Source organism: Salmo salar, chromosome ssa25, assembly GCF_905237065.1.
Source record: "Salmo salar chromosome ssa25, Ssal_v3.1, whole genome shotgun sequence".
Taxonomy (NCBI): Eukaryota; Metazoa; Chordata; class Actinopteri; order Salmoniformes; family Salmonidae; genus Salmo; species Salmo salar.
The window spans coordinates 4,257,549-4,310,485 of NC_059466.1; the positions used below are offsets into that span (position 1 = coordinate 4,257,549).

At 43.8% G+C, this 52,937-nt stretch overlaps 2 protein-coding genes across 5 annotated transcripts in view; both read left to right on the forward strand.

The window, feature by feature from the left end:
- The window catches only part of LOC106586016 (uncharacterized protein CFAP97D2), a 4,785-nt gene extending 2,676 nt beyond the window's left edge, over positions 1-2,109 (forward strand). Inside the window, exons 4-5 of the mRNA XM_014172795.2 lie at positions 827-1,010; positions 1,589-2,109. Coding sequence (XP_014028270.2) covers positions 827-1,007 — 181 coding nt within the window. The 3' untranslated portion in view covers positions 1,008-1,010; positions 1,589-2,109. The remainder of the gene's footprint in view (positions 1-826; positions 1,011-1,588) is intronic.
- Positions 2,110-17,521: 15,412 nt separating this feature from the next.
- Positions 17,522-41,062, forward strand: cdc16 (cell division cycle 16 homolog (S. cerevisiae)). 4 transcript variants are annotated; one of them, XM_014172818.2, is made up of 18 exons: positions 17,522-17,709; positions 18,754-18,808; positions 18,930-19,027; positions 19,390-19,428; positions 20,855-20,989; positions 21,429-21,588; positions 23,403-23,497; positions 23,934-24,067; positions 24,326-24,405; positions 24,506-24,555; positions 24,738-24,811; positions 25,029-25,154; positions 25,429-25,581; positions 26,596-26,659; positions 26,825-26,886; positions 36,031-36,166; positions 36,307-36,397; positions 40,187-41,062. In XM_014172818.2, exons 1-18 carry the CDS (start codon positions 17,662-17,664, stop codon positions 40,444-40,446), a joined length of 1,860 nt encoding a protein of 619 aa, XP_014028293.1. In that variant the 5' UTR covers positions 17,522-17,661; the 3' UTR covers positions 40,447-41,062. The 4 variants fall into 4 exon arrangements, with proteins under 4 accessions (XP_014028293.1, XP_014028291.1, XP_014028290.1 ...); XM_014172816.2 differs by having other exon boundaries at positions 17,523-17,709; positions 36,307-36,415; XM_014172815.2 differs by lacking the exon at positions 17,522-17,709 and adding an exon at positions 18,129-18,301.
- Positions 41,063-52,937: the final 11,875 nt, after the last annotated feature.

Here is a 52,937-nt window from a genome sequence, read left to right on the forward strand (position 1 = left end):
AGTCCAGATGAAAGTCAAAAAAGTTATACTACAGTTTGTAGAAACATGTCAAACAATGTATAGAATCAATCTTTAGGTTGTTTTTAACATATATCTTCAATAAAATTCCAACCGAACCTATCCGTTCTCTTTAGGAGTGAATATGAACTCAGCTCGCTCCCAAGTCCTTGCGCGTGACTGAGCCCATGCCTTATAATGGGACACCTACTTCCTTGGGCTGTTATTCCCATCAAATTCACCATAGAATCCTCAAACAAGGTTCTAAAGACTGTTGACATCTAGTGGAAGCTTTAGGAAGTGCAAAATTAACCCTAAGTCACTGTATACAGTCAAGGCAATCACTTGAAAAAACTACAACCTCAGATTTCCCACTTCCTGGTTGGATTTTTCTCAGGTTTTTGCCTGCCATATGAGTTCTGTTATACTCACAGACATCATTCAAACAGTTTTAGAAACTTCAGAGTGTTTTCTATCCAAATATACTAATAATATGCATATCCTACCTCCTGGGCCCGAGTTGCAGGCAGTTTAATTTGGGTATGTTTTTCATCCGGCCTTGAAAATACTGCCCCCTATCCCGAAGAGGTTTTAAGTACTGTACACCACTGCAGCTAAAGCAGGTGTGGACCCACTCAGCTTGCACAGGGCAAGCACATTAAATGTGCCATAATGGTCTACACCTTTTGGTAGAGGCAGTAGTATGTTTACATTCAGGGAGGCTTCACCAGGTCCTAAAATGTCCATGTTCATAAACTTAGCATCCTACTGTACCTCAACTCAATGGCTTACACACAATAGAAAAACTTTTTTTCCCTTGTAATTGTAGTCTCTGCAGAGAGATGCAACAGCAGGAGATGCTCCGTATCACCAAAGAGAACCAGTTGATGCTTCTTCGTCTGACCCAGTGCCAGCCTCACTACAGCATTAAGGACTGGCATGAGGACTGGCTCAAGACAATCAAGCTCATGGAGAGCATTGCACGATATCCACGGAGAGTTAGTGACTAAAAGGTGAGTTCTGTGCATCACATACAGGCGATTGGCAGATCTTACTCAAAACATAACATATTATTGAAATGTATATTAAAGCCCCAGTGCAGTCACAAATGTGATGTTCCTATGTTTTATATGTATTTCCACACTATGAGATTGGAATAATACTGTAAAATTGTGAAAATTATGATAATGCCCTTTTAGTGTAAGAGCTGTTTGAAAAGACTGCCTGTAATTTTTGCATGTTTTGGTGGGATGGAGTTTTCGCAGGCCTGGTGACATCACCAGGCGGTAAATTTGTAAATAGATCAATAAGAAAGAGTTCCAAACCTCTCTGCCAATAATAGATCGTTTTCAGTTTTACCCATCCCCACTCAGACTACACCCAGACAGTCCTAGCAAAAATCTTGCTTTAGAAATTGCTTTTTGCTAAGAAGCTATTTTTGTTTATTTATTTTTGAGAGAAAGAAATATTGAAAAAAGGTACTTAATTGTTACCCAGAAATTATTTGATATTCAGATTAAAAACGACTGCATTGGACCTTTTATATGCATATAATATAATTGATGCATATAATTTGATGCCAATCCTATAGGGACAAGGCCAGGCCAGTAATAAAGAGCAGCAACACTGAGACTGAAGAAGAGGACGGTCTTCATGCAGAACAGAGCTCGAACAGCAGCATCACTCATAATGACTAAAGGGGAGTGTGAGGAAGAACCTGATCAACAGGAAGAGGAGGCGGGCCTGTAGGAAACACTTGAGTCATCTGACACACCAAACAAAGGTCCTACATCTGAAAGTCCCCCAATACCTGAACCCCCTCACACACCTGACACACTAAGCACATCTAGCAGACCTGACTCACCAGTCAAAGACTGAGAATAGGTGTAAGCACAAGGACATTAAGAAGGGGTGAAGTCATTTTTTGTCTATTTGGTAGATTATTTACATTTGCAATGTCTCCAGATGTTCTTTGAAAATATATTACTGGCTTGTATTAAAGGAATGTATAACTTCTCGTCTTGGGATCAGATGCCTTTGCAACCTTTATGCGAAATCAATGCATAATGCATGTTAGCTACACAATAAAAAGTTGTCAAAACAAAGGTTCAATCAGAGGAAAGCGTCAGTGATTATATGATAAGACGGTTTGTTGCCTGTGAACGAGCTGGGCTAGAACAAAATGTACCTTTTTTTTAAGACATTAGCAGCCTTCCATAACTTCACATGGAGATGAAATTAGGCTACAAGGCTATCACATGTACACAACTGAAACCACAGTATTTGTTCATCTTTTGGTTTAGGTTTTATGGTCAAGTCAAATGCAGCCTATTACCACCAGGTAGAATACAAAACATATGTTTCATCGACACCAATGTATAACAACTTTAATTGTAAACGATATTAATATGTCCAACTAACTACAGTTTTAATATCAACACCAATGTATAACAACCTGAAATTGGTTAAGACATTGTTAAAGAGGAACAACGGAACATTTTGGAAATTTGTCAAAGTACCTAAAGCTGTCTCACAGTAAGCACCTCTCTGTGTCATGAGGTTATGCAGCCCCTGATGATTCTGACAGCTTTTTGGCACATTCTTACCAAAGTTCTGTGAATAATTTAACATCTTTGTACAGTACCATTCAAAAGTTTGGACACACCTACTAATTCAAGGGTTTTTCTTTATTTTACTATTTTCTACATTGTAGAATAATAGTGAAGACATCAAAACTATGAAATAACACATATAGAATCATGCAGTTAACAAATAAAAATATATTTTAGATTCTTCAAAGTAGCCACCCTTTGCCTTGATGAAAGCTTTGCACACTTGGCATTCTCTCAACCAACTTCACCTGGAATGCTTTTACAACAGTCTTGAAGGAGTTCCCACATATGCTGAGCACTTGTTGGCTGCTTTTCCATAACTTTGCAGGCCAACTCATTCCAAACCATCTCAATTGGGTTGAGGTCGGGTGATTGTGGAGGCCAGGTCATCTGATGCAGCACTCCATCACTCTCCTTCTTGGTCAAATAGACCTTACACAACCTGGAGGTGTGTTGGGTCATTGTCCTGTTGAAAAACAAATTATAGTCCCACTAAGCGCAAACCAGATGGGATGGCGTAGAATGCTGTGGTAGCCATGCTGGTTAAGTGTGCCTTGAATTCTAAATAAATCACTGACAGTCACCAGCAAAACATCACCACACCGTCACACCTCCTCCTCCATGCTTTACGGTGGCAACCACACATGCAGAGATCATCTGTTCACCTACTCTGCGTCTCACTAAGATAGGGCAGTTAGAACCAAAAATCGCAAATTTGACCAAAGGACAGATTTCCACTGGTCTAATGTCAATTGCTCGTGTTTCTTCACCCAAACAAGTCTCTTCTTCTTCTTATTGGTGTCCTTTAGTAGTGGCTTCTTTGCAGCAATTCGACCATGAAGGCCTGATTCACGCAGTCTCCTCTGAACAGTTGATGTTGAGATGTGTCTGCGAAGCATTTATTTGGGCTGCAATCTGAGGTGCAGTTAACTATAATGAACTTATCCTCTGCAGCAGAGGTAAATCTGGCTGATCATTTCCTGTGGCGGTCCTCATGAGAGCCAGTTTCAACATAGTGCTTGATGGTTTTTGTGCCTGTACCTGAAGAAACTTTCAAAGTTCTTCACATTTTCCGAATTGACTGACATTCATGTCTTAAAGTAATGATGGACTGTCATTTCTCTTTGCTTATTTGAGCTGTTCTTGCCATAATATGGACTTGGTATTTCACCACCCCTTGGTATACCGCCCCTACCTCGTCACAACACAACTGATTGGCTCAAATGCATTAAGATGGAAAGAAATTCCACAAATTAACTTTTAACAAGGCACACCTGTTAATTGAAATGCATTTAAGGTGACTACTTCATGAAGCTGGTTGAGAGAATACCAAGAGTGTTGAAAGCTTGTCACGTCCTGACCAGTAGAGGGTGTAGTTGGGTCAGGATGTGGCAGAAGGGAGTGTGTGTTTTATTGTTTCATTGATTTTGGCCGTGTGACTTCCAATCAGGCACAGCTGTAGAGGGTTGTCGTTGATTGGGAGTCACACATAAGTTGCCTACGTTTCCTTTGTGTTTCGTGGGTAATTGTTCTTGTCATTGTGGTTGCACCTGACAGGACTGTGTTGGCTGTCAGTTTTGTTGTTTTTGTGAATTGCATAGTGTTCGTTGAATTAAATATGACGAACCCTAACTCCGCCGCATTTTGGTCCACTTCTTCCTCAGACAGCCGTTACAGAATTACCCACCAAACCAGGACCAAGCGGCGAAGAGGAAGGAGCAGCAGGAGTACAGCGTGATGGACCAATGGACTTGGGAACAGATCCTGGACGGAGAGGGACCATGGACTCAGGCTGGGGATTATCGCCTCCCGCAGTGGGAGATTGGAGCGGAGAGGCGCTATTACGAGGAGAGAGAGCGCAACGAGCGCAAGAGGCAGCCCCAATAATATTTTTTGGGGGGGCACACGGGACAGTCGGTGGAGCTGAGGTCGGAACCAGAGCCAGTCGGGATGACATTGGAGGTGAGCGAGGGATATGAGGCAGAGACTGTGACGGGGTTAATGGGGAAATTAGGAGAGAGAGAGCTGCTAGTGGGGTGCATAAAGTACGGCATTCGCCCTAATGAGCGTGTCGTGGGAATGATGTCACCTGAGGCAGCTCTCCATACTCGTCCTGAGGTGCGTGCTGGTTGTCTGGTAAAGACTGTGCCTGCGCCCAGAAACAGGCCTCCTGCATGTCTTCCCAGCCCTGCACGTCCTGTGCCTATGCCCAGAACCAGGCCTCCTGCATGTCTTCCCATCCTGTTCAAGCCCGTGCCTCCTCCACGGACCAGTCCTCCAGTGGGTCTCCCTATCTTGGTCAAGCCCGTGCCTCCTCCACGGACCAGTCCTCCAGTGGGTCTCCCTATCCTGGTCAAGCCCGTGTCTCCTCCACGGACCAGTCCTCCAGTGGGTCTCCCTATCCTGGTCAAGCCCATGTCTCCTCCACGGACCAGTCCTCCAGTGGGTCTCTCCACCCTGGTCCCTCCTGTGCCACCTCCTCAAACCAGGCCTCCAGCAGGTCTTCCCAGACTGGTGAGTCCAGGGCCTGCGCCCAGAGCCAGGCCTCCGTTATGTCTCCCCAGCCTGGTGAATCCTGAGCCAGAGCTGCCAGAGTGGCCAGACTGCCCGGAGCTGCCAGAGTGGCCAGACTGCCCGGAGCTGCCAGAGTGGCCAGACTGCCCGGAGCTGCCAGAGTGACCAGACTGCCCCGGAGCTGCCCTCCTGTCCTCCGGCCCAGCCCGAGTGGCCCTCCTGTCCTCCGGCCCAGCCCGAGTGGCCCTCCTGTCCTCCGGCCCAGCCCGAGTGGCCCGTCTGCCAGGGTCAGCCCGAGTGGCCCGTCTGCCCGGCGCAGCAATCGGCGCCACCGAAGTGGGCGACGCCGAAGGTGGAGCGAGGTCCACGTCCTGCACCTGAGCCACCTCCAGGATAGGTGGGTTGGGGAGGGAGGGTGTAGCACAGTGCCGTCGTTGACGGCAGCCACCCTCCCTTCCCTCCCTTTTTTTTTTTTTTTTTTTTTCTGTGTTTTGTGTAGGTGCATTTCGGGGTATGCACCTTTGAGGGGGGGGGGTACTGTCACGTCCTGACCAGTAGAGGGTGTAGTTGGGTCAGGATGTGGCAGAAGGGAGTGTGTGTTTTATTGTTTCATTGATTTTGGCCGTGTGACTTCCAATCAGGCACAGCTGTAGAGGGTTGTCGTTGATTGGGAGTCACACATAAGTTGCCTACGTTTCCTTTGTGTTTCGTGGGTAATTGTTCTTGTCATTGTGGTTGCACCTGACAGGACTGTGTTGGCTGTCAGTTTTGTTGTTTTTGTGAATTGCATAGTGTTCGTTGAATTAAATATGACGAACCCTAACTCCGTCGCATTTTGGTCCACTTCTTCCTCAGACAGCCGTTACAAAGCTGTCATCAAGTCAAAGGGTGGCTACTTTGAAGAATCTCATATGAAATATATTTTGATTTGTTAAACACTTTTTTGGTTACTACATGATTCCATATGTTTTATTTCATAGTTTTGATGTCTTCACTATTATTCTGCAATGTAGAAAATAGTAAAAAAATTAAGTAAAACCCTTGAATGAGTAGGTGTGTACACACTTTTGACTGGTAGTGTTTATCTGACACACCAGGCTCATTTGGTTGAGTATCCTACATCACTATGAACAATTTATTAAGATGCCACTGAGTTGTTTGGTGGCTATATTAGAAAAATGGTTCTGTGGGGTTAATACATTAATTATGTGACGGCCCTGTATCTACAAATCTTTTTAAAACCCTGTTCTAGCTGTGTGTGTGAAATGTGGTGCCTCTATCACCAAAGTTACAATCCAAAAACATAGCTGCCCCACTACATGGAATTCTATGGCTAAGCTTCCAACATTGTAAAGTTAATGACAAAATATGGGCTATTTTTTTTTACAATAGTTGTAGCTGGTGCTTTCAAAGTTGGTATATTATGTATCATTTTTAAGTTAATTGCATGACCTTTTAGAACCACTAGTCAATTTTTTGTTGTTGAATTTATCAGGGTTTCCTTTATTAAGCAATTTATACAGGTAATTATGATATGTACCCTAGAGATCAAAGTTCAAGGTTCTGTTGACCTGAACATTCCAAAAATGTGTCTGATAGATTGCTTTCCAATGATATATGGAATAACGTGTTGTATAATGACAATGCTTTTCATTAAAGAAAGAGTGATAACAGAGAAAGCTGCCATTGCTGCACTGCTATCACACATTTTCCAACGCTAGGGACATTCAAGAAAATCACTATGAGAGATCGTTGGCACAAGTGAGCCTGACCGACTCCCCTGGCTCATAGACTATATAGCCTACAGTACGTGACTCCAATTTCGATGTTATGTTCAGATAGAAACTCCCTGTTTCACTCTGTTGCACTGAACATACCGTAGCCCATCACTTCAACAAGTACAAGAAAGGTGGTACAGTCAAAAAACTCAACATCTAATATAGTGGCACTGTTAGGTGACACTGTTAATTGATTACATAAAAATATTTTTATTTTGAGAGACTTGTTATTTGTTTCAAATATGTTTTATTGTGAATAATTTGAATCAAGCATAGAGTTAGACAAAGTGATGCATGCTTGTTTTATCAGAAAATAAACATAGGATGAATAAACAAAATAAGTACATCAAAAACAGGATGTAGAAAAAAAAGTGTGGTCTTAATCAAATGATCCATAGCCTATACTATAGGCTATATGAAGAGCATGCTCGGAGAAGCACATGGTAAGTTATTTTCTAAGAAAATGTATTTCCTTCCTGAGTTTTTGCGCTGCTGGGATGGTGTATATAACACTAGGCTACACTGCCTTACACACTGCAGTGGATAGGCTATCCCAATCATGAGCCCTGGTCTGCGCTGCTCTTGCTGATGTAAACCCTTTTGTGTTGCCTAACCAATGGGAAGTCAAAGGCTTCTTATGAAAATTATCTGTGCGAGCAGACTAGGCCAACTGATGTCCTGTTCAGTTTGAGAGGGAGAGCGTGAAGATGAAGATTGCTACTGCTATAATTTATTTTAATAAAAAAATATATTTTTTGTTGCCCATAGTGAAGCTATTTATCAGAGTTATTGACCTCACAATAAGACATATTTGAGTAACTTACATTACTATGAAGCGGCAACCACGGAGATGGACAGCGCATGGGTGCTGAAAGTAGGCTAATTTGAGAAGGCCTAACTAATTTAAACAGTCTTCATTTGACTTTAGGCTACTAACAACAAGAAGTCTTTTTGTTGGAGCTATTCAAGAAATAAGATGTAGGCCTACCTGTTTGACAGATTAAATTATAGTCTACTATCCATACATTTTGTCAGCCATTTCCTTCAGTCATCATGCACTCCTTAAATATCTTAGTGTCAGTGAAGGGCTTGGTGTGTTAAGTTAAAATCGGGGCTTGAATTAAAGTTAAATTAATGTTAGGGTATTGTGGCTTTTGTTAAAGAAAATGCCTAAAATCATAGGCCTACTCCGTGTTAGCTTAAGATTTAGAAAAAATGTAATGGACCTGATTTATATATAAAGTGATCTATAACGACCGTTTAATTCGCAATGCTTTATGCTAGAAACAACCTGTAAAATGCTATTTTTTCTCAGACCAAAAATAAGATGATAGATTCATGCAGTACTTTTATTATAATGGAGATATTTTCTCCCCTACTCTTGTCCGCGGTGGTCTGCAAATCCACAACCTCTGGCTACTTGCCGTGTAATGCTTATAAAAAGACAAACAGTTTCTAAAACTGCATATCTAAGGCTATGGTCTGTCCTAGGAGTGTGGATAAGCTGTAGGCATGTTCTCTGCTATCCACTTGATGCTTTAATCATTCTTTTGGGTATAGGAGAGGGTTTTTTCAAGCGGGCCATACATTTTCATTTCAGAGAGGTCAGATTTTCTCCAGGTATCCTTCATCATAAATAGCATACAGTCCCTTAATTGGAGTTATGCTTCACTATATTGGTATCACTCCGCAGCAAAGGGATACATCCGAGGTGAGGATTTACTCCCGCGACACACGTTCTCTTCATTTTCTCAGCGGACATCCATATAGTTTGAGGTACAAACTTTCTGAAGTTCACTGGGTAAGTAACTGGTAAGTGTAATATCTTGTGTGGAAGTATACTCACTGGCTGTTTGCAACCTGGAGCAGCTGGCCACATGGCCAGCCCCTCCTCTTGTGTGCTCCACTCACTGTGTATGGTTGTTCTGTATCTTCCGCCAGTGGATTGTCGTGCTTGTGTTTCGTTAGCATTACACTACGACTCCGTGTACATCCATTAATATATTGGTGGCTCTTGCTGCCACAAACTGTATTTACCTTACATAGCTTATTCTCTGTGTGTTGTGAATTGCTTTAATTACCCTGCAGGTTTTTTTCTTGTTCTTTCCCCTGCAGAATGTAAGAGTATCATGGTGGGCTTCCACCACGTTGAAACATTTTTGTTTGCAGTTACTCCATCATATGGTGCTGTTTTTTTTATTTCTGCTTGGATATAAAACCGGCTACGTAATATCGCAGTTGGTGTAAAACACAAACAAAAAACATAAATCAAATCCATTGTCTTCCCTGTTTTTTTGCAGAGGTACTGGGTAATTTATCCCTCACCCGGGTTCCTGTTCCTCCAAGCGGGTCACGGCATAAGCTCTCCCAGGGTGTCAGGCCCCTGCTCCGTGGGCTTGCTGGCTTGGCTGAGCTTATGGCTTCCCTTTGTGACAAGTGTGATGGTGGCATCCCCCCTGGAGATCCGCATACCTCGTGTATGCACTGCCTGGGTTTGAGCCACGCAGAGAGGGCGGTGGAGCACCCTACTGGATGCCTGTTTTGTGTGGTGGTCTCAGAACGCCTGTGTCTGGTGTGATTGGAGGCTATGTGCGAGTGGGTCGGCCAGGCTCAGGCTCAGGCTGGGGATGAGCTCCCTCTCTCAGGAGTGGTGCGCCAGCGAGCTGTTAGTCCCTCTGCTGGGCCCAGTACCCCTCCCAGGAAGCATGGCCGGAACCACCGCAGGCAGAGCCCATCTGCTGCCAGTCCTGGACGGGGGCAGGAGTCGGACCTCTTGGACCGTCTTGAAAGGAGGGCACAAGTCCTGCGTCAGGAGGTTGATAGCCTCCATGGCGACGACAGCTGTTCCCTGTTGACCAGTGATAGGCTGTTCCTGGGGGACGATGCTGGCACTGTTCAACACAGCTACCAGACTGACAGGCCATCAGAAGCCGGCAGTGGAGATCAAGCGGCTTGAGAGGATATGAGGTGCCTACTCACTCGGGTAGCCACTGCACTGGATATCAAACTGGTGGACAGTGATGACTCTCCATCTCTCCCCATTTCTGCTGAGTTCTGCGAGGCCTTGCAGGAGAGCTGGGCCTCTGCCAGGGGGTTGCTTCCGACTCACAACAGAGACTGGAACATGGAGTTATGTTGCGGGTGCAGAGTCACTCGGCCTCCGGGAGTACCCGACCATGAACACCATGATAGCTGCCATGGTCCTCCCGGACGGGAGATTATAGGGCGGAGCCCATGACTGAGGCCTACCTGCAGACTCTGTTGCCCTGGCTGCAGGAGGGCACAGAGGGGCTCCTCCGGGAAGCGATGGAGGTGTCTCGCCTGCTTTCCCTGCTCCAGAGGGATGTGGCCCGCTCCAACGGATGGGCCATGGCGCAGGTGGTTACCTCCCGCCGTCATCTCTGGCTGGCCCAATACCGTCTGCCAGCTGCTCTCCAGAGCACATTTGCCACTCTCCCCATCACCCCAGGGCTGATGTTTGGCCCAGGGGTTAATGACATTCTGGAGCAGACCGATAAGCTTCATAGGGACCGGGAGACCCTGAGACGGTTCATGCCGCCTCCTCAGGCCCTGGGTCCAAGGCAGACGGACCGTCGCCACCCACCTGTGTTGAGGGTCGACAGCGGGGAGGGGCACAGTGTGTGGTGGGGTAACAACTTGTCAACCATCACCGCCATAGGGACATGCCTCGGGGACCCAGGCACTCGGGGTGCCAGAGGAGATGCGGGCCTTCGAAGGGAAGAGAGGCGGGCCATCGATTCGCTTTCGACGGGAGGGCTTACGAATTCATGGCTCTTCCCTTCGGCCTCTCCTTGGCACCCCGCTCTTTCACAAAGTGCATGGACACTGTCCTGGCACCTCATTACCTGGACGATTGGCTGACTTGTGCCCTGACCAGGACCCAGGTCCTGTCGACGGAGACATGCTCCTGACCTACATCGGCGGGCTGGGCATTACTGTAAATGACAAGAAGAGTCATCTGGTGCCCACCCAGAGGGTGGACTTCATTGGCATGGAACTGGACTCAGTCCTCATGAGAGCACGCCTGCCCACCAGAAGGGTTCAGGCGATCGTATTTTTCCTCGACCACTTTGGGCAGGGGCAGGTGGTATCCACCCTAACCTGCCAACGCCTATTGGTCTTGCTGACGGCGGTTTCGTTGTTGATTCTCCTAAGCCTGCTCCATCTCCGGCCTCTTCAACGGTGGTTCAACTCCTTCGAGCTGCACTCGAAGCGCCACCGTCACCCCCAGCTGCGGGTGACCGCACAGTGCCTCAGGGCATTGTTGAAGTGGCGCTGTCACTCCTTTCTCTCAGGTGGGGTGGAGATGCAGAGGATGTGCTACCAGGAGCTGGTCAGCACAGACACCTCCCAGATCGGCAGGGGGAGGTGTAACCAAGGGCAGGTCGGCCAGCGGCTGTTGGCTACCCACTTGGAGAGGCAGGCACATCGATACACTAGAGCTCTGAGCTGTACTGCTGGCCCTGCATCTGAAAGGAAGACATGTCCTGGTGAGAACGGACAACACCACAATGGTGGCTTACATCAACCATCAAGGTGGACTGAGGTCCCACCGCCTCCATCTTATGGCACGGTAGCTCCTTCTCTGGGCTCAGGGACGTCTAGCGTCTCTACTCGCAGTGCACGCACCTGGCATCCTGAATGAGGCAGCAGATATGCTCTCGAGGAAGGGCCGCCACCTTGGGACTGGAGTCTATATCCCCAGGTGGTGCAGCACCTGTGGGACAAGTTCGGGAGGGCGCAGGTGGACCTGTTTGCCTCCCTGGACAATGCACACTGCCCCCTGTGGTACTCCATGTCGAAGCCACCAGGGCCTCTGGGCTTGGATGCTCTGGATCACGATTGGTCAGGCTGGAGCTTTATGCATTCCCCCCTTTTCCCCTGATCCAGGCTGTGCTGGACAGGACCAGGATGTCAGAGCATCATCTGCTTCTGGTGGCTCCATACTGGCCCAGACGACCCTGGTTCAGCCTTCTCCTGTCCCTGTTGTCTGGGACACCTTGGCAACTTCCCCTGAGACTGGACCTGCTGTCTCAGGCCAGGGGAACTCTGTGGCATCCGAGACCGCACCGCCTCAGTCTGTGGGCTTGGCCACTGAACGGCACCAATGGTCCATGTTAGGACTATAGGAGGGTGTAATGAATACCATGCAGAGCGCAAGGGCACCGGCAACAACTGCGGCATAGCAGTTGCGCTGGCGGTTGTTCTGCTCTTGGTGTGCTGGTATTGAGGTTGCACCTGAGTCATGCGGGGTGCAGTATGTCCTCCAATATCTGCAGTTTCGCTTGGATGAGAGTTTGGCAGCCTCTACACTGAGAGGGTATTTGGCCGCTTTATCTGCCTGCCATATGGGGTGGATGGACAGGCCAGTCGGCTGCCATACCTTGGTCTCCAGGTTTATGAAGCGGGTTCGTCGCCTGCATCCAGCTAGGACCCGCTCAATGGCGAGCTGGGATCTGGATGTGGTCTTGGCAGCTTTGGCAAAGCCGCCTTTTGAATCGTTGGAGTCTGCCTCCCTGAAACACCTCTCTATGAAGGTGGCTTTCTTGGTAGCAATTACTTACATGAAGAGGGTGGTTGAGCTCTATGCTCTTTCGGTAAATTCTGAGTGCTGCCGGATGGACCCTGGGAGGAGGAGTATATCTCTCCGCCCCAACCCTTCATTCCTCCCCAAGGTTCTGTCAGACAGGCATGTGAACATCCCTTTTATCCTGCCTGCTTACGTGGCGGGGGAGTCTGGGCCTCCCTCCGGCATGCTGTTCCCTGTGAGGGCGCTGGCTGACAATGTGGAGCGGACATGGTCAGTGAGAACAACAGACCAGCTCTTTGTCTGCTATGGTGAGAGAGTCCTGGGGGCTGAGCTGTCAAAGCAGAGGCTTTCTAACTGGATCGTGGACACGATTACAACAGTATACCGCCTGGCTGGCAGGCCAGTGCTGGGATCTGTGGTGGCACATTCAACACAAGGTGTGGCTGCGTCCTGGGCTCTACTGAGAGGAGTGCCCATTGCTGATATCTGTGCTGTGGCCAGCTGGGCTTCCTCTTGCACTTTTGCTAGGTACTATCGGGTAAATGTAGCACCTCCCTCTGCTGTTGGTTCAGTGGTCCTGGGAGTCACCTCTCCTTCCGGGGACAGTGCCGGGATCCCCCCCTCAACATTGACGGTCCCGCGCTGGGACTTCGCTGTGGCTGGCCAGGTCCCTCTAGCACCGACTAAATCTGGTACGTGTATACCAATATATTGGAGTGATCCAATATAGTGAAACAAAACTAAGGTTACGTATGTAACCACGGTTATGTGAGCTATATGGATCACTCCAATCCTTTACGGTGCTAGAGGCGCCTCGAAAATTATGTAGAGAACGTGTTACGCGGCCATGGGGTCTATGTATGGGGCGGACCCCAGCCGAGACACAGGTGTACAAGGGAGTAAATCTGTAAATCCTCACCTCGGATGTATCCCTCCGCCACGGAGTGATACCAATATATTGGGGTGATCCATATAGCTCACATAACCGTGGTTACACACGTAACCTTGGTTCCAGCGGTGTATAGACAGGTTGGTTGTTTAGCAACAAATCTGACGCATGCGCAACTATGGGGCAAATCAAAAGGGGTTGGCTTAGATTGTTGATAACATGTAAACTATATTTTGTCTCCAATGTTTGTTGAAAACATAAAGTTGCACAATGAGCACTTGTCGAGAACAAGATCAAACTAGCTGAAATGAGCCACATACGATTCAACGCTAGTTTCTTGTTATTGTTGCTAACTATCTGGCCACACAAAAGTGACATAGTAATCAAACATTGTAAATATATAACATACTAATAAAACCAAATAAAGTACAAGAAGCATGCAGATAAAAGAAAATACTACTTTTTTATAGCCTGTAGGGCTATAGTACGGACATTGTTTGCCCATGTGCAAAGTGAGTGCAGTAGCAGCAAAGAAATATATGAAAGTATATACACATTAGTAGTGCAGTAAGGTGACATAACTATTGCATTGGTCTGGTAGACATAAGTAATTTCAGAGTGCAGAACATTAATAAATAGTAAGTGTGTGGTAGGGTACAGTAGTCAGCCTAGGGTTCAGGTTTTGGAACAGTCTTGTGGCTTGAAGTTAGAGGCTGGCTTTGAGACAGGTGGTCCGAGGCTTGATGTCAACCCTCACTGCAACGATCCCTTTCCCCTGTGCGCTGCCACCTCCCGCTTTCACAATCGGAGGCCCCTTTTAGGTAATGGGTGACCTAAATCTGTCCAACTCATATATGTGGCATCCTGAGTTGCAGGTTTTTCGGAATGGCTCCTATACACAAAGAAATAAGATTCAGTTGCATTTGAATCACACATTTAAAAATATCAAAACTTACTGTGAATAAGGGTCTTCAGAAGCAAGTCCCTGAAACAGGTCTTATACCCTATTCCCCAGTTCAGGTTGTGGCGATGGCAAGACGGTTTGACAGAAAGGAAGGTAGCACATCAGTCTATCAGCTTTGCACATCTGGTTTTGGGCATTTTCTCCCATTCTTTCTTGCAGACTTTCTCAAGCTCTGTTAAGTCTTTCCACAGATTTTCAATGGGATTCAAGTCTGGGCTTTGGCTGGGCCACTCAAGGACCTAAACATTCTTGTTCAAAAGCCTTTCCAGCATTGCTTTGGCTGTATGCTTGGGGTCATTGTCCTGTTGGAACGTAAATCTTCGCCCCAGTCTAAGGTCGTTTGCACTCTGAAGCAAGTTCTCATCAAGGATTTTCCTGTATTTTGCTCCCTTCATTGTTCCCTCTATCCTTACCAGTCTCCCAGTCCCTGCTGCCACCACCATTATTCATGGTAGGGATGGTTTTTGACAGGTGATGTGCCTATTGTTTTCCAGACATATCATTTTGCGTTTGTAAATATTGTACAATCCAGTAGCCCAAAGCTCTGTAATCGCTGCTAAAGGTTAATCTAACATGTATTGACTTAGGGGTGTGAACACTTATGTAAATGAGATATTTCAGTACTTCATTTTCAATAAAAAAATGAAAAAAAGTATGTTTTCACTTTGTCATTAAGGGGTAGTGTGTGTCGATGGGTGAGATTATTATTATTTTTTTGCACATATCTGCACATATGTGACATAGTATGCAATTTTCGGGGACCACTACTGGTCATGAGTGCAACTTTCAGAAGTACTGCATGGCTAAAAAGTATACAACATTTCCGGAGAATCTCTTTAAACAAAATGGACCCTATTTCATTTTTTTTCTCCAAAATCTGGTCACCTTATCAAGGTGTGTCACCACCAAAACATTGCCGGCAACCTAGTTGCATTGCATCGCAAGAGAGCAGAAAAATGTTTACAATATTTTATTTTGCTAAAAATGAGCCCCACCTGCCCTGAATGACAGAGCGCCACTGATGATTTGAGAAAGTCGGGGGAAAAGCTTGCGCTAAGTTCCTTGCCTCAGGCTGCACAGCTGTTCTCTCATCAAGTTATAATATTTTTACCCATAAGAGTATTCTCCATTTTAATCTTGTCGTTACTAATATGTCAAATTAGTTTCGACCATTATGAAATGGGCAAGAACAATGGCAGGGAGCAAATGGAGGCCCTTGCTTTCTCCCCACTCTGTTTTTTAATGAATCTGCATAGGCTACTTCGGTTTTATAGCGGAGCTGTCCTTAAAGTGAGCAGCTGGGAAATAAATTTAAGAACACTTATTTCACTCCACAAATCAACCACTGTTTGAGGAGCATGCTGTCGCTGTGTGACAGGTGATATTCGGCCCAAACTCTGTATGCCATGGGCTCTCCAACCCTGTTCATGTAGCTACCCTGTGCCTAATTTGGGGAACATCGATAGTAGCCTATTTTCGGAAGAAAACATATTTCAATAAACTGTTGACTGTCCCTCTGCGCGCTTGAGAAAGGAATAAAGGAAAGAAAAGGAGATGGAAACGCAAGGTGGAGAGATATCCTGTAGCTAAAAGTAATGTGTCAGCCTATTAATTATGAAAATATAAAATATTCCCTATTACTAGGCTATTCAAAATCATAAACAAATTCACTATAATTGTAAACTAGCTGCAAGCGACCCTGTGTTGTGTAAAAATCTTCCCAGCATGAAATAGTTCCCAATCGTTTTGATTGTGTTGTCTGTTTAACAATTTCTCACAGTGTGAACATTTTCTTAGGTCAATAATACATTTGCGGCTATGGAACCCTGACCTGTTCACCGGACGTGTTACCTTGTCCCAGACTGGCTGTTTTCAACTCTCTGGAGACAGCAGGTGCTGATTGGCTATGAAAAGCCAACTGACATTTACTCCTGAGGTGCTGACCTGTTGCACCCTCGACAACCACTGTGATTATTATTATCTGACCCTGCTGGTCATCTATGAACATTTGGGCTATGTTCTGTTATAATCTCCACCTGGCACAGCTAGAAGAGGACTGGCCACCCCTCATAACCTGGTTCCTCTCTAGGTTTCAGTGGAATTCAGTGTTTACAGCGTAACACAATCACATCAAGCAGTTGAAATAACAGCAAACTGCATTTGTTTAACATTGTTTCTATTGTTTATATTAACCGCTGCTGTACCAAACCAAATGCTAGGCTGGTAGCATGGGGAAGAAATATTGTCTAGACACCTTTTTTCAGGGGAGATTAAGTTTATAAATTGACTGGCTGGGCATTGATAAAGCTAACTGAATTGTTAACAGGCATTACCCGTGGAATATATGGAGATTGTGGAACTATAACTCCCTATTATGAACCAATCAGCATCCAGGATCCAAATAACCATTTTTTTAACTGTGCTATTGCAGTTATTATAAATTAAGATGAATGTTTGCCTTTGTTATATCTAATGTACCATGTTTTCACATTCTATAAGGTCGAAACATGAAAACGCGGGCCTCTGTGACGCATCCTATCGAAGTTAGACAGGCATGGTCTATCCTGGGCCCTTTTGAAAAGAGAACCGCAGCTGGTAACCAATATGCCCTAACCATGACTGACCTCTTCAGCTAAACCCTTGGAGGGCAAATCGGGAACAGAGATGGCTTCAATAATCACCGATAAACTTCTTGATTTTGGACAGCATCATCACTGAACGGGGAGCGGAGTGAATTGTTACATGGTGAACTGAGAAACATACAGACTGTCTGGTTAATGCTTGAAGAAGTTAGTTTGAAAAGGTTTTACAACTTGAATTCATAATAACCGGTGTTATGCTGAAAAAAAGACTGCACTTATATTTGTCAGGAAAAAGTACCAAAAAATATTTTTTAATTTCCTTTACATCCTGAGTACTTTAAATATTGAATTTAATTTGACTGTATATCTATTTAACTCATACCTTCGATAGAACATCACTCAGAGATGCACAAAAACAATATAACATTACAAGTGGGTGAACCTTTCCTTTACTTTCACCTGTAGTTATAAAACAGAAAAGGGTTTTCCCTCATTTTCTACAAAAATATAAATACACATTTTAATTGGCTATATCTATCATGTAATTAATTAACTGTTGTCAAATGTTCACCGCCGCAATTAAATAAAACAGTCATAGCATTTTATTTTCTGTGAAACGACCGGAACGCTTAATCAAAAGCCCGAGTTTCCTTGCGGAGTTTTAAGTGACACTACTGCTGCAGAAGAAGCCTCGTAGCTAGTTAGCTACTAGGGAGTACATTTTCACATGATAATGATACGCTTTGATTTGTAAAAAGCATTAGGACAATTACAATGAATCTCGACAGACTTCGAAAACGTGTACGACACTACATTGATCAGGTACGAAATGTAGCTAGCTAGACTTGGTCGGGATAAGAAGCGAGGTAGCTAACGTTAGCTAAATTCGGTTACCGCTGTCAGACTGGAAAAATGTATTGCTCCTGCCAGCTAAGTAAATGGGCTAGGTACTGTTCAGAATGACAAGTCTACAGGAACGTTACCCAGCTGTGTAAGGTTATATTTGCGTTAGCATAATGTAAATAGAACTTGCCAGCTTTTCGATTTAAATAAGTAACCCAATATAGACCACAGCCTGTTGTTTCCAACGGGGGTAAATTAATCATAGTGGGCATAGCGAGGTGCTACTGGCGCGTTCTAGCATTTGTCTATTTCCGTTAAGGAACGCCAAGTGAGGGTGTGCAATAACTCAATTCGACATAGTACTCCTTCTAAACAACGCAATTCAAAAATGTTTTTGGTAAAGTCTACAAAACGTAGTCCACACTCTTTGTAAGATATTCTAGTTTTGGGAACAGGAAACTGTACTGAGCTCAAATGTTTCATCAATGAGAGAATGTCGGACAAAATCCATCTCGCTCTATTTTCACCCAGCTGCCAGCCACTGGGCTTCCTGCCGTCACCATATTTGGTGGTGAGTGGAAATGCCAACCGGATGCTTCAGATTTATGCAGCTCATTGTTCGATCTGTGTTGTAGTCCTAAAAAATGGAAATGAGTTACTTCTGGTTCGTTTGGCTATTCCTATGGAGGAAATTATTGGGGTTTTGGGATAAATGCTGAAAATAAGGTCTGAGCTTAACACAGGCTTAGGAGATCTAATATGTTTTGTTCTGAGATATCAGTCAATTAACATGATATTTTATGAATTAGCTAGTAACTAGTTAGCTACCCTGCTTGTGCTTGCTTCTAAGTCAGTGGCCTGAGCTAGCTACTATGTACTTGGAGGTTAGCCACATTATATCAGGGCTAGCTAACTTGTATCAGTGAGTGTTGACAGCCCCTGACAGTGTCAGTTTCATACTTGTAGTAAACACATTCAGAATGTTTGGTTTCATGCTGCCTTCCCTGTCTGTTTTGTTTGCAGCAACAGTATCAAAGTGCTCTATTTTGGGCAGATAAGATTGCATCCCTGTCACATGGTGAGTGATCTTCCTGATTGATGAGATGTAACAAATGTTTTGTGTTCATCTGGCTAGTTAGTATAAAATGTTGTTTAGTAGGGTATCTAACGGAGGTGATGCTATTTTCCTGTCCTTGCAGAAGACCCCCAGGATATCTACTGGCTAGCACAGTGCCTTTACCTCACCTCTCAGTACCACAGAGCCTCCCATGCCCTCCGCTCACGTAAACTAGATAAGGTAAGACCACCTGGTTGGCTTCCCCCAATTTGTTGCAATGTGGCATGCAGGTAGCTTGGGTGCCACCCTGTTCTACACATCTCACTGAGGGGCCCTCATGCACTAGCATGCAGCTCACTAGCATGCAGAAGGACTAATGACATGTTGGATACTAGGCATATTCTGACTTGTCATTATGAGTCTATCCAGTCTATATGTTACATTCTTCTATGTAGCTTTCAAAACTTTGTGCCATCCAGAGTATGCCTTTGATATTTTTGATAGAAGAAGAAGAAGCATTGTACTGGGTGTGCTGCATGTCCTTGTTGATTTGAACAGTTGTTGTCAGTCAGCTTGTTCCTAATATTTATCTTTCATTTCAGTTGTATGGCGCTTGTCAATATCTCGCTGCTAGGTGCCACGTGAGTATTAACCTTAGGCTTCTTCTTGTGATGAAATATACCTGTTCAAACTCTCCATGATCCTATGGGTCAATCCACTTAAATTCAATTACTTTTCTACAGTATCCCTTTTGATTTAAACATATCTTTTCAAACATGTTTGCCCATGAAATGAGTGGTCAGAAAGTGACTTCTTGGACCTGAATGCCAAAACATTTTAGAAGATAAAGGTGTTCAAAGTTGACCCATTTTGCATACCCCACCATAATGTGAGACATCATGTCTTCATTGCTGAAAAATATTAAAAGTTGACTTTGATATTATTGAAAACCTTACACACAGTTGTCTAACTATTTTCAAATTTTTTGAAAAAAAGTATTTTAACAATTAGCAGAAATGATCTAAAATTGCGTAAACTACGACTTTTTTTCTTCATATTCTCGTACGTTATAGCTTAGACGATATTTTACATCATCTGAGGTTTTTATGTTGCGCCGCCATCGGTTGAGAGACAACATGCTCATGAAAACAGAGTGGGTGTTATTTCAATCACTGCAATTTTACTGAACTTGAATAGAACAAAAAAAAAATTATGTTGGATAGTAAATAATGCCGGAAAAGCCTTTGTGCAAACGAACTTCCAGAAGTAATCAAGGCACTCTCATGTAGTGGATAAATGAGAACTTTTTATTGTTTTTACAGCTTATGCATAGCAAGAATAAAAAATACTATGCAGCATGAACTTTGTTCTGTAGTATTTAATCCTATGATCAAAGAGCACCTCATGGATTAACTATCAACCAAATAAGCATTCCTTTCCTGTGTCTCTTATTGAAAAATGTACATTTAATTGACATTTTAAATTATAACTACTACCACAAAGATGGCCACCGGTCCACTTTCCATCCAATGTCAACTTAAATGGTTGTCTATGATTTCAATAGGTTTCCAATGGACAGTAATTTAAAACAACAGATTCCTATTCAAGTCAACATTCTCTGATGTGTGGACCTCCAACCATCTTTGTGGTATCGTTTGAAAGTTGAAATAAAAATGGTTGTACATTTATCAGCCAAAACATGACACCCCACCCTGTATTCAATAGCATGTTATGTCTCAACCAATGGCGGGAACAACAAACCTCAGATGTAAAATAATCTAAGCTACAACATGCATTGGGGTTTACATGTTTTTGGATAATCAAAAAAGAAGAAATAAAATGGTTTCACAGCCCTGTTTTGTTATCTTTTAAATGGTATCAATCTCATCCATTAATGTCTCATGGTATGGTGGGGTATGCAAAATGGGTCAACTTTAAAGCACCTTTTATCTCTTGAATATTTTTACATTCACGTACAAAAACCCACAACCCTGAATTTCCCAGCACCATACTCTTAACTGAGCGGAGCCATTGGAAGCACTAACTGAGTGTTTGTGTTTTGTGCAGTATGCTGCCAAAGAGTTCCAGCAGGCCTTAGACATCCTGGACATGGAGGAGCCAACCAGCAAGAAGCTGCTGGACCGGAGTGTCAAAGAGGAGAACAGGATGCAAGAATCAGACTGGGAGATGACCCCTGCCTCTGTGAGTCTCAGCTTTGACACAATAGGGTCCCATGTGTTTTTGTGGCCCTGTAATACCACGTTTGTAGTCTTACAATGGGATTTTCCAGTCTCTTCACATTTATGGTGTTGTGATTACAGGTGAACTATTTACATACTGTACTGTAGGTGACTGAGGCAGAGATTGAATACCATGTTGCCATGTCAAAGACCCTTTGGCTGAATGTTTATGATTTGTTCCTTTCTAAGCTATAAAAATGTCCTTTTGTAATTATCACCATCATATTATTAAAGGGGTCCCGTCATTCACCCGGTAGCCACATCACCTGCCATATTCATACAAAATTCATGTGTGGGTCTTTTGAATGTCAGAATCCTCTTGACTATTCCTGCTGATGTTGCTTCAGTGGTTCTGACCTCTTGTGGTCCCTTTAATGTCTTTCTTTCCCTCTCTTTTTCAGATCAACAGTTCCATCTGCCTGTTGCGGGGGAAGATCTATGATGCCATGGACAACCGGCCTCTGGCCACATCCAGCTACAAAGAGGCCTTGAAACTGGACGTGTACTGCTTTGAAGCCTTTGACCTTCTAACGTCCCACCACATGCTGACCGCTCAGGAAGGTGAGGCCAGAGTAAGACTGGGAACAGAAACAGAATGTGGAATCAAAAAATAAGACTAACGTTTTTTGCACGTGTGCAGCAGAAGTAATGTACAGGGATGCAAACTCGTCACTTTTTGGCGATAATCGCAGTTTTGATCTCAAAATGTAGGTCATCCACTGGAATCTTGTAGATCTGTCAGAAAAAAAAGTTATATTGCCGAAAAGTGACGCGTTTACATACCTGCTGCACAGGAGTAATAAAATGCATCACTAGCACGCATACTAGTGATGTGCGGGTTGACTCATAACCTGCAGTTCTATCCGTGGGGCGGTCGTGTTTATGGTCATAAAATATTGTATAGATGAAGGGTAGATGGGTGGCGGGCTGGTTGAATGAAGAGAGAACAATACATAAAATCCATAAATGTATAATTCTTGTGCAATTTATAGGCTACATTATTATTATTATTATTAAAAATATATATTTTGACCCCCCCTTTCCTCCCCAATTTCGATCTTGTCTCATCGCTGCAACTCCCCAATGGGCTCGGGAGGAAAAGGTCGAAACATAACCCGCCAAACTGCGTTTAACACGCGCCTGCTTAACCCGGAAGCCAGCCGCACCAATGTGTCGGAGGAAACACTGTTCGACTGACAACCGGGGTCAGCCTGCAGGTGCCCGGCCCGCCACAAGGAGTTGGTAGTGCACGATGCGCCTTGTAAAGCCCCCCCCGAACAAACCCTCCCCTAACCTGGACGACGCTAGCTCGATTGGGTTTAAGTCTGGAGACTGCTGGCCATTCCATGATTTGAAGCCTACCGTCTTGTTCTTTTCTTCTAAGGTAGTTCTGACATAGCCTGGAGGTATGTTTTGGTTCATTATCTTGCTGTAGGATGAACCCTTGACAACTAGGCGTACACCAGAGGGTATTGCATGACACTGCAAAATGCTGTGGTAGCCATTTTGGTTCTGGCTGCCACCCACTCTGTGCAAGTCGCCGACTCTGGATCCACGCTTCCTCTATGTTTGACAGTTGGTGTCACACACTGAGGAACCATCCTTTCGCCTACTCGACGGCGTACAAAAACCCTGCGTGATTAACCGAAGATTTTGATTCATCGGTCCATAAGACCTTCCAGTCTTCAGTAGTCCACTGGCGGTGCTTCATGGCCCAGGCAAGCCTCTTTTTCTTATTTTGCCATCTTAGCAATGGCTTTCTTACTGCCACTCGACCTGTCAAACTTGCAGCTCGAAGTCTTCTCTTCACAGTTGAAACTGAGACTAAGACGGCTGTGCCACTCGGGAGCCCTAAGGCACTGCATCTCAGTGCTAGAGGCGTCACTACAGACCCCTGTTCAATTCCAGGCAGTATCACAACCGGCCCATGATTGGGAGTCCCATAGGGCTTTGCACAATTGGCCCAGCGTAGTTAGGGTTTGGCTGGGGTAGAATTTGTTCTTAAATTTCATAGCTGGAAAAATGGGAGTGTTCTAAAACTTTTGACCGTATGTGTGTGATATATATATTTTTTTCCTTTTTTATTGATAACTTTTGTTGGGGTTATTGGGCCTCCATGGGCCTTGGCCTGGTATCACATCATTAGTAAAATGTTGGTATTGTGACAACCCCACTCTGATAATCTATACAGATTTTTCGTGTGTTTCTGTGCCCCTTTTTGGGCCCTCACCAGTTTGCATCCCTGAAATATAGGTATCTATGTTGCTTTGTTTTAAGCCATTAACGGTTTATAGATGTGTCTGTAGGGTAAATGTATTACATTTTTTTCCCAAACCCCTTATTTGAAGACCTTTTTTGTCATTTTGTGTTTGTAGAAAAGGACTTCCTGGACTTGCTTCCTTTGAGCCAACAGTGCACAGAGGAAGAAGACAAATTACTTCACTTCCTGTTTGAGAATAAATTGAAGAAGGTACGTCCACTGTTATCCTCCGTGTCAGGACATCAGTTGCATTCAGATTCCTATGTTAAGTTTCAGTTTTTTACATTGTCATTTGCAAAGTTGATCATCATGTTGTGTTTCTATGTTGGAATACACCGGGCATCAAATGTCACTTTGGATTTGGCGCTGTAGTTCAGAATGAACCATGTGATTATTTTCTAAATTATACAATCACTCATATTTGGTTAATATTGGTTGTCTACAGTTGCTCCTAACAATGACGACAACAACAACCCAGAAATGTTCTCTCTGATTTTACTAAAGTTAAGCGTGGTCATTAGTCTCAAATTAGTGTTGATTCGATTGCTAATGATGATGGTGCTTTTGTTCCAATTCCACATTTGTTTCCCTCTCCCTTTTTCCACTTTTTTTTCTCCATCCATCCTTTCCTCTTTCCTTCCCTCAGTATAACAAACCCAGTGATATGGTGGTCCCAGAGATGGTCAACGGTCTCCAGGACAATTTGGATGTGGTGGTCTCCCTTGCTGAGAGGCATTATTACAACTGTGACTTCAAAATGTGCTACAAACTCACTTCCATGTAAGTTTGATAACTAACCGCTGGCCCACCTTAACCTTTTAACTACAAATTGAGATTTGTTGGCAGTCTGCAAGCGTTAACTGGCCAATCTAACTTTTTGAGAAAAAAAATTATAAGAACTGTTGTGATATTCGTATGGTTTATGTTAGTGGAATATTATTCTCTCTCAGCTCGGCTCAGTTGTGTAAAAAGGATATACATTTCACACTTATCATTTGGTCCTGTCTGTAAAACCTGAATGTATTGTGTTTCTTCAAGGGTGATGGTGAAAGACCCATTCCATGCCAACTGTTTACCTGTTCATATAGGAACACTGGTGGAGCTCAGCAAAGCAAATGGTAAGACCGTTGAAGCTCTTAAGTTTGGTTATTCATACACGTGAAAGATACATTTAACATCTGAATATGTACCATGATTCTCCTCTTTTTACTACCACAGAACTGTTTTACCTTTCGCACAGGCTTGTGGACTTGTACCCCAACAACCCAGTAAGTATAGCCCCTGCCCTATATAGTGCAAAGTGTTGCCTGCTATGCTATGAGTACACCCCCCCCCCATACTAGCGTCTTGCCATTCCACATATCCAAGCTCTGATTGGTACGGTATGTTTTTTCTTTTGTGTGTATTTTATTTGACCACTAGACAAATGGTAAATGGTGTTTTCATCCAGGTCTCTTGGTTTGCTGTGGGATGCTACTATCTAATGGTTGGTCACAAAAATGAACACGCGCGTAGATATCTCAGGTACCAGATATCATGTTTTTCTTATCACCAAGCATATTTTATATTCAGCAGTCAGACATTGATATTCTATATATTGTACATTTAAATATTTTGATTCACTTGCTGCTGAATCAAATCTACAAATTTCAAAGAATTATAAAAAAAAAAAATTGATTGTCATTCACTCAGACTAGAATATCTCTTATTTACACTAAGTTCCTTATGCTGTCTCCCACAGCAAGGCGACCACTCTGGAGCGGACGTACGGTCCGGCATGGATCGCCTACGGTCACTCGTTTGCAGTGGAGAGTGAACACGACCAGGCCATGGCTGCCTACTTCACTGCTGCTCAACTGATGAAGGGGTATGTACTGTTATTGTACACAGACACCCCTTCCACACAGACACAACACCACACATCCACAGAACAAGCCCTGAAAAGCAATGTTGAACATGAACACATTTGTTGGCGTGTGTTCAAAGATGTATCTTGCTAAAAGCAGGTGTGCCTTAGTCATTGAAAACAGTGAGAAATGTACAGTGTCATAACACTATATATATATATATATATCACGTACCTTCACAACCGTGCCCATTAGACTTGACCCCTAACCCTTGCTCTCATCTCTCTTGTCCAGATGTCATCTCCCCATGTTGTACATAGGGCTGGAGTACGGTCTTACAAACAACTCTAAACTGGCCGAGCGCTTCTTCAGCCAGGCCCTGAGCATAGCACCAGAAGACCCCTTTGTCATGCATGAGGTGGCCGTTGTGGCCTTTCAGAACGGAGAGTGAGTCACACACACACTTACATACTGAGATAATGTGTATGCACACACTGGGGGAAAACACCCACACAGTGGGAAAACGTACATATGTGCATACTCACACACATGCACCCAAGAGGATATATAGCATACACTGTAATACCCCCACGTGCTCACATACTACACTGAGTGTACAAAGCATTAGGAATACCTCCCTAATATTGAGTTTCTCCCCCTTTTACCCTCAGAACAGCCTCAATTTGTTGGGCATGGACTTTCCACATTTGTGTCAAGTTGGCTGAATGTCCTTTGGGTGGTGGACCATTCTTGGTACATACAGGAATCTGTTGAGCGTGAAAAACACAGCTGTGTTGCAGTTCTTGACACACTCAAACCGGTGCACCTGGGCACCTACTACCATACCGTGTTCAAAGACACCTTAAATATTTTGTCTTGCCCATTCACCCTCTGAAGGGCACACACACGTAATCCGTGTCTCATTTGTTTCAAGGCTTAAAAATCCTTCTTTAATCTGTCTCCTCCCCTTCATCTACACTGATTATGAAGTGGATTTAACAAGTGACATTAAAAGGATCATAGCTTTCACCTGGTCAGTCTGTCATGGAAATACACGGAGTGTTTTGTACGCTCAGTGTTTAACACACTCTGCAATACCCCCACATGCACACATACACGCTTGAGGTCTCTCATCATAGCCATTAGCAAATGGGTTAGAAGAGTGTTCTCCTAACGATGGGTTTAAACCCACTGGTAGGGCCACGAGTGATTTGGTTTGGGTTGTGACGATAAGCGTGGATTCTGTCTATTTATTGAGGTTTAGCTGTACCTGGCCATGCCCCCATCATAGTTGCTGGAACCGTGCCGGAAAGGACCATTTGTAAAGAAAAAAAATCTGGCACAGTATGGTTCGGGTTGACACGATAGTGTGTGTGAAAGGGTACTTATGCCTTATTTTTTTTATTTGTTCATGTGATGGCTTTGATTGTGCTGAAATGTGTTCAATTCTGTCATTTTCAGCTGGAAAACAGCCGAGAAGTTGTTCCTGGAAGCGATGGACAAGATCAAAGCCATTGGGAATGAGGTAGCTGCTCATTTGAATCAACTAACTCTAGCCCCACATGTACTGTGTCATACTCCGTTCTTACATTTTTTTGAACTTCTTAAGAACTGGCAGCCAGTGTAGTTGCTGTGTGTTTATTTTCAATGCAAACATTCCTCTTTTTGTAAAAGTTGTGTTTTCTTCCAGGTAACAGTGGACAAGTGGGAGCCACTCCTGAACAACCTGGGTCACGTATGTCGAAAACTGAAGTGAGTATAAATATCCTCCGCGAGTATTTACTCATCAGGACACCAGAGGGGTATGTCACGAAGCAGGATGGAGTTGCGAGCTCACTTTGGTTTATTCTGAATTCAACTTGGTATAACTATTGTCACGAAGGGGACAACACCTTTTAGCCAGGTAAATTACTATGGTAACTGTTGGACTCTGGGCTTTCCACGTGCGACATGCACACGCAGTTACAAGCCTGGTTTGAATTAGTGGAAGGTGTTGGATAAATATCCACCTTTGTGAGCTAGAATGTGGCACTAACTGAAGCTAGTTAGCCTAAACTAATCCAGAATATTTCTAGTTGGCTTGTGACACACCGCTTTTGAGGGGATGGAACTGAACAGCATGGAAGTTCTGACTGGCATATGCAGTATCTCTGTATCTCCGATGACATTGTTGTGGTCCTGTCCTTGTTCTCATCTCACTTATAAATTCATGATTAGGTAGTTAGACAGGCAGGCGTTTCTCTATTGTCTCCCAGGTACCTGATAAAGCATTGTTAAAGGACAGGGATTCAAACATTTTCCTGAGTGGTATTTCAGGAGGAGAGTCTGAGGTGATGACAGGACTTACTGCAGGGTTCCCCAACTGACGGCCCGCGGGCTGAATTTCTCCCGCGGGTGGTTTCATTTTGCCCCCCAAGTTTTCTGAGCCCAAAAAAGTAAATGTTTATTGGACATAAAATCACCAGGAAATCCGCTCCAACTGATTTTAATTGAAGAAATATTTTCCCAAGTTTTCCCATTCATAATGGAGAGAAATGTGATCGTGTACAAATGTAAGCAAGGCTTGAAATGATTGATTTAGTCAAACATATCTGTTTAGGCTTGGCAGTCTACAAATAATTTGTAATTTATGTTCTGGCCCCCCGACAATCCGCTGAACATAAAATCGGCCCGCGGCTGAATCTAGTTGATGATCCCTGACCTACTGTGTCTCTCTCTCTTTTTCTTTCTCCTCGCACTATTTTCAAAGACACACATTTGCTCTTTTCCCGTCCTTCTGTATAAGTAGGACTCTCATTGACTATTAATGCACAGATCTGTTAATGAATAATGCATAGTAGCCACTAAGCAGATCTAGAGAGGCTTTGCAGTGCAAGTGGCTGTTTTGAAAAGGGTTGGGTACTTCATATCTAAAGGGGCATCTTTGGAAATGAACTTGATTGAACAAAACATGCATGTATAACATAATGTCCTAGGATTGTCATCTGATGAAGATCATCAAAGGTTAGTGCTGCATTTAGCTGTGGTTTTGGTTTTTGTGACATATGCTAGCTTGAAAAATGGGTGTCTGATTATTTCTGGCTGGGTACTCTCCTGACATAATCTAATGTTTTGCTTTCGTTGTAAACCTTTTTGAAATCGGACAGTGTGGTTAGATAAAGGAGAGTCTTGTCTTTTAAAATGGTGTAAAATAGTCATATGTTTGAAAAATGGAAGTTTTCCGATTTTCGAGGAATTTGTAATTCGTGCCACGCCCTATCATTGGATATTGGAGCGGTGTTCCGCTAGCGGAACGTCTAGATTTAAGAAGGAAAGAAATTCCACAAATGTACTTTAAAAGTTAATTTAATTGCTTCTTTTTTTTCACCGTTTATTTAACCAGGTAGGCTAGTTGAGAACAAGTACTCATTTGCAACTGCGACCTGGCCAAGATCAAGCAAAGCAGTTCGACACATACAGCAACACAGAGTTACACATAGAATAAACAAACATTAGAAAAAAGTCTATATACAGCATGTGCAAATGAGGTAGGATAAGAGAGGTAAGGCAATAAATAGGCCATGGTGGCGAAGTAATTACAATATACCAATTAAACACTGGAATGGTAGAATGTGCCGAAGACAAATGTGCAAGTAGAGATACTGGGGTGCAAAGGAGCAAAATAAATAAATACAGTATGGGGATAAGGTAGATTGGATGGGCTATTTACAGATGAGCTATGTACAGGTGCAGTGATCTGTGAGCTGCTCTGACAGTTGGTGCTTAAAGCTAGTGAGGGAGGTAAGTCTCCAGCTTTAGTGATTTTTGCAGTTCGTTCCAGTCATTGGCAGCAGAGAACTGGAAGGAGAGTCGGCCAAAGGAAGAATTGGCTTTGGGGGTGACCAGTGAGATATACCTGCTGAAGCACGTGCTACGGGTGGGTGCTGCTATGGTGACCAGTGAGCTGAGATAAGGCGGGGCTTTACCTAGCAGAGACTTGTAGATGACCAGGAGCCAGTGGGTTTGGCGACTAGTATGAAGCGAGGGCCAGCCAACGAGAGAGTACAGGTCGCAGTGGTGGGTAGTATATGGGGCTTTGGTGACAAAACAGATGGCACTGTGATAGACTGCATCCAATTTGTTGAATAGAGTGTTGGAGGCTATTTTTGTAAATGACATCGCCGAAGTCGAGGATCGGTAGGATGGTCAGTTTTACGAGGATATGTTTGGCAGCATGAGTGAAGGATGCTTTGTTGCGAAATAGGAAGCCGATTCCAGATTTAATTTTGTATTGGAGATGCTTAATGTGAGTCTGGAAGAAGAGTTTACAGTCTAACCAGACACCTAGGTATTTGTAGTTGTCCACATATTCTAAGTCAGAACCATCCAGACAAGTGATGCGTGCAGGTGTGGGCAGCGATCAGTTGAAGAGTATGCATTTAGTTTTACTTGCATTTAAGAGCAGTTGGAGGCCACAGAAGGAGTGTTGTATGGCATTGAAGCTCATCTGGAGGTTAGTTAACACCGTGTCCAAAGAAGTGCCAGAGGTATACAGAATGGTGTCGTCTGCGTTGAGGTAGATCAAAGAATCACCAGCATCAAGAGCGACGTCATTGATGTATACAGAGAAGAGAGTCGGCCCGAGAATTGAACCCTGTGGCACCCCCATGGAGACTGCCAGAGGTCCGGACAACAGGCCCTCCAATTTGACACACTGAACTCTATCAGAGAAGTAGTTGGTGAACCAGGCGAGGCAATCATTTGAGAAACCAAGGCTGTTGAGTCTGCCAATAAGAATGTTGTGATTGATAGTCAGGTGACTACCTCATGAAGCTGGTTGAAGGAATGCCAGGAGTGTGCAACGCTGTCATCATGGCAAAGGGTGGCTACTTTGAAGAATCTCATACAGTATATCACAAAAGTGAGTACACCCCTCACATTTTTGTAACTATTTGAGTATCTCTTTTCATGTGACAACACTGAAGAAATGGCACTTTGCTACAATGTAAAGTAGTGAGTGTACAGCTTGTATAACAGTGTAAATTTGCTGTCCCCTCAAAATAACACCGTCGCTGGACCAGTCAGGACTGGCGAAAAATGCTCTTCACTGACGAGTTGCGGAATTGTCTCACCAGGGGTGATGGTCGGATTTGCGTTTATCGTTGACAAAATGAGCATTACACCGAGGCATGTACTCTGGAGCGGGATCAATTTGGAGGTGGAGGGTCCGCCATGGTCTGGGGCGATGTGTCACAGCATCATTGGACTGAGCTTGTTGTCATTGCAGGCAAGCTTAACGCCAGCGACGAGCCCGGATCTCAGTCCCATTGAGCACATCTGGGATTTGTTGGATGGGAGGGTGAGGGCTAGGGCCATTCCCCCCAGAAATGTCTGGGAACTTGCAGGTGCCTTGGTGGAAGAGTGGGGTAACATCTCACAGCAAGAATTGGAAAATCTGGTGCAGTCCATGAGGAAGAGATGCACTGCAGTACTTAATGCAGCTGGTGGCCACACCAGATACTGACTGTTACTTTTTTGATTTTGACCCTCTTTGTTCAGGGACACATTATTCCATTTCTGTTAGTCACATGTCTGTGGAACTTGTTCTTTTTGTCTGTTGTTGAATCTTTTATGTTCATACAAATATTTACACATGTTAAGTTTGCTGAAAATACATGCAGTTGACAGTGAGAGGATGTTTTCTTTTTTGCTGAGTTTTTATATATAATTTAAAGCTTTTTCAAATTAGTTGTTGAACATTGTCTAGCAATCATTTCCAGGTCTTGCCATAGATTTTCAAGCAGATTTAAAATAAAAGCTGTAACTTTGTCACTCATTCACTGTCTTCTTGGTAAGGAACTCCAGAGTAGATTTGGCCTTGTTTTTGATATTGTCATAATGAAATGGTAATTCATCTCCCAGTGTGGTACTCAGTAATTTGTTGTATTGGATTTGATTTACAGTTCATATAAGGAAATCAGTCAATTGAAATAAATGTATTAGGCCCAAATCTATGGATTTCACATGACTGGGCAGGGGTGCAGCCATGGGTGGGCCTGGGAGGGCATAGGTCCACCCAATTAGGAGCCAGGCCCAGCCAATCAGAATAATTTTTATTAATAACAGAAATACTCCTCAGTTTCATTAGCTGTCCAGGTGGCTGGTCTCAGATGATCCCGCAGGTGAAGAAGCTGGATGTGGAGGTCCTAGGCTGGTGTGGTTACAAGTGGTCCGCTGTTGTGAAGCTGGTTGGACGTACTGCCAAATTCTCTAAAACGTTATTGGAGGGGCTTATGGTAGAGAAATGAACATTCAATTCTCTGGTGGACATTCCTGCAGTCGGCATGCCAATTGCACGCTCCCTCTCAACTTGAGACATCTGTGAAAAATTCTGTCATCTTTTATTTCAGCTCATGAAACATGGGACCAACTCTTTGCGTTTATATTTTTGTTCAGTATACATTGTTGTGGATCCATCCTCAGTTTTTTTTCCTATCACTGCCATTAAACTTAAGCTGTTTTAGTCACCATTGACCTCATGGTGAAATCCTTGAGCGCTTTCCTTCCGCTCCAGCAACTGTGTTAGGAACGGCGCCTGCATCTTTGTAGTGACTGGGTGTATTGCTACACCATCCAAAGTGTAATTTAACAACTTCACCATGCTCAAAGGGATATTCATTGCCTGCATGCAACTTACTGTTATGCAATTATAATTTTTTTTACTCCTGAACTTATTTACGCTTGCCATAACCAAGTGTTTGAATATGTATTGACTGAAGACATTTCAGCTTTTCATGTTTAATTCATTTGTAAACATTTCGTAAAACATAGTGCCTTCAGGAAGTATTCATACCCCTTGACTTACTCCACATTTTGTGTTGCAACATGAATTCAAAATGGATTAAATATATTTTTCTCACCCATCTACACATCCCATAATGACAAAGTGAATGTGTGTTTTTAGACATGTTTGCAAATTTATTGAAAATGAAATACAGAAATATCTTATTTACAGAAGTATTCCCCTTAGCCAATACATGGTAGAATCATCTTTTGCAGCGATTACAGCGGTGAGTTTTTCTGGGTAATTCTCTAATAGCCTTGAACGCCTAGGTTGCACAATATTTGCACATCCTTTAAAAAAAATCAACAAGCTCTGTCAAGTTGGTTGTTGATCATTGCTAGACAGAAATGTAAGTTTTGCCATAGATTTTTACATAACTGTAGCTAGGCCACTTAGGAACATTCAGCGTCATCTTGGTAAGAAGGTTTAGACCGCTATCAGCAATTATGTCATTCAGTAGTAAGCCTTTGTTTATGGATCTTGCATTTTAAAGCCCCAGTTGACTTACTTTGGAAGTTGCCTGAGGCGCAGCATGCAGAACTGGCCAGTGTCCTGTATCATCCACCTCCGGTGTGCATGATGTACTGTGTTGTATTGAACTGGGCAGTGTACACAACAGACTTAGGTTTGTTCTTTAGTCTACCGCCCCATTATCCTTGCTGTCTGCATTTTTTCTGGAGGATCCCGTATAGGCTTTCCTTCAGTTTCCTGCACAGGTTTTCTTTTCAGATGTTTTAAAACATCTGAGGAATCCTTGCGTGTAGTGAACGATAGTTGCGGCCATTTCTGTATCTTTTGGTCCTGAAGATGGGAGACAAGATGAGGATAAACATTTTTTTTTTTTACATAACACTCTGGATTTGTGCAGTGAAATGTGTTGTGTTACAAGGTCAACCATAGTAGTACAGAGCCCCCGGAGCAATTCTTTTTTTCCTTTTCGGCTTGGAAATTAAAACTAGCGGCCTTTCAGTTACTGGCCCAATACTCTAACCGCTAGGTTACTTGTCGCCCTAGGATCCTAGGAGGATCTGAGCTGATATTCGAATCCAAACAACTACAGTTGATGTCGGAAGTTTAGATACGTCTTAGCCAAATATATTTAAACTCAGTTTTTCACAATTCCTGACATTTAATCCTAGTAAAAAGCCCCTGTCTTAGGTCAGTTAGGATCACCACTTTATTTTAAGAATGTGAAATGTCAGAATAATAGTAGAGAGAAGGATTTATTTCAGCTTCTATTTCTTTCATCACATTCCCAGTGGGTCAGAAGTTTACATACTAATTCAGTATATTTGGTAGCGTTGCCTTTAAATTGTTTCGGGTAGCCTTCCACAAGCTTCCCACAATAAGTTGGGTGGATTTTGGGCCATTCCTCCTGACAGAGCTGGTGTAACTGAGTCGGGTTTGTAGGCCTCCTTGCTCGCACACACTTTTTCAGGGCTTTGTGATGGCCACTCCAATACCTTCAATCAATGAAATATATTTATAAAACCCTTCTTACATCAGCTGATGTCACAAAGTGCTGTACAGAAACCCAGCCTCAAACCCAAAACGGCAAGCAATGCAGGTGTAGAAGCACGGGGGCTAGGAAAAACTCCCTAGAAAGGGCAGAACCTAGAGAGGAACCAGACTATGAGGGGTGGCCAGTCCTCTTCTGGCTGGGCTGGGTGGAGATGTTCATAGATGACCAGCAGAGTCTAATAATAATAATAATAATAATCACAATGGTTGTCGAGGGTGCAACAGGTCTCAGGAGTAAATGTCAGTTGGCTTTTCATAGCCGATCATTCTAGAGACAGCAGGAGCGGTAGAGATACTCTGAGAGTTGAAAACAGCAGGTCTGGGACAGGTAACACGTCCGGTGAACAGATCAGGGTTCCATAGCCGCAGGCAGAACAGTTAACTGGAGCAGCAGCATGGCCCGGTGGACTACAGACAGCAAGGAGTCATCAGGCCAGGTAGTCCTGAGGCATGGTCCTAGGGCTCAGGTCCTCTGAGAGAGAAAGAGAGAATTAGAGAGAGCATACTTAAATTCACACAGGACACCGGATAAGACAGGAGAAATACTCCAGATATAACAGACTGACTTTAGACCCCCGACACAAGCGTAATACTGGAGGCTGAGACAGAAGGGGTCGGGAGACACTGTGGCCCTGTCTGACGATACCCCCGGACAGGGCCAAACAGGCAGGATATAACCCCACCCACTTTGCCTAAGCACAGTCCCCACACCACTAGAGGGATATCTTCAACCACGACATCATCCATTTGGAAGACCCATTTGCGACCAAGCTTTAACTTCCTGACTGATGTCTTGAGATGTTGCTTCAATATTTCCACATAATTTTCCTCCCTCATGATGCCATCTATTTTGTGAAGTGCACCAATCCCTCCTGCAGCAAAGCACCCCCACAACATGATGCTGCCACCCCCGTGCTTCACGGTTGGGATGGTATTCTTCGACTTGCAAGCCTCCCCCTCTTTCTTCCAAATAAAACGATGGTCATTATGGCCAAACAGTTCTATTTTTGTTTCATCAGACCAGAGGACATTTCTCCAAAAAGTACTATCTTTGTCCCCATGTGCAGTTGCAAACCGTAGTTTATTTTATGGCAATTTTGGAGCAGTGGCTTCTTCCTTGCTGAGCAGCCTTTCAGGTTGTGATTTAAAACAAATCTACGTTTCTGTATTCAATACTTGATAAGCTATCAAAAAATGCAAAACTTTCTTTTAGTAACAATGCCCATAAAAACCACTTAAAACAAATATTTAAAGGGGCAATCTACAGTTGGGTCATCCATTTTTTGATTTATGAATGAATGAAATGTAGCCTTCCCACTGATTCTTGAAGAATATAACTTATACATGCCTCGTGAGCTTAGTTCAGCTGTCGTACCCCATCAGAACCCAAAATACAAGCTTGTTTCACTCCAATGTTTGTAAAGAAATGTAAAACTAAATAAGCAACACTATAAAGCCTCAAAACATGGTTAAAACTATAACTTATAAAACATTATTGGTCAGTCCTTCCATTATTGGTATCCATAGCTGTCTATGAATTTGAGTGCTTACATTTCTCCAGCTCTCTCTCTCAGCATATTTATTGTTTCAACTTGTAATTGCTGCTCTAAGGATCCTGTAGGTTCATGCTCTACAACATTCGCAGAGTACGACCCTGCCTCACACAGGAAGCGGCGCAGGTCCTAATCCAGGCACTTGTCATCTCCCGTCTGGATTACTGCAACTCGCTGTTGGCTGGGCTCCCTGCCTGTGCCATTAAACCCCTACAACTCATCCAGAACGCCGCAGCCCGTCTGGTGTTCAACCTTCCCAAGTTCTCTCACGTCACCCCGCTCCTCCGCTCTCTCCACTGGCTTCCAGTTGAAGCTCGCATCCGCTACAAGACCATGGTGATTGCCTACGGAGCTGTGAAGGGAACGGCACCTCCATACCTTCAGGCTCTGATCAGGCCCTACACCCAAACAAGGGCACTGCGTTCATCCACCACTGGCCTGCTGGCCCCCCCTACCTCTGAGGAAGCACAGTTCCCGCTCAGCCCAGTCAAAACTGTTCGCTGCTCTGGCACCCCAATGGTGGAACAAGCTCCCTCACGACGCCAGGACAGCAGAGTCAATCACCACCTTCCGGAGACACCTGAAACCCCACCTCTTTAAGGAATACCTAGGATAGGATAAAGTAATCCTTCTAACCCCCCCCCTTAAAAGATTTAGATGCACTATTGTAAAGTGGTTGTTCCACTGGATATCATAAGGTGAATGCACCATTTTGTAAGTCGCTCTGGATAAGAGCGTCTGCTAAATGACTTAAATGTAATGTAAATGTAATTAAGTTTGCAAGAGTAAATTACCAAGGCTGCCACTAGGTGCCATGGCAACCATGGAACAATATCAAAAATAAAACAAATACTATTTTTACCTAGTTCTGATAGGGAAGGTGTTGTTTGGTTACATCCTTTTTTTGGGCTCTCTGAACCCACCCAGCCTAGGCAGAACCCTTTATTTGGCTCTGGTCATTAGAGAACTGTCCAATTTGTTGTTTTTGTTCTCCAATAGGAAGTATGTCCAGGCGTTGGAGTACCACCGCCAGGCCCTGGTTCTCATCCCCCAGCACGCGTCAACCTACTCCGCAATCGGATATGTGCACAGCCTCATGGGAGACTTCGAGAGCGCAATCGACTACTTCCACACGGTACTGTTTATTTTTTAAAATATTTTTTCCCCATTTTATTTACATTTTAAATCCATAGACACAGAATCTGTGTGACACGTTGAATAAATATTAATGTTATTACAGCAATTGATGTGAGTTTTTGCTTCTTTTTCTGACAGGCACTCGGTCTTAAGCGAGATGACACGTTTTCTGTGACGATGCTCGGCCACTGCATTGAGATGTACATTGGGGATACGGATGCCTACATAGGTAAAACTTCCTACATAGGTAAAACGACTTCCTTTGTAACCCATGCTAAAACAGATTTGCGAAAAACATTTGTGGATGTATTTCTTATATTTTTGCCAGAAGACATTTAAGTACTGTTGATTTTGCGCTTCTTTTTTGCTTTTTCCCGAGTCTTGCTGCCCGTGTGTGCCTTGCCGGCGAATTGTGTTAAGAAATAATACTGCTTTTTCTGAGGGACACTGTTGGATACTATGTGCGTTATGCACTGGGATTGCAACTCGAGCCCCTGTGTCATCTGTTAGAAAGACCCTGCAAGTCAGTGATCCACTGTCAAAGGTTTAATTCTAATGAAGAAGAATGAATAGTAGTTGGATGAGTGTATTTTCTATCAAAATAAATCATAAAATATTTGTCATTTTAAAATGAGTCAACACCATAATGACAGATGTACAATGGGAATATGTATAATAATTACAGTCTGGAATGTATACATTGTTTTAATGTTAAACATTATGGGTGGATTGCAACGAACAGGCAGAACTTAACGTGCACCTGCAGGTTAGCACTGGATTTCGTATTTCTTAACATGCTAAAAGAATAGCGGAAAACTAGTAGACCACCGCTCCTGACGTTGTTACGGTGTCAAGTCAGCTTGATACAAGACATATATGTATATGTGTGTGTATATGTGTATGTATATATGTGTATATATATGTGTGTGTGTGTGTGTATATGTATATGTATATATGTATATATGTATATGTATATATATGTATATATATATATATATATATATATATATATATACACACACACACACACACACACACACACACACACACACACACACACACAGTGGGGGGAAAAAAGTATTTAGTCAGCCACCAATTGTGCAAGTTCTCCCACTTAAAAAGATGAGAGAGGCTTGTAATTCATCATAGGTACACGTCAGCTATGACAGACAAAATGAGAAAAAAAAATCCAGAAAATCACATTGTAGGATTTTTAATGAATTTATTTGCAAATTATGGTGAAAAATAAGTATTTGGTCACCTACAAAAAAGCAAGATTTCTGGCTCTCACAGACCTCTAACTTCTTCTTTAAGAGGCTCCTCTGTCCTCCACTCGTTACCTGTATTAATGGCACCTGTTTGAACTTGTTATCAGTATAAAAGACACCTGTCCACAACCTCAAACAGTCACACTCCAAACTCCACTATGGCCAAGACCAAAGAGCTGTCAAAGGACACCAGAAACAAAATTGTAGACCTGCACCAGGCTGGGAAGACTGAATCTGCAATAGGTAAGCAGCTTGGTTTGAAGAAATCAACTGTGGGAGCAATTATTAGGAAATGGAAGACATACAAGACCACTGATAATCTCCCTCGATCTGGGGCTCCACGCAAGATCTCACTCCGTGGGGTCAAAATTATCACAAGAACGGTGAGCAAAAATCCCAGAACCACACGGGGGGACCTAGTGTATGACCTGCAGAGAGCTGGGACCAAAGTAACAAAGCCTTCCATCAGTAACACACTACGCCGCCAGGGACTCAAATCCTGCAGTGCCAGACGTGTCCCCCCTGCTTAAGCCAGTACATGTCCAGGCCCGTCTGAAGTTTGCTAGAGAGCATTTGGATGATCCAGAAGAGGATTGGGAGAATGTCATATGGTCAGATGAAACCAAAATATAACTTTTTGGTAAAAACTCAACTCGTTGTGTTTGGAGGACAAAGAATGCTGAGTTTCATCCAAAGAACACCATACCTACTGTGAAGCATGGGGGTGGAAACATCATGCTTTGTGGCTGTTTTTCTGCAAAGGGACCAGGACGACTGATCCGTGTAAAGGAAAGAATGAATTGGGCCATGTGTCGTGAGATTTTGAGTGAAAACCTCCTTCCATCAGCAAGGGCATTGAAGATGAAACATGGCTGGGTCTTTCAGCATGACAATGATCCCAAACACACCGCCCGGGCAACAAAGGAGTGGCTTCGTAAGAAGCATTTCAAGGTCCTGGAGTGTCCTAGCCAGTCTCCAGATCTCAACCTCATAGAAAATCTTTGGAGGGAGTTGAAAGTCCGTGTTGCCCAGCGACAGCCCCAAAACATCACTGCTCTAGAGGAGATCTGCATGGCGGAATGGGCCAAAATACCAGCATCAGTGTGTGAAAACCTTGTGAAGACTTACAGAAAACGTTTGACCAGTGTCATTGCCAACAAAGGGTATATAACAAAGTATTGAGATAGACTTTTGTTATTGACCAAATACTTATTTTCCACCATAATTTGCAAATAAATGCATAAAAAATCCTACAATGTGATTTTTCTGGATTTATTTTCTCATTTTGTCTGTCATCGTTGAAGTGTACCTATGATGAAAAGTACAGGCCTCTCTCATCTTTTTAAGTGGGAGAACTTGCACAATTGGTGGCTGACTAAATACTTTTTTCCCCCACTGTGTGTATATATGTGTGTATATATATGTGTGTGTGTGTGTGTGTGTGTGTGTGTGTGTGTGTGTGTGTGTGTGTGTGTGTGTGTGTATATATACATACATACATACATACATACACATACACACACACACACACACACAAAAGTATGTGGAAACCCCTTCAAATTAGTGGATTCGGCTATTTCAGCCACACCCGTTCCTGACAGGTGTATAAAATCTAGCACACAGCCATGCAATCTCCATAGACAAACATTGACAGTAGAATGGCCTTACTGAAGAGCTCAGTGACTTTCAACGTGGCACTGTCATAGTATGCCAAACATCAGTTAGTCAAATTTCTGCCCTGCTAGAGCTGCCCCGGTCAACTGTAAGTTATGATATTGTGTGGTGGAAACGTCTAGGAGCAACAACGGCTCAGCCACAAAGATGTAGGCCACACAAGCTCACAGAACGGGACAACCGAGTGCTGAAGCGTGTAGCGCGTAAAAATTGTCTGTCCTCGGTTGCGACACTCACTACACTTCCTCTGAAAGCAATGTCAGCACAAGAACTGTTTATCGGGAGCTTTATAAAATGGGTTTCCGTGGCAGAACAGCCACACACACAAGCCTAAGATCACCATGCCAATGCCAAGCGTTGGCTGGAGTGGTGTAAAACTCGCTGCCATTGGACTCTGGAACAGTGGAAACGCGTTCTCTGTAGTGATGAATCACGCTTCACAATCTGGCAGGCCGACGGACGAATCTGGGTTTGACGGATGGCAGGAGAACGCTAGCTGCCCGACTACATATTACAAACTGTAAAGTTTGAGGAATAATGGTCTGGGGCTGTTTTTCATGGTTCGGGCTAGGCCCCTTAGTTCTAGTGAAGGGAAATCTTAACGCTACAACATACAATGATATTCTAGACGATTTTGTGCTTCCAAGGCCCTTTCCTGTTTAAGCATGAAAATGCCCCCGTGCACGTGAGGTCCATACAGAACTGGTCTGTCTAGATTGTTGTGGAAGAACTTGACTAGCCTTCACAGAGGCCCTGACCTCAACCCCATCTACCACCTTTGGGATAAATTGGAACGCTGACTGCGAGCCAGGCCTAATCGCCCAACATCAGTGGCGGACCTCACTAATGCTCTTGTGACTGAATGGAAGCAAGTCCCCACAGCAATGTTCCAACATATAGTGGAAAGCCTTCCCAGAAGAGTGGAGGCCGTTCTAGCAGCGACGGGGGGGATCAACTTCATATTAATGCTCATAATTTTGGAATGAGCAGGTGTCCACATACTTTTGGTCGTTGTGTGTGTGTGTGTGTGTGTGGTGTGTGTGTCTAAAGCATTTAATAGTATATGTGTCTTTCAGGGACGGACATAAAAGACAAAGTCCGTGGGACGCTGAGCACGCCGGGGTTGATGAAGATGCTGAACACGTCGACGGAACCCAGTAACGCTCGAACCACGGCACTTCTGGAGGAGAGCGGCATCATGGCCCTGGAGACGCCGCAGTCCAATCAGGACAAGGCCTCGTTGGACACGCCCCTGCGGAGTTCGCTGCCCCTCGAATGCAACATGTATGAGAGTGACATGATGCTCGAGACCTCGATGTCCGACACCAGCGCGTGATGTCACTGATGGTATCATAGTAGTGGCCGGTTGCCTGGTCCCAGCCTCGGGACCCATTACCAAGCAGACAGTATCTATAGGTTTCTCGTCGTGTTCCCCTCTTGGGGATTTGAAGTGATGGGATTGGAATAGACTAAGCGATGGGGAAGAGGTTAAGGCAGAGCTTTTTAGCAGCAATTTGAGCTTCAGTCCATTTGGTTTTGTTGGAAAAAGATGTCACACTCAATACCGTATTGTAAAATATATATTTTTTGGCTGAATGAATATTGCTCACACTATTTCAACCCTTTCATATTCCCAAGGGGAAGTTAAAGGGACCTGGGGATGTGAGGTGTGGGCTTGGTTTGGATTTGGGCCTCAGGCAGGTAGTCTGAAGACAATGGGAAAAGTGGGGAAAGCAGAGACATGGTACTCTGATGCTTAACAGAATGGAATGAATGCAGCAGCAACACCTCTGCACTAACTGACAGTGCCCCATACTCCTGTCCACTAGCATGAACGTGTGTTGCTACCTGTGGATTTTTACTTTGAATAAACAAACAAAACTGGCTGAAATGCAAGTGTTTTGATGAAAATACTGGTAATACCTACAATAAACCATACATTTATCTTTTTATATTCTGTTTTCTTTTGTGTGATCATTGCCATCTTGGTCAGGTTGCTTTAAAAAAAACGTTGACACTAATACTTTTCACACTACCAACCATATTTGTATACATCCCAATACATTTCAATTGCCATAGACTTGAATGGAAAAAATTCTGGTCGTAACTTGTCTTCCACCGTTTAACCTGTTGTGGTATAGGGGGCAGTATTTTCACGGCCGGATAAAAAACATACCCGATTTAATCTGGTTACTACTCCTGCCCAGAAACTAGAATATGCATATAATTAGTAGATTTGGATAGAAAACACTCTAAAGTTTCTAAAACTGTTTGAATGGTGTCTGTGAGTATAACAGAACTCATATGGCAGGCCAAAACCTGAGAAGATTCCATACAGGAAGTGCCCTGTCTGACAATTTGTTGTCCTTCTGTTGCATCTCTATCGACATTACAGCATCTGTGCTGTAACTTGACACTTTCTAAGGCTTCCATTGGCTCTCTAAAGCCACCACAAAGTGGAATGGGGTTTCTGCTGTCTCTGGGCAAAGTACAGCAGCTCTGTTTGTGAGTGGTCAGCCTGGGGACAGTGAGACTGAGATGCGCATTCACGAGACTTGTTTTTTTTCTTTCAGCCTTTGAATGAATACAACGTTGCCCCGTTGGAATATTATCGCTATTTTACGAGAAAAGTAGCATAAAAATTGATTTTAAACAGCGTTTGACATGCTTCTAAGTACGGTAATGGAATATTTTGCAATTTTTTTGTCACGAAATGCGCTCGCGCATCACCGTTTGGATAGTTACCTGAACGCATGAACAAAACGGCGGTATTTGGATATAACTATGGATTATTTGGAACCAAAACAACATTTGTTGTTGAAGTAGAAGTCCTGGGAGTGCATTCTGACGAAGAACAGCAAAGGTAATCCAATTTTTCTAATAGTAATTCTGAGTTTAGGTTGTCCCAAACTTGGTGGGTGTCAAAATAGCTGGCCGTGATGGCCGAGCTATGTACTCAGAATATTGCAAAATGTGCTTTCGCCGAAAAGCTATTTTAAAATCGTACATAGCGATTGCATAAAGGACTTCTGTATCTATAATTCTTAAAATAATTTATGTATTTTGTGAACGTTTATCGTGAGTAATGTAGTAAATTCACCGGAAGTTTTGGGTGGGAATGCTAGTTCTGAACATCACATGCTAATGTAAAAAGCTGTTTTTTGATATAAATATGAACTTGATTGAACAAAACATGCATGTATTGTATAACATAATGTCCTAGGAGTGTCATCTGATGAAGATCATCAAAGGTTAGTGCTGCATTTAGCTGTGGTTTGGGTTTATGTGACATATATGCTTGCTTGGAAAATGGCTGTGTGATTATTTGTGTCTATGTACTCTCCTAACGTATTCTAATGTTTTGCTTTCGCTGTAAAGCCTTTTGGAAATTGGACAACGTGGTTCGATTCAGGAGAAGTGTATCTATAAAATGGTGTAAAATAGTCCTATGTTTGAGAACTTTGAATTATGACATTTTGTGGTTTTAAATTTGGCGCTCTGATTTGTCACTGGCTGTTGAATAGTGCCACCTCCCCTAGAGAGGTTAAGCTAGAAACGGAATTCAAACCTTAATGTGGTTTAAACGGCATTCACACTTTAAAACGTGGTCTGGAATAGGTTGCTTGTATACAGTCGTGGCCAAAAGTTTTGAGAATGACACAAATATTAATTTTCACAAAGTCTGCTGCCTCAGTTTGTATGATGTTTTTTGTATATATTCCAGAATGTTATGAAGAGTGATCAGATGAATTGCAATTAATTGCAAAGTCCCTCTTTGCCATGCAACTGAACTGAATCCTAAAATAACATTTACACTGCATTTCAGCCCTGCCACAAAAGGACAAGCTTACATCATGTCTATGATTCTCTCGTTAACACAGGTGTGAGTTTTGATGAGGACAAGGCTGGAGATCACTCTGTCATGCTGATTGAGTTCGAATAACAGACTGGAAGCTTCAAAAGGAGGGTGGTGCTTGGAATCATTCTTCTTCCTCTGTCAACCATGGTTACCTGCAAGGAAACACGTGCCGTCACCATTGCTTTGCACAAAAAGGGCTTCACAGGCAAGGATATTGCTGCCAGTAAGATTGCACCTAAATCAATCATTTATCGGATCATCAAGAACTTCAAGGGAGAGCGGTTCAGTTGTTGTGAAGAAGGCTTCAGGGCGCCCAAGAAAGTCCAGCAAGCGCCAGGACCGTCTCCTAAAGTTGATTCAGCTGCGGGATCGGGCCACCACCAGTACAGAGCTTGCTCAGGAATGGCAGCAGGCAGGTGTGAGTGCATCTGCACGCACAGTGAGGCGAAGACTTTTGGAGGATGGCCTGGTGTCAAGAAGGGCAGCAAAGAAGCCACTTCTCTCCGGGAAAAACATCAGGGACAGACTGATATTCTCCAAAAGGGACAGGGATTGGTCTGCTGAGGACTGGGGTAAAGTCATTTTCTCTGATGAATCCCCTTTCCGATTGTTTGGGGCATCCGGAAAAAAGCATGTCCGGAGAAGACAAGGTGAGCGCTACCATCAGTCCTGTGTCATGCCTTCAGTAAAGCATCCTGAGAACATTCATGTGTGGGGTTGCTTCTCAGCCAAGGGAGTGGACTCACTCACAATTTTGCCTAACAACACAGCCATGAATAAAGAATGGTACCAACACATCCTCCGAGAGCAACACATCCTCTCCCAACCATCCAGGAACAGTTTGGTGACGAACAATGCCTTTTCCAGCATGATGGAGCACCTTGCCATAAGGCAAAAGTGATAATTACGTGGCTCGGGGAACAAAACATCAATATTTTGGGTCCATGGCCAGGAAACTCCCCAGACCTTAATCTCATTGAGAACTTGTGGTCAATCCTCAAGAGGCGGGGGGACAAACAAACACCCACAAATTCTGACAAACTTCAAGCATTGATTATGCAAGAATGGGCTGCCATCAGTCAGGATGTGGCCCAGAAGTTAATTGACAGCATGCCAGGACGGATTGCAGAGGTCTTGAAAAAGAAGGGTCAACCCTGCAAATATTGACTCTTCGCATCAACTTCATGTAATTGTCAATAAAAGCCTTTGACACTTATGAAATGCTTGTAATTATATTTCAGTATTCATAGTAACATCTGTCAAAAATATCTAAAGAGACTGAAGCAGCAAACTTTGTGAAAATTAATATTTCTGTCATTCTCAAAACTTTTGGCCACGACTGTACAGCTTTTTGATACCATTTATACTTTTGGAACTCCATAGACCTCAATGGGAAATATTTGGATACGCCATCCCTCACGAACTGTTAAAGCTACCAACACCAAAACAACTTAAAAATTGGTACTGGTTGATTGTAAAAAAAAATCCCAATGTATTTCAGGTGCCATAGAAACGCCATTCAAACTTTAAAATGTGCAGACCGGTCTGGAGTAGTGTGCTTGTATACTGACCACAACTACTGAATGAATACAACTAACTTTTTGCTATCATTCCCACTTCATAGACTATAAAGCTTGTTGTATCCCCATTCATTTAAATGGCGGAATGCAGGCTTCAACATTCAAAACTGAAATCACTGCCACAAAAAATGTTGAATGTTCAAACAAACATTTTGAGCTTAAAACACATATGGTACTCGCGTTAGCCTACTATACTAGCCCACTATAATAATTCCACGTCTACAAACCACCCCAAAATAGTTTTTGTGACCTAACACACAGCCTTTGAAAACCCTACTACTGCTGTCACTACCCCTACTACTTCAAAACAATAAATACTTGTGTGCCATTCAGGGGTGTGAATACTTTCTGAAGGCACTGTACTTCTCAAGCATACTTACACAGCCATGTAATAGAAAAGAGCAACTCTCGGGTTGTCCGTCTGTTTGTGTTACACCATATCTTTGGAGAGCAGAGACAAGATGTCACACACACACTTCAAAGGTCAGATGCTGAGATGGAAGGGATGGTTGTTATTCTAAACTCAGAAAAAAAGAAACGTCCCTTTTTCAGGACCCTGTCTTAAAAAGATAATTTGTAAAAATCCAAATAACTTCACAGATCTTCATTCTAAAGGGTTTAAACACTGTTTCCCATGCTTGTTCAATGAACCATAAACAATAATGAACATGCACCTGTGGAACGGTCGTTAAGACACTAACAGCTTACAGACGGTAGGCAATTAAGGTCACAGTTATGAAAACTTAGGACACAAAAGACTCTTTCTACTGACTCTAAAAAACACCCAAAGAAAGATGCCCAGGGTCCCTGTTCATCTGCGTGAACGTGCCTTAGGCATGCTGCAAGGAGGCATGAGGACTGTAGATGTGGCCAGGGCAATAAATTGCAATGTCCATACTGTGAGACGCCTAAGACAGTGCTACAGGGAGACCAGACGGACAGCTAATCGTCCTCGCAGTGGCAGACCACGTGTAACAACACCTGCACAGGATTGGTATATCCGAATATCACACCTGCGGGACAGGTAAAGGATGGCAACAACAACTGCCTGATTTACACCAGGAACGCATAATCCCTCCATCAGTGCTCAGACTGTCCTCAATAGGCTGAGAGAGGCTGGACTGAGGGCTTGTAGGCCTGTTGTAAGGCAACATCACCGGCAACAACATTGCCTATGGGCACAAACCTACTGTCGCTGGACCAGACAGGACTTGCAAAAAGTGCTCTTTGACGAGTCGCGGTTTTGTCTCACCAGGGGTGATGGTCGGATTCGCGTTTATCGTCGAAGGAATGAGCGTTACACCGAGGCCTGTACTCTGGAGCGGGATCAATTTGGAGGTGGAGGGTCCGTCATGGTCTGGGGCGGTGTGTCACATCATCGGACTGAGCTTGTTGTCATTGCAGGCAATCTCAACGTCAGCGAAGAGCCCGGATCTGAATCCCATTGAGTACGTCTGGGGCCTGTTGGATCGGAGGGTGAGGGCTAGGGCCATTCCACCCAGAAATGTCCGGGAACTTGCAGGTGCCTTGGTGGAAGAGTGGGGTAACATCTGACAGCAAGAACTGGCAAATCTGGTGCAGTCCATGAGAAGCAGTACTTAATGCAGCTGTTGGCCAAACCAGATACTGTCTTACTTTTGATTCTGACCCCCCCTTTGTTCAGGGACACATTATTCAATTTCTGTTAGTCACAAGTCTGTGGAACTTGTTCAGTTTATGTCTCAGATGTTGAATCTTATGTTCATACAAATATTTACACGTTAAGTTTGCTGAAAATAAATGCAGCTGACAGTGAGAGGACGTTTCTTTTTTGCTGAGTTTATTTCTGAGAATTCTCCCTGTGCTGCTACTAGGGCTGGCTACTACACTCCACTCTGTCCTCTTCCTGGTGACTAAAGCTTGACTGGATCTCTCTCTCTCTCTCTCTTATCCATCTAGTCAACCGCTAGAGAGAACCACAGAGTTGTCTCTCTCCATCCTCTGTCACACACAGACACACCTACTATCCCTCTATGCAAATCACCAGAGGTGAATGCTGGGCGATGGCCAATCACGTCCTGCTAGAGAGAGAATGTCTTCTGTTCTGTCAAAATAATCAACTTTAGTTCCATTAATCAAAGTTCTGTTGTCCACATGTGTTCGTAGCTTGCTACAATAAGAACAATGGATGCAAAATTGGTTATTGCTGTGATGGGATTCCCGGAACTACATGATGTGACCTTTTTTATCTATAGATACACAAACAAACAAAAATGCAGCTTGGAGGAAAGTGTCAGAAGTTGTTGGTGTCCCTGGTGGGCTTCATAAAATAACTTTTATATGCCAATGTTAAATATGTCAATATTAGCTAGCTAGCTATGAACCTCAGCTAGCATAGCCTGTTGTATTGACTTCAAGACACTGAATGGCAGCAATGAAGCCTATGGATGGAGTAGAATATAATTGAACAAGTCGTATATACATTTATTACCAAGCATGAGTTCTCCATTTTGTAGCTTACACATTGCATGTATTGATCATGCACTCTATTCTGTGTTACATACCATTAATCACCTTGCTGTTAACATTTAATTGTTCTGTGAGAACATATGCTCAATCTATCAACAGTCTAGGTGTGTGTGTGTTTGTCTGGCCCCCTACTATACAGTGCCTTCAGAAAGTATTCACACCTCTTGATTTCTCCACATTTTGTTGTGTTACAGCCTGGATTTAAAATGAATTCAATTGAGATTTTGTGTCACTGGCCTACACACACAATACTCCATAATGTCAAAGTGGAATGATGTTTTTAGAATTGTTTACAAATTAATAAAAAATGAAAAGCTGAAATGTCTTGGAGTCAAGTATTCAACCCCTTTGTTATGGCAAGCCTAAATAAGTCCAGGAGTAAGAATTTGCTTAACAAGTCACTTACTGTATGTTGCATGGACTCACTCTTTGCGCATTAAGTGTATAACATTATTTTTGAATGTCTACCTCATCTCTGTACCCCTCTCATACAAGGTCCATCAGTCGAGCAGTGAATTTCAAACACAGGTTCAACCACAAAGACCAGGGACGTTTTCCGCAAAGGGCACTTACTGGTAGATGGGTAAAAATGTAAAAAGCAGACAATGAATATCCCTTTGAGCATGGTGAAGTTATTCATTGCACTTTGGATGGTGTATGAATACACCCAGTCACTAGAAAGATACAGGCCTCCTTCCTAATTCAGTTGCCGGAGAGGAATGAAACCGCTCAGGGAATTCACTATGAGGCCAAATAGTAACGTTATAACAGTACGAATTAGATGTTTGTGATAGGAGAAAACTGAGGATGAATCAACAACAATGTAGTTACTCCACAATACTAACCTAAATGACAGTGAAAAGAAGGAAGTCTGTACAGAATATAAATATTCCAAAACATGCATTCTGTTTGCAATAAGGCACTAAAGTAAAACTACAAAAAAATTGAAAATAAATGTACTTTATGTCTAGAATACAAAGAAAGCGTTATGTTTCAGGAAAATCCAACATATCACCTGAGTACCACTCTTCATATTTCCAAGCATGGTGGTGAAAACCTGGTTGTCTGCTTCCAACAGGCACTGGGAGACACATTCACCTTTCAGCAGGAGAATAACCTAAAACAAATCAAATATACACTGGAGTTGCTTACGATGACGACATTGAATGTTCCTGAGTAGCCTAGTTAGTGTTGACTTACAGTTGAAGTTGGAAGTTTACATACACTTTAGGCATATACATTTAAACTCCGTTTTTCACAATTCCTGACATTTAATCCTTACAAAAATTCCCTGTCTTAGGTCAGTTAGGATCACCACTTCATTTTATGAATGTGAAATCTCAGAATAATAGTAGAGAAGGATTTATTTCAGCTTTTATTTCTTTCATCACATTCCCAGTGGGTCAGAAGTTTACATACACTCAATTAGTATTTAGTAGCATTGCCTTTAAATTGTTTAACTTGGGTCAAACATTTTGGGTAGCCTTCCACAAGCTTCCCACAATAAGTTGGGTGAATTTTGGCCCATTCCTCCTGACAGAGTTGGTGTAACTGAGTCAGGTGTAACGGTTGTCGTCTGGAATGGAGGACCAAGGCGCAGCGGGTTGAGTGCTCATAATTAACTTTAATGAGAAAAACACTAAACAAAACAAACCGATGGATGACGAATACAGACTTGAAGGCACAGACAGCAATTCAAGAAACAACCTCCCACAATTTACAAACACACCCTAATATATAGGACTCTCAATCAAAGGCAACTAGACAACACCTGCCTTCAATTGAGAGTCCACACCCCAATTAACTAAACATAGAAACAGACTAACTAGAAAGAACAGTCTATTTCTAACAGAGCAGTGACCAAAAAACCCCGGAATACATAAATCAACTACCCTCTACATAATACACACACCCCGAACCACATAAACCAAATACCCTCTGCCACGTCCTGACCAGCCTACACTAACAAAATAACCCTCATACTGGTCAGAACGTGACATAACCCCCCCCCCAAAGGTGCAGACCCCGGATGCACCTCACACACAAAAAAAAACCCAACAACAAAAGAAAATTCCCCCTATACTAAAGGGAGGGAAGGGAGGGTGGCTGCCGTCAACGACGGCACCTGTGCTACACCCCCCCTCCCCAACCCACCTATACCGGAGGTGGCTTTGGCTCCGGCCTACTGTCCTCCAGAATGCAGAACTTGATCAGTTTCGGGCTGTAGGCAGACTCCCCTCGTTCCGGATCATCGGCAGACCTCTTCCGTTCCATGCTGAAGGCAGACTCATTCGTTATACAGTTAATCATATTTAGTTCCAAATCGTCAGGCTTACTCAGTTCCGGGTTGCTGCTAGACTCACCCGGTTCCGGGTCGCAGGCAGATTCACCCGGTTCCGGGTCGCAGGCAGACTCACCCGGTTCCGGGTCGCAGGCAGACTCACCCGGTTCCGGGTCGCAGGCAGACTCACCCGGTTCCGGGTCGCAGGCAGACCCCCCTCGGTTCCGGACTAGACACTATTGCCGGATACTCTGGACTGCACACTCTTGCCGGACACTCTGGACTGCACACTCTTGCCGGACACTCTGGACTGCACACTCTTGCCGGACACTCTGGACTGCACACTCTTGCCGGACACTCTGGACTGCACACTCTTGCCGGACACTCTGGACTGCACACTCTTGCCGGACACTCTGGACTGCACACTCTTGCCGGACACTCTGGACTGCACACTCTTGCCGGACACTCTGGACTGCACACTCTTGCCGGACACTCTGGACTGCACACTCTTGCCGGATACTCTGGACTGCACACTCTTGCCGAACTCTCGAGGCTGGGCTGATGCACTGGAAGCCTGATGCGTGGTGCTGGTACTGGAGGTATCAGCCTGGGAACACGCACCTCAGGGCTAGTGCAGGAACAGGACGAGTCGGACTGGGCTGACACACTGGAAGCCTGGTGCGTGGTGCTGGTACTGGATATGCCAGACTGGAAACACACAACTTAGGGCTAGTGCGGGGAGCGGGAACAGGACGAGTCGGACTGGGCTGACGCACTGGAAGCCTGGTGCATGGTGCTGGTACTGGATATGCCAGCCTGGAAACACACACCTCACGGCTAGTGCGAGGAGCGGGAACAGGATATATTGGACCGTTAAGGTGCACTGGCGGTCTCGAGCGCAGTACTGGCTCCACCCTTCCTGGCTGGATGCCCGCTTTCCCCTGACAAATGCGGGGCGCAGGTACTGTGCACACCGGCCTGTGAATACTAGGCCTCGACGCCGTGCACATCACTCCAACGCACGGGACCTGACTAATAATAGGCTGCCCCAATAAGCACGGGGATTTGGCTTGCGGCTCAATCCTGGCCCTGCCAAACTACCCGTGTGCCCCCCCAAAAAAATTATTGGGGCTGCCTCTCCGGCTTAAACGCAAGTTGTGTTCCCTTGTAGCGTTCCCGGTCTTCGCTCCATTTTCTCCATGGGCCCTCTCCGGCCATAATCTGTTCCCATGTCCATTTCTCCCGTTGGTCCAACTCAAATTCCCTTTGCTCCTCAAAGTCCACCTGTTGCTCCTTCCTCCGCTGCTTAGTCCGGATTTGGTGGGAGGTTCTGTAACGGTTGTCGTCTGGAATGGAGGACCAAGGCGCAGCGGGTTGAGTGCTCATAATTAACTTTAGTGTTTTTCTCATTAAACAAAACAAACCGATGGACGACGAATACAGACTTGAAGGCACAGACAGCAATTCAAGAAAGAACCTCCCACAATTTACAAACACACCCTAATATATAGGACTCTCAATCAAAGGCAACCAGACAACACCTGCCTTCAATTGAGAGTCCACACCCCAATTAACTAAACATAGAAACAGACTAACTAGAAAGAACATAGAAATAGTCTAACATAGAGCAGTGACCAAAAAAAAAACGGAATACATAAATCAACTACCCTCTACATAATACACACACCCCGAACCACATAAACCAAATACCCTCTGCCACGTCCTGACCAGCCTACACTAACAAAATAACCCTCATACTGGTCAGAACGTGACATCAGGTTTGTAGGCCTCCTTGCTCGCACATGCTTTTTCAGTTCTTCCCACAAATTTTCTATAGGATTGAGGTCAGGGCTTTGTGATGGCCACTCCAATACCTTGACTTTGTTGTCCTTAAGCCATTTTGCCACAACTTTGGAAGTAAGCTTGGGGTCATTGTCCATTTGGAAGACCCATTTGCGACCAAGCTTTAACTTCCTGACTGATGTCTTGAGATATTGCTTCAATATAGCCACATAATTTTCCTCCCTCATGATGCCATCTATTTTGTGAAGTGCACCAGTCCCTCCTGCAGCAAATCACCCCCACAACATGATGCTGCCACCCTCATGCTTCACGGTTGCGATGGTGTTCTTCGGCTTGCAAGCCTCCCCCTTTTTCCTCCAAAAATAACGGTGGTCATTATGGCCAAACACATTTTTGTTTCATCAGACCAGAGGACATTTCTCCATAAAGTACGATCTTTGTCCCCATGTGCAGTTGCAAACCGTAGTCTGCCTTTTTTATGGCGGTTTTGGAGCAGTGGCTTCTTCCTTGCTGAGCGGCCTTTCAGGTTGTGTCGATATAGGACTCGTTTTACTGTGGATATAGATACTTTTGTACCTGTTTCCTCCAGCATCTTCACAAGGTCCTTTGCTGTTGTTCTGGGATTATTTTGATTTTCCCATGATGTCAAGCAAAGGTAGATTGTTCTGTAGGTCGTTATCAATAAAACGTCACAATACCGGTGCAGAGCGTTCAATTTGGCTGCTGGGTGACAAGGAGACCTCCAGCTCTGCTAAAACGATTGACAACTATGTGCCATTTTCAAGGGATTGTTAAATAAATGTTTGCACTACTGTATTTGGTTTTAATATCATCACCTCTTGAAGAGCATAGTCAGAACTACAAATTTCAGTTTCTTCCACATTTAGCTCTATCGTCAGGGTTATACAGCAAGTAACTGCATGTCATGCAATTTCAGGTACATTCCTATTTGTCATGTAGCTAGCTAGCTAAGCAAACAATGTGCTTCATCAGAGAATCTAACATGAATCATGTAGCAGATATAGCATTTGGTAGAAAGAGTATGTGGCCTTTTCTGTAGCCTACAGCCTGGAGATGACATGTATGGCAATGTAATGAGACAAACTTTTTAGGCTACATCATGCAGGTTTCTCCGATCAAATAGCTTAACCTAAATCGTGCCCAATCAAACTGAAAATGCGCTGGCATGTTCACAAACAACATATACTAAAAACAGGACATGTCACAGTAAAATGGACAATATGGAATGGACAATCAGGCTACTCACAACTGCTGTCCAGGAGTTTCCCCATGGGCTAAATTGTCATGATCAGTGGTTTCAAGTTTGTATCCGTCAATGTTTTACAAGCTGATCATAGTGAAAAAGAAAATACCGTTGAGTAAACACATTGCAGATAGGCTCAGGATAACTCCTGATAAAGTTGGGTAGCTGATAATTATAGCTTAAATAGCCAAATTAATTAGTCACAGGAAACAGGACTAATAAAGCCAATGCAACGGCCTGTTTTTACAAACGGTGGGCCTACCAAATAGGCCCATGGTGGGCCTACCAAATAGGCATTGTTGGGTATTTTCCAGAGCATGTATGGCCATTATACATTTCAGAGGAGCCAGCAAGAATAGTGCACACTATATCTGCATCTGTGTCATTAGACACCATTAGACATGCACGGGAGTGGAAAAAAAGCTGAGTGTTTAGACCAGAGAAATCAGAATTGCTCGGCTTCTGTTACTTTTGTAATAAAATCTAATTGAATCTACAAGTTCTGGTACCTGAGAAATATTTTATTCAATAT

Excerpts from the sequence above, each read along its gene's own strand:
- cdc16 (XM_014172814.2), top strand. The coding sequence starts at position 18,224 with ATGTCGGACAAAATCCATCTCGCTCTATTTTCACCCAGCTGCCAGCCA. Across the intron at positions 19,028-19,389 it reads GCTCACGTAAACTAGATAAG|TTGTATGGCGCTTGTCAATA; the intron begins GTAAGACCACCT and ends CTTTCATTTCAG. Across the intron at positions 24,068-24,325 it reads TGCTACAAACTCACTTCCAT|GGTGATGGTGAAAGACCCAT; the intron begins GTAAGTTTGATA and ends TGTTTCTTCAAG.